This window comes from Xyrauchen texanus, chromosome 17, assembly GCF_025860055.1.
Source record: "Xyrauchen texanus isolate HMW12.3.18 chromosome 17, RBS_HiC_50CHRs, whole genome shotgun sequence".
In the NCBI taxonomy this organism is placed as follows: domain Eukaryota; kingdom Metazoa; phylum Chordata; class Actinopteri; order Cypriniformes; family Catostomidae; genus Xyrauchen; species Xyrauchen texanus.
The window spans coordinates 36,156,517-36,228,605 of NC_068292.1; the positions used below are offsets into that span (position 1 = coordinate 36,156,517).

At 42.4% G+C, this 72,089-nt stretch overlaps 1 long non-coding RNA gene across 1 annotated transcript; it reads right to left on the minus strand.

The window, feature by feature from the left end:
• Positions 1-4,507: 4,507 nt before the first annotated feature.
• LOC127657712 (uncharacterized) lies at positions 4,508-47,267 on the minus strand. The gene is made up of 3 exons (XR_007972315.1): positions 47,152-47,267; positions 14,522-14,796; positions 4,508-4,685 (listed from the first exon to the last, which is right to left on the minus strand). It is a non-coding gene; the product is annotated as an uncharacterized LOC127657712 (long non-coding RNA).
• Positions 47,268-72,089: the final 24,822 nt, after the last annotated feature.

Below are 72,089 nucleotides of genomic sequence, written 5' to 3' on the forward strand. Positions count from 1 at the left end.
GTTAGGCAGAATGTTACGGACTGACATGCAGTCACAGCCTCTTCCACTTTTGAAAAACTACAATCTCTCTCTATACTCATTTTGTCTTTTTAGAGTTTGTGTTGCAAATCATGTAAAAAAGTATACTTCTGCACAATCTTTCAGAGACAGGCTTCAAAGTTATCCATTTTAATGACAGTAATCCAGGAAACAACTCCTCAGCTGGGACATGCGATTATAAAGAAAAAAATGTCACATCCAAACCACACCCACGATTAGTTTTAACCAATCATCAACGCTCTTCTACCAGAAGTTCTACTAGATCAAGAATTTCAGAGATTTACATGAACAGGAGAAATCTCTCCAAACTAACACATTGGCAGAACATAAACTATTTTGTATTTAACACCATCTCTTCTCTTTAATGGTGTTAAGAAAATTCGTGGCTGTAAAGAGATTGAATTAAAAAAGAAACTTTCCGAGGTTTTACAGTGTAAACGGCTAGTTTTATTTCTAATTGAACCACTATTGCTTGAAAATATTTAAAAGGTAGACTAGTCAGCCTGACTAATGGAGTAGTCTGTTGTTGACCATTGTGGCCCATGTCTAGACCAGAAAGGTCTTTGTTGACATCTTGCCTGACATCTTGACCCCGTTTCCACCTGGTATTAAGATGCATCTCGGGTGATCCGATCACATGTGGTCATGTGAGACACATCGCTGTTTACTCCTGGTTGTTTAAATGTGTCTTTTGTGACCATTTGGATTTGGAGGGGAGGGACTCTGTTTCATGACAACATACATCAAACTCTATGTCAGTGTGTTCCTGCATGAAAATAAACTGCACAAAAGTCAGAAAAGACAAATAAAGTGCAAAGAAAATCCTGCACTATTTCTCCCTGATGCAGCTAAAATTTAATCTAAGCATAAAATCAACATTTCAAACAGAATTGTCCATTATTTTAGTGGATTAGTTGTATTAACCTGAGCTGCAGATGTTCATGCTTCTCATAAGTGTCCCTTTAAGTTTATATCAGACACACTGAAGAAGATTTGTGAAGTTCTCATGCTTGTGTATATGTTTTTTTTTTTTTTTTTCTGATCAGATGGTTATTTCCCTTTAAACTGCAAAGTTTCAACTATTGTTAATACCAGTTGGAAACAGGATGCTATTGAAAGGTGTGGTAATTCCTTATTTGGAGTAGAGCTCTTCTGAAATCTCTGTGGTTATCTGTGAAGTGTACAGTATATTCTGTTATACCACATTAACATGTTGTCTTTATCTCAACAAAGTTCCAAACTTGCTCCAGCATTTTTCTCTTTATCTTGGTACAAAGTCAAGGACATTTTGAAAGTGAAATGGTAACATTGCTGATGTTTTTAAAATTCAGTCCTCTCAGTAATAAAATGTGCAGGAGTGAAGCAATAAAGCAGATGATTGCAAGTAAGAAAAATTGACTTTCCAGATACAAGTCAATCATAACTGAAGGACACTATGAAAACATATATTGTGCTTTGAGCAGCACGAAAACAATCACATAAAAATTCCAGGTAATGCAAATTATTTTTGTTCTTTGTAAAAGCCAGCAGGTTTGTATTTGAGCAGATGGGGGAGAATTGGCGGTGTTTCCCAAGGGAAGAAAACTACTCTGCCTTGGAGCCCACCCCGTGTTTATTTTTTAGCTTTATTGGATGGTGATGTTGGCCCAGTGAGAGAACTTCTTGTTTAAAGGGTATTTTTAAGGGGTGAGTTGAGGGGTAGTTATTGGACTTGGGTAGCAGTAAGCTATTGTGCTGTCTCACAAAATTCTGTACAGAGGTAAATCTGGTAAATTCTCCATGAAAAATACCATGGAACATGTACATTGACCACATTTACTGGTCAGTACAAAGCAGAATGCTCTGTACTGCACCATGATAACCATAGATGATTGATTTTCTGGTCTTTATCAGTTATATATTCATTTATTTATTTATTTTAAAATATGCAGATGGATCTGTGTTTCTTCAGTGTCTTAAAGATCATCCAGAGCCGAAAACTCTATGCCCAAACAAGCAATCCTGAGCAAAACTGGCAGACGATAAAGAAAAGCTTGACCTTTGTCCTCTTTAGTGTTTTAGTGTTCCACAATTCCAACTCTTCATAATATTTAAGTAACCATAGAAACCAATCCAAGAAACACTTTTTGAGGCTAAATATTATTTTTGCTGTGCTGGCTCTCCAGTGACTAGATGACATCACATGATGTGTGTAAAACACTGGAAGAGGACAGTGCGCACCTGAGCGGAGTTTATAGATGACTCATGGGAAAACAAACCCCAGGCCCAATTGCCCCTGACTGAGGCTGGCAGGCCCCGCTCCAATGGCTGTTTGACGCAACATGGATCTGACCTGCTGATCTGATGTGCTCTGCAAAGCAGTATGACAATTTATTATGTGGAACTGAAAAGAAGACATTAGACAGAATGTTAGGGACTTATAGCCTCGCTTTCATTGTATATTCTTTCCCATACATTGAAATACATTTTTGAATGAGGCTGTCATTTCTACTAATATCTCTGTAAGGGGGTTAAAGGGAAAGGAGGAGGCGAGAACCGGCTTTACAATATAAATAATATGTAATTAAATAAAAAGACACATACAAACACATACAGGTGAGTTGCCCGTAATTCTCTCTCTCTTGAACTGTCGTCACCGTCCGGCTTTATCCCTCGCACTTGGGGGACCGGTCGTTCCAGCCCTGCCCCGCTCTCTGCTCTACACTCCTCCCGGCGTTGCCTCCGGAATGATGTACATCCCCCCTCCTCTCTGGGGGGGTGGGGTGTGCCTTGTTGGCTGGTCATCCCCTCCTTCCTCGACCTGGGAGGAGACAGGAGGGGAAAAAATAAAAAAAGAACGAAATAGGCGAGGGAAAGGCCAACACGGAGCGACAGAGGAGAGAGAGAAGCAGCTCACACCAGTTCTCTGATGCGTCGTCACGTGGTCCCCAATCACTCCTCCGCGCTCTCAGGCGGAAAACAGCCACTACTACCCAGGCGGACCGGAGTCAAACCTCTGACCCCCAGCAGACAGAATGCTCCTCCGCTTTCCAGGTGACCCGTGGGGACACTCCTCCACCCCTGGCAGAGGCCCTACCACTCAAGGCGGTCGGAGAATCCAGTCCCCACTCGCCCCACAGATGGTGCCCGTTCCCCGTGGTCGGGCTACTCCGTCACCCGGCGGATGTCAGCGCCACTCCCCTGGGTGGATGACAGTGTTGAGTACTCTGTGACGGGCATCCCTCCTCCTTCCCGGGTATTGGCACCAGTATAAGGGGGTTAAAAGGAATGGAGGTGCGAACCGGCTTAACAATATAAATAATATTTAATTAAATAAAATGACACACACAAACACATACAGGGCAGCTGCCCATAATTATCTCTCTCTCGAACTGTCGTCACCAGCCGCGTTTATCCCTCACACGCCCCATCAGGCTGATTGGGGACCTGGCACTCCTGTCTACAATCTCATTTTGGGATTCCATGGAAGAAAGTAAAATGGGTGATTTGAACCTTTCATTTTCTCTTCAAAATCTATCTGACCTAATTATAGCCCAGTTGGCAGATATAACTGAAGCTTTATTGCTCTGTTTTACAACAAATTAGTCATGCATTATTCAGAAATGCGACTGCACCTATGCTGTAGACCAAAGTGATCCCTTTGCCCAGTCGAATCATTGATGTCATGTTTCGAGTTCTGTGCTCGGTAACGGTTAGTGATCATACTAGATGCGTACCGTGCCTGAGCCATCTGAACCGTGCCCAAGACCACCTCTTCAAGTGGGCCAAGTCACGGTTCAGCTTGCCTAGTATGAGTACACCCTTATCTTGTGAAAACTCTTTGGATTCATTTATTTTCCCCTGATTCATTCCTTCATTTTCATTACTTTTTAAAATTATATCCTTTTAACTAAGTTTGGTTCTCAAATACATTTTCCCTAGAGGAGAGTTGAAGAGTGTTATGAAATTTAGGAAAAGCAAAGTATCAACCAGATACTCTACTTTAAATTCAAGTATGTTTTTTGAGCTAGTAAAATTGCCTTGGGGTCTCCAAACAGAACATGAGTGTTCAAAATGGCAAAAGCCATTCTTTTTAACGTAATGGCACAGTTTGGACTGTATATTGGATGAGCACCTATAGGAATAAAATGTAGACTTTTTTCCATAGTGTTTTTTTTTTTTTTTTTTTCAGAATACCTTTGCTTTACTGTTGTAAAAGTTAGAAAAACAACACATTTTAAGAACACTGTGGAAATCAATGAATAATTCGATTTAGTTGTTTCCAAACTATTAGATGCACAATTCCAATGCACAAGTCCTCCCCTTTGTGTAGGGAAGACTTACATTTTTGCACGCACTTCTTAGATTTGAGAAATATAGCACAGTGATATCTGTATCAAGGAAACATTCTTAAATCTTTAGCAGGGTGTAACAGATGTTCGTATTTGGATCAAAAGGAGGAAGTGGGACACAGCCATTCTTACTCATGAATGCCACTTTTTATTAACAGAAAACAAACACATTCACTTAAAGCGCAACAGTGAAGCTTCAATTTAAACACTCTAACGTTGAAACATGGCAGCGGCCAACTCACAAACAGCTTCTCAGCTGGGCTCTCTCTCTCCCTTTTGGTGGACTGGGCCGTCTTTTATCTCCCCCAACTCTCACTGTGAACATGGAAATGGTAATTAGTAACAATAACTCTCAGGTGGATGTCTTTACCGCTTTCTCTCTCCCCAGACGGGCACTTGACCATGCCCTCACCTCCATACAGTGGTATTAGTAGTACTAGTAATTGCTGTTTCCTGGTTTTCTTTGTAGTTCAGCTGTTTTTTTCTTTCTTTTTTTTCCACAATCTAACCTGTTTCAGTTTCTGCCTGGTTTCTTCGACAAACGTTGGATGATTTGTTATGAAAATTAAGTAATCCTTATGCATTTCGAATGCATAATTATAATAGAATTTTGATTAACATTGCCCTTTTTTGTGTGGAAAACTTTGTATACAGTGCATTGATTTAAGTGTTTCATTATTATAGTGATTGTTTCTAAATTTTAGCATAGTAATTGGTAGAGTTTAGGAGTAAAGTTTTTTCCATAGCACTTTACAATCCCTTGAGCACTAATGGTAGCACACTGGCCAGAACCTGTTCAGCTATGCCTCAGTATTAACATGACTGCCAAACAAATCATAGAGGTGTTTTTTTTATTTATTTATTTTTTTTATTATAAAGCACCAAGATGAGAAATGTGGCATTGGCTTTGTCATAGTTTAGCTTAGTCTGCAGTATTACATGCTCTGCTGAAGGGAGGTGGACTATACTCTATGCCCAGTTTCAAACATGTTCTCTAGACCTTGGAGAACCAAACTCTGACCAATGTGCTTTTGAATGGAATGCTTGGCTGCCTTGAGCACATTTGAAACGTATTCAGGGATGTGCACATCTGTCTGCAATAGAAAAAAAATCTATTGACTACAGGGGTGTAAAGTACCAATTGTTTTAAAAGGACACATGTTGCATTCCTGGTTTACTTCATACCCTAGGTGAGAAAATACATGACTAAAGAAAAAAAAAACACATTAGTTAACAACTTATTGGTTCTTCATTAAAATGTAAGGTTAAGTAAACTTTACATTTCCATAGGGTTGTAAGGCGACCCAAGTTTACAACTCGATATGATGTATGAAGTGTTCCCATGGAAAATAAACTTGGGATTGGGATTCCAAATAGGGAGTTCTAGGCTTAATTCATGGAAATTAGTGAATATACTATAAATTCTTCAGTTATGATCTGCTATAAATTATTTAGCTTAAAATATTTGCGTTCTCTATAACAATTATATACACTCACCTAAAGGATTATTAGGAACACCGGTTCAATTTCTCATTAATGCAATTATCTAATCAACCAATCACATAGCAGTTGCTTCAATGCATTTAGGGCTGTGGTCCTGGTCAAGACAATCTCCTGAACTCCAAACTGAATGTCAGAATGGGAAAGAAAGGTGATTTAAGCAATTTTGAGCGTGGCATGGTTGTTGGTGCCAGACGGGCCGGTCTGAGTATTTCACAATCTGCTCAGTTACTGGGATTTTCACGCACAACCATTTCTAGGGTTTACAAAGAATGGTGTGAAAAGGGAAAAACATCCAGTATGCGGCAGTCCTGTGGGCGAAAATGCCTTGTTGATGCTAGAGGTCAGAGGAGAATGGGCCGACTGATTCAAGCTGATAGAAGAGCAACTTTGCCTGAAATAACCACTCGTTACAACCGAGGTATGCAGCAAAGCATTTGTGAAGCAACAACACGCACAACCTTGAGGCGGATGGGCTACAACAACAAAAGACCCCACCAGGTACCACTCATCTCCACTACAAATAGGAAAAAGAGGCTACAATTTGCAAGAGCTCACCAAAATTGGACAGTTGAAGACTGGAAAAATGTTGCCTGGTCTGATGAGTCTCGATTTCTGTTGAGACATTCAGATGGTAGAGTCAGAATTTGGCGTAAACAGAATGAGAACATGGATCCATCATGCCTTGTAACCACTGTGCAGGCTGCTGGTGGTGGTGTAATGGTGTGGGGGATGTTTTCTTGGCACATTTTAGGCCCCTTAGTGCCAATTGGGCATCGTTTAAATGCCACGGCCTACCTCAGCATTGTTTCTGACCATGTCCATCCCTTTATGGCCACCATGTACCCATCCTCTGATGGCTACTTCCAGCAGGATAATGCACCATGTCACAAAGCTCGAATCATTTCAAATTGGTTTCTTGAACATGACAATGAGTTCACTGTACTAAAATGGCCCCCACAGTCACCAGATCTCAACCCAATAGAGCATCTTTGGGATGTGGTGGAATGGGAGCTTCGTGCCCTGGATGTGCATCCCACAAATCTCCATCAACTGCAAGATGCTATCCTATCAATATGGGCCAACATTTCTAAAGAATGCTTTCAGCACCTTGTTGAATCAATGCCACGTAGAATTAAGGCAGTTCTGAAGGCGAAAGGGGGTCAAACACAGTTTTAGTATGGTGTTCCTAATAATCCTTTAGGTGAGTGTATATATATATCACCTTATCCAGTAATCTGAATGTCTGTAAAGATCATGTAAATTAATTGGTCAAAACCCCTATATGTATATATATATATATGTATATATATATATATATATATATATATATATATATATATATATATATATTGGGCTGTCAATCGATTACAATTTTTAATCGAATTAATGACATGGTGTCCCGATTAATTAATCGCGATTCATCGCATATACAAATATTTGCTGAGAAAGCCCCTCATATAACAATAATTCAATATATAATGATTATACATATTTATATCAATATATAATTATACATGGTTATCTTTCAGTATTTAAAAATTATATATATATATATATATATATATATATATATATATATATATATATATATATATATAAATATTCAGATAATTAAAATGCATTACATTCTTGTGGCAGAAGAGTTAATCATTGATAAGACAATACAAAAAATGGCTTTAGAATACAGTGTATTGTTTACTACCATATTATTGAACATAAGTCAATCATTGGCATACAGTTCACAGCAATCCATTTCACAAGTGAATGAGATTTATTATGAGGTCTTGTTTAAGGACCATCAATGTACAACTGCATCAGACATTTTTGTATTTTTTTACAAAACTTTTACATCTAGAGCCAATAGGTATATTAAAACAAACAACAACAAAAAGGAAAATAAATAAATAAACAGTTTAATAAAAATATCAAATTGTTTACATATTTCAATACACTTTTCAGCTTTCTTGTTACTCAAATTGGAAATTGTTCTTAGGTATTGCTGAACCTCTGAATTAAAAATTAAAACTAATGGTTTCAACCACCATACTTACATTTATGAATACTAAACTTTGCCAACAAAAGCAGAACATTAATCAAGTAATATTCCTTATGAAGAGACATGTAATAGCTAAAAAAAAAACATTTTCAAAACAAAGTTGAAAGCTGGGAATAATAAGATCTCTAACAATCTTGCAGAAATCAGACCAAAAACAAGTAGAGTAGGGACAACTCCAAAATAAATGAAAAAATGTTTCCGCCTGCAGACCACAAAATGTACAGAATATATTGACATCACAATTAAATCTCTCTACAAGAAAATAATTAGTGAGGTAGTACTTATAAATAAGTTTGAAGGAAATTTCTTTGATTTTATTCGTGATAAAATTTTTATGGGTAACTTCCAAATTTTGGAGGTCCAGCCACACCCTGCGACAGACATGCTTGTGTAGTGTCTCGGGTGCGTTGCATCATAAACATCAAATTTTTAGGTCACTTTATTGAGATAAATATAGTTTAATACTCACATTTAATACACATCTTGAGATCCCTTAGTTCGCATTTGTGCTCCTTCAAGTGTTTTGAACGCAAGAACGTAACGCAGGTTTGTGTTGTTCTGCCAACTGAAGTGTTTTCTTCACTGTATAAACTGTGCGTTGCTCATACAGCTGAAATTTCACTTACTGCCCTCTGGAGTAAACAGGTGGTACTACAAGCTTGCATTTCTCAGAACTCTTCCTTATTATGGTCCGGGGGAAGTGTGATTAATTGCGTAAATTTTCGGGTGTACACCTGTCGTGTACAAAAAAATCGAAAGCCATATATATATATATATATGTGCTTTGTTTATCAAAAAATATTGTTTTTTTATAACCAAGCAAAATCACAACTAAACTTTACAGGCTGTGATCACCACCCACATTTGTGTAATAGACCAGTGAAGCTTGCTGGAAGTTTGACACATTTATATTTTACCAAATATATACATGTGAATGAGTGATTTCTGCCACACCATTTATTTACATTTTTTATTTTTTTTTAGAAGTTTGGAACAAGAGGACATATGCCACTTCTGATTGGCAATGAGGTCAGGCTACGATGGTATGTGCCTAATGGCATTGCTTTATGAAGATATAGCTGAGGTTTTATCAAACCTTGACAGACCTGAGAGCTTAATCCAGCAAAGAGTCTTCATATCACCAATCGCGATATTTATTAGCTGAATCGTGAGAAACCCTTTTGATGCTATATTACGAACACTAGAATTCTTTTTTCCTCAAACTCTGTAATATATGATACCGCCTGTTCTGGCCAAGGCCCTTCATCACCGCTTCCTGACATTTTAAATCCAGTAAAGAGCCCATTTTGGGAGGAATCATTTCTGGCAGGCGATTGTTTACATTTTCTCTACCCCTCATCACTTTGTCAACTTGTCATCATTTATGGCTTTTGTCCTCTCTTCCCAGAGGTTCATTTGCAAGACATTATGATGCAAGACTGTGACCTGTTGGTTGGCGGCCAGTTTGAAGTAAGTGTGGGCCCATCTCCTCTAGCTGTGCCATGCAGTATCAGAGAGCAATGTGATGATGAACAACTGTTATCAGTGGATGCCATCTCTACCTCTGTCAACGAGGCCTTGCTTGGTCAGGGAATGACTGAATGCTCTGTGACTCCTTTTCAAAGCATGTGCCAAAAGTGCCCCTTTCTTCTCCATGTCTTTACGCTACATTTATTACTCCACTTAGATGATATCCTCTATAATTGTCCTTTTTATAAGGTAATGAGGTCATATTGCAGTGACTCCAGAAACCACTATGCTCTGGAATAAGGAATGTGTTGAAAACCACACTTCACCTCTTATGAAAACAGTTTTGCTAATGTTCCTCCCTTTCATCCCACTCCCCAGCAAAGAGCTGGTGTGTGTGTAAACAGCCATCAGTAGATTTCTTGGCTCGTTGATTAAATAAATATTTAATGATGGGCAGCCTTTTTTTATCTGTAAAGGTCGAAAAATTACAAATTTCAGTTGGCAACTTCAGAGAAACATGGGTGGGATGCAACCAAGGAAGACAATTCTTTTAACCTGGTCTCATAAAATCACGTTACTATACCTATATTTGTTGCAAAATAATTTTAACGTGGCTTGTATTGCAGCATTTTCCTGGGGATATTAACACTAGAGGTGCTACAATAACGATGCCATTTATTTACTTTCACACAAATCACATGTGAAAAATGTGGCCAAACTATTCCTTAAAGGGCTTATTTTGTGATTGGTTCCTCCTTTTCAATACATACATGACAAATAATTTAAAAAAAAAAAATTATTTGTTTTTTTACTTCTGTCTGACAGTAAATAAAACAGATTTATCTGTAATTCTGTACATTTAAGGATATTTTACACTTGAGCCGCCTTGAACAAGCTGAAGATAGGAGACCAAACATCACTATGAGTGACAACAGCCTCTCTGGAAATCTGTCCTCACTGCACAGGTTCCAGACCATTAAAGACCAGACTCTTACGGTGGTATGTGAATGCATCATTTTGTGCCTGGTGGTGCAGGCCCTGCTAGAGAAGCAGAGGAGTTTTTCAGTTCTTTAGTCATGCTGAAAGAGAACAGGGACAGATCAGTTGTTCTTGGAAGGGCAGTGTGGTCACGTCATATTTTTGGAAGTGTTCTATGATTAAATCGTTCATTATGAATTAAACAATTCGATTCTGGGATCTCCTGAAGGTAAATGTGCAGACTTTGATGTGGAAAGCCTTTCGTTATCCCTAGATATCAGGCCATGATTGTCTGGACCAACATGCTTGCTTCAAATTAATATTATTAGACATTTGATTCTCAAAATGTTTCCAAACAATGACTGTATTCTAGGGCAATGAAATTTTGGTTGTTCTTTTACCTTAGATCTGTAAACACTTTGTAGAATTTATGTTTACATTTACATTTATGCATTTGGCAAACGCTTTTATCCAAAGTGACTTACAGTGCACTTATTACAGAGACAATCCCCCATGAGCAACCTGGAGTTAAGTGCCTTGCTCAAGGACACAGTAGTGGTGGCTGTGGGGATCGAACCAGCGACCGTCTGATTAACAGTTATGTGCTTTAGCCCACTCCACCACCATAACTACGCCAATTTCCACACCTATTCATTCATATTCGATCACAAAAAAGTAAAAAAAAAAAAAAAAAAAAGACCGCAATATAAATCTGTTCACTCAAACCACATCCGAAACCTGGTCAAGTTTAAATGCATCTGTAAGCATATGTCACATATGTAAAGTTTACTCCTCCCAAACAGTGCTTCGTCAGCAACAGGTGTAGTTCTAGAGGGGGGCTCCCCATCCAATTTTTTGTCCCATCATTAACACCATGTAGTTGTAAACACAATGGTGTAATCTTTCCACTTGGTTGGTTTACGTGGAACAGAATTACAGTGTTTGTGTATAACATGTTTACAGATTTGTGAAGGAATATTGTTTACCCAACTGGGCAAGATACATATGGTCGGTAGTGTCCATTTCAAGTTAAGACCCCTATTCATGAAGTGACTCAGCTATAGCACAAGAGGGTGTATGTGTACTGTAGTATGGATTGATAAATACTGGATTTTATTTTATTTTGGTAATATCCAAAAATGCACTTTGTGTTACTTGGTACACAAAGTACAGTTAATTTACAAAAAACACACCCCTCACACAAACTCTTTACCCTCCTGCCGTCTGGCAAGAGGTACCGAAGCATTCGGGCCCTCACGGCCAGACTGTGTAACAGCTTCTTCCCCCAAGCCATCAGATTCCTCAATACTCAGAGACTGGACTGACACACACAGACACACGTGTCCTGAGTTGCACTTTAATTACTGTCACTTTATAACTGTCTGCTACCTCAATAACTGCTATGTGCATAGAACACTATCTCATAGTATGTTATGTTTACGTTTTTAGAAACTGTCATCTTTTTGCACTACTGAGTACTGGTCGGCGCTGCACTGTGTCTATTGTCCTGTTCATTGTCAGACATTTGTTGTACTGTCCCGTACTTTGCACATGTTTGCATGTGCACTTTATATAGGTATATATAGGTATTTTATATAGGTATTTTATTTCGTTGTGTTGTCTCATGTGGTCCTGTGTTGGTCCTTTGTTGTTTTTATGTAGCACCATGGTCCTGGAGGAACATTGTCTCGTTTTGCTGTGTACTGTACTAACTGTATATGGTTGAAACGAAAAAAAAAAAAACACTTGACTTGACTTGGTGTTATTGCTCACTAAGACTTTGGTAATATCTGGAGGTAAAGACCAATCATCATTCCTCATAACTGCTCTTAATTTATATGGTGTTTAGGGGTTAAAAAAAACTAACCCAAGGGGGATGAGAGGGTCTGTTTCTGGAAAATGACCACTCTATGCACCTCTCTTCGACTAAGGACGTTCTGGAAATCAGGTCAAATTCCAAGAGTAATACATTAGAAACCCTACAATCCACTCCCAAGAGAGCTCAGCATAGTCTTGACAGTCAGCCTGTGCCCTCTTCACAACTATTAAACCCACTAGTCTACAACACACACTTACAAAGCTAGCAATTATTTAATCAGGATGGCGAAGTACCATTTTATTGGTTTGTTTATATTATTCAACTTCATTGATGGAGAAACACTTTTCAATCTTGTTTGTCCCACTCCAACATCAGGTCCACAAAGCTACTGTAAAGTTTGTTTTTAGAGGTGGATTACAATAGCTTTTTTATTATTAAAAAAAAATGTTGGTTAAAGGTTTATTAGTGGTTGATAACAGCATTGAGAATGTGTTTTTTTTTTCTTTCTTCAAGTTGCTAACTAGTACAGAAACATGTTCCTGTAGCCCAACTGGTAAATGTAAAGTATAGCTTGAATGCACTGTAATGACTTTGAATTACCAAAATGCATAAATGTAAATGTATGGTAAAATGCTTGTGTAATGATCTTCCCCTTATGATTTTTTGATAAAAATGTATAATATAATGTAATTACATAATTTTTTAGTAATTATGCAATTATCCCCAACAGTGTTTACCTCTGCTCATTGTCAGTGTTTTGAAATATTAAATTGCCCTAATTTCAGTCATCAAATTACTAGCAGCTTCCTTCATCGCCATCAATTGAAGTCTTTCTTTTTTTTTGAGCAGGACCTGAAGTTAGCAAAGTTGCTTGCAAAGTTTTAAAGTCAAGTGTGTTATGTTTACTATCAAAGAAGTGAGTTAAACAAGGCATCTTCTTCCCTTTGTATCTGAAGCTCTGCGGGATGTCCCAGCATCACCCTAAGCGGGTTAACCGCATGGGAACAACTGGTGAGAGTGTAAATAACTTTAGTTGGTGCCCTGCTTTGCTGAACCATGACCTAAGTTGGCCCACCCCCAGTGAGTGGCATGTTAGAGCAGCATTAGCAGTAATGAGCTTTTATTTGGCAGGTCTGTCTGTGGCAGGTTGCCTCCCAAGGCTCACACTCTGATACTGCAAGAAAATGGAAGTGCAAACGCAGAGGCTGGTGGGAGGATGGAATGCACATTAGAAACGATGGGGGCGAAGCACAGGAGACTCTGTGGTTATGTGTATGCGTGTGTTTTCATGTGCTCCTAGGGGCCACCATGGGCGTTTTTACCGGATGGAGGTATTAACATAACGTTAATACATCTTAGTGTGACTTAGCCTGCAGAGAAGAAAGAAAGGATCTGGGAACAATGCTGGGTAGTGGCATTTATTTTCTGCTGTTCTGGAACTTTCAGATTTGTACTTGTCCTGCCAACAACATTACTGGCCCCATCACACAAAATTTTCTGTTTTATCTTGAGCAATGTAATTTTATACAGTATGCGCAAGGATATTATTTTTGTTTTCATTAAATGTTAAGATTTATTTACAAATGTTTAAAAATGTGTGTGTGTATATATATATACTGTATATATAATGTGACTCTATGACAGATATATTCATAAACACACTTTTGCTGGAAAATTATGGTATATAATGCGAAACATGATTGGTTTGTAATTTTCAGCCCATTATTACTAATGCTTCTAAGACTATCACAAGTAATTCTTGCAACTTCAACTATTTCAATGCAATTTCAAGTCCTGTCTTTATTAGCCAGCAGGGTTAAATCAGCAGCATTTTAAACAATATGAATAGTTAATACATCACATGAAATGTTTAAGTGTGTAAGGCATAAAAACACATGTACATGATTTATTAATGCATAATGGAGTGGCAATGTAGCATTGGCACAATTGTGCAAGTGACAGTGCTGTCAACTGGTCAGAAACTCTCTCACACTGGACCCAGGCCAGCGGGTCATCCTTATAGAGATTTAATGTAGGTCTTTAAAGGTTTACAAGTTATTGTAAAAGTCTATTTAACTATGGAGAAAATAAATGTTTTTTTTTTTTTACTTCCGGAACCAGACTGAGTGAGAACATAAACATTCTGTAAAATCCCTTAGAAATGAGGGACAAAAGGAGCAAAATATGATCAAACCAGCCTGAGGGATTAAATTGCAACCCATAGTTTTTTGAGGCAGACTCTAGAACAAACCTAGATGGCATTGTGAGAAGTGTGATTAGCTTGGTTGTCAGAGGAATAAAGCAAGCAAGTGCAAGAATCCTGACCTGTGAGCTCTATCCTTGCTGCCTGCAGGGCAGGGAGAAAGAGTATCTCCACAGTGGAGGCCTGAAATCCCAGACCTGTCGCCCTCCCTTTCATTACTCCAGAGCTCCAGCTGTGGAGTAGGGGTTGGGCATTGCTTGCTCAGTCTCCCCCACTTCATCTACACGTATGGAGGAGGGCCCGTTATGTGCTGCCTGGTCCTGAGGCTGGAGACCTCCTGCTCTTACACTCCCCTCTGTCGTCTTATTATTGGGAAGGAAAAGGGGGGAGTGTCCACCTTTTTGCAACATGAAAACACAAAGAGGTTAATGAAAGTTGTTTCCCGCATGTCTGTGGTCTTAGATGGCTTTAGGAGCCTCCTCTCAGGGATCTGCTCACTGAGGAGATGAAGCACAGCATGCTTATGTTAAATCAAATTTTTTCTTTTTTTGTGTCTGAAAGCTATTCCCCTGCTTTTGCTCAATATTGTCATGTAAAGTCTGCTGAAGGTATCGTAGCCTGTTAAAGCATGTAAAAAATGTAACTATGATAAAACTTTTTATTGCACTCTGTTAAATCTTTGTTAGTGTACTGCAGTTTATGTTTGAAAACATTTAGAATGTGAAATAACATGAGTTGCCTATAAGATATGTTCCCTGTTCAAAAGCTACACTTTGATGCTGCGCTGATTTAGCTTTAAATTTAGGTGTGACCAGCTGTGAATATGTGTAACACGTCAATGAAATTGACCAGAATTTATAGCCATCATTGGATGCACCTGTAGCAGGACTATAAATTGATCCATCACAGGTGCATTGTCAGATCTTTTGTCTTCAGATAATTCTGTGTTTGTTGTGCTTCTTGACTGTCAGAACTTTCTACTTTACTCTGTTAGGAGTTATAGGTTATAGGCAGCGCGCAGAAACCTTTCTCTTTTCTTAAAAAAAAAGATGAAAAATAATGACTGATAAACAAAGCAAGCGGTGTGTGTTCCCATGTTTACACTCTATGGCTGAAACGGACACACACCAGTTTTGTTTTGTGTGTTTGGGGGAAGAGCATGCTACTCTTGCGTTGGGGCGGGGCTGGTGCGAGCATTGAGATCTGTTTCAGTCAAAATGCTTCGCACTCGTTTCGCTTACTTCCAAGAGCCAGCAACCACTCGTTCATCGTGGGGCTCTCGCGTAGATCTGGCCGAGGAGCAAGAGACGGGTCCGTCCCTATCGCTCACTCTCTCCCCAGATCCAGCTGATCCTTCTCGTAAGCCTGAAGCACGTTTCGGCGCCTCTTCGGGTCACGAGGGGGATGCTAAACCTCTGAACATTCCACGCACAATAATAAAGCGGATGAGGAATTACTTGAGGTGGTTACTCGGGCTCTGGCCAGGCTAAAGTTAGACTGGCCACATGAACAAGAGACCCCCCTTTAATGCTCCAAACTAGAAGAGCAAAAAAAAGTAAGGGAACGCTATTTTAGTCCCTTCCTTTCTTTGATGACCTTCATGATGAGCTCTCTCGTTCATGGAGGAAACCTTCTACTTCCTTTGTCTTCGCGCCCTCGACGGCGACATATTCGACTATCATGGGGGCTGAGGCACGGGGGTATTCAGTGATGCCACCGGTAGAAGAGACACTTGCGGGTTGTCTCTTGCCTGGGTCGGCATCATCACTAAAGAGACCCACTCTCCCCACAAAGCCATGCAGGACCACCTCCACGCTTGTGGGCAAGGCTTCTCAGGCAGCAGGTCAGGCTGGTGCTGCCCTGCACACTATGGCAGTGTTACAGGCGTACCAGGCTTATCTTTTGAAGGACATGAGTGCGGGCAACACGGTAAATGAAGAGGCTTTCCCTGAGCTTCGTTGAGCCATGGATCTGTCTCTCCGCACGACCAAGCAGGTGGCTCGTGCCATTGGCCGGTCTATGTCTGCTTTAGTCAGCACGGAGAGACACTTATGGCTCAACCTGTCGGGCATCAGAGACAAGGACAAAGTTTTCCAACTCGATGCCCCGGTTTCACCTTCTGGCTTATTTGGTGACGCTATGAAGGTAGTTATCACCAGGTTCCAGAAGGCAAAGAGTCACAAGGAAGCCTTCGGGCAATTCCTTCCTCGCCGCACTCAAGGGGAGGGGCCGTCGGCCACCCAGCCCCGCCACGGTCCTTCCAGAAGGGAGGCTCAAAAACAAACCGTGGCGAGTTGTGCTCCCCCTCGTAGAGACTGGGTGCTGGCTCATCGCCCTCTGCAGTCCCCAAAGCAAGACCTCAGGGCAGTAATTTCTAAGAAGAAAAAGCCCTGACAGTTTTGCGCCCAGCCTTGTGGAGGTAGCCCCCCTCGGGTAGGGGCACGTGAAGCATTCACCTGTACCTTCCCGATATCCCCATGAAACCTCTCCATTCCCGCCGCCTCTGGTGTGTCAAGAGTTATAGGTTTCCAGCAAAATGTTGGGTGTTCCGTTGCTTCCTGCCTTAGTCCAGGATGCGGAATACTCAACATCCCCTCAACAGGAAGTGTCAAAATTGATACCCATCTCAGAGAACCTGGCAGCGCGGAAGCTACCGCCAGGGGGTTGTGTCCAATTTTTGACCTTCGAGGCTTGAATCGCTCAATCAGGGCGTTCAAGTTCAAGATGCTAACTGTCAAGACGGTCGTGTCTTGACAGTTATAATTGGTTGGTCACGATCGACCTCATGGATGCATATTTTCATATAGAAATTCTGCCACAACACAGGAAGTTCCTGAGGTTCGTTTTCGGGGGTGAAGCTTTCCAATATCAGGTTCTTCCATTCGGCCTAGCCCTATAACCCATCCACAGTCTGAATTATATATATGACTGGCTAATACTAGCACAGTCACAAGAACTGGCAGTTCAGCACAGGGATATCATCTTAGCTCATCTGGTTTCTCTGGGTCTGAGACTCAACGTCAAAAAGAGCGTTCTCTCTTCCACTCAGGAAATTACTTATCTGGGCATTGTATGGAATTCGATCATGATGCGGGCACAATTGTCTCCCGCTTGAATCGTGTCCATTCAGAACACCCTGAACTAAGTCAGGCTAGGCCAAGGTTGCACTGTTCATCAGTATCAACGAATACTAGGTCTCATGGCATCTGCGTCCTCGGTGATCCCTTTGGGCCTTCTGCACATGAGACCGTTTCAGTTGTGGCTCAAAGCCAAGGGATTTCATCCACGGGCCAGTCCCCTAAGGCAGATAAGGGTTACGCTATGTGGTTCAGACCCAGGTTCCTCACTTTGGGTCCCATTCTAGGTGCGTCTTGCCATCGCAAATTGCTAATGACAGACGCCTCCCTGACGGGCCAGGGTGCAGTCTTAAGTGGTCGTCCAGCTCAAGGGGAATGGGAGGGTCATCAGCTCGATTGGCACATCAACTGCCTCGAGTTGATGGCGGAATTTATGGCTCTGAAATACTATCTCCAGTAACTGAGAGGCTGCCATGTCCTGGTGCGGGTGGACAACACAGCAGTAGTCTCTTACATAAACCATCAAATTGGTCTACGTTCACGCCAGCTCAACAGACTGGTACAGCAGATTCTCCTTTGGGCCCAGGGCAAGCTCCTGTCAATCAGAGCAGTTTATATCCCTGGATGCCTGAATAAGGGTGCATATTTACTGTCCAGATAGAAAATACCGACGTGGAAGTGGAAACTCCACCCCGAGGTAGTGGAACAAATCTGGGTGAGATTTTACAGAGCAGAAGCAGACCTCTTCACCTCCCAACAGACAGCGCAATGTCCCCTCTACTTCTCTCTAAGTCACCCAGCCCCCCTGGTTCTGGAAGCGATGGCACATATATGGCCCAGAATTTACGTGGCCATTCTATCAGCTTGCCATGCCTTGATTGATGAGGTGCCGTTGGGGAGACATCCTCTGCTCGTTCGCTTCATTCGTGGAGCCATGCAACTGAAATCTCCTTCTAGGACCAGGATCCATTCACAATGTTTACAATGCCGGAGCAGGAAAGACTTCACGGACTTTGTCCAGTCCATGCCCTTCAGACTTATGTCCACTGCACTAGCCAATGGCGTAAGTCAGGGCAACTATTCGTTTGCCAAGGGGGCCACAACAGGGGGGCGGACGCCACCAAGCAGACTATGTGGCACGTGGTCAAGCTTCACCAGTAGGTATCAGGGCTCACTCTACCAGAGGGGTCGCCTCCTCTACAGCCTGGGCTAGAGGTGTCCCTCTGCAGCATGTTTGTGATGCGGCAGGCTGGTCCTCTCCGCACACATTCATAAGATTTTATAGTTTGGATGTTCATGCTACTACGAGCTCTTATGTCCTTGAGTCAACATCACAAGCTCATGTCTGAGACCTCTCGCGCTCTTGTGAGCACAACTACACAACCGTAAGGGGTCCGGACATCCACACGCTCGTACCCAAAGCGCTAAATCAGCGCAGCATCAAAGTGTAGCTTTTTGACAGGGAACGTCACGGGTTACTTAACTGTAACCACTGTTCCCAGATAAAAGTGGAACGAGATGCTGCACTGGGATGCCCCAGGACTGGTCTTCAGACAAAATACCTGATGATGCACCTGTGAAGCATTTATTTATAGCCCTGCTACAGGTGCATCCAATGATGTCACCAGCAGAGGCTATAAATTCTGTCAATTTCACTGACGTGTTGCACACATATTGACAGCTGGTCACACCTAAAGTTGTTCCTAAATTGTCGTTCCGCTTTTATCAAGAAACAGGGGTTACAGTTAAGTAACCCGAGACGTTCCTGGATTAACATAGCTGTTAGTCTTGGAACAACATTTCTATCTACCAATCAGTAGGCAATCTGAATTTACTGACTTTTACATGGTACTTACTACATTTCGATGCAGTTTCCTGATAAAATTAACACTAGAGGTGGACATTTTAGACACCAGTCTTTTTATTTCCACAATGAATATTTGTGTGTGGAAGCTCATTATTAGGCTACTTCCCACCCTTGCGTTCATTTTCAACATCTGTAATTTTCTGTCTTTTTATGAGCCTATTTGACTAAATCCATCTTTCTTGTAAATGCAATGGAAATGCTGATGTCCAGACTTTCAGAGAGAAAGAAAAAAAATATGCTCCTCCATGGTGGGCAAATACCTCAGTTTTGCTTCTATTCCGCAACATGAGTCTCGTTCACTGATCGGGACAATTGGGACAAAAGTTTGACGTGGTTCCAGCCTTCTCGGTAAGCATTGTATTGCAGAATTTGCATTCATGGAGGAAACCTTCTAAGTAACATGCACGTAGGTACGCTGTATAATGAGGTCACAGATGCCAAGAGCGCTAATTGGATAATGAAAAACCAACAAATTTGTGTCTTTTCCAGTTTGTAGATTTGTTCTTGCAAATTAATTCTTGCAACAGCACAGCAAATACATTTTTTATTATTTATTTTTTATTTATTTACTGTATTTTCCAGAAATAAAGTCGCACCTGACAATAAGTCGCAAATAGGCAATAGGCAATAGGTCAAAATAGCATTGTTGATAGAGAGAAAAAAACACTTAAGTCACATAAGTTGCACTAACAGATGTTAGAGTTTGGGACCCCTATTTTAGATCCGGCAGGCACTAGTAACTGGGAGCAGCCGCCCGGCCTCCATTCACCGTGAAGATTACAGTACCTCAGAATCTACACATCGAATCACTGTGTTTTTGGACTTGTTTAAAACAGGACAATTTGGTTGGGAAACACTGGTTTAGGTTGCCAAATTGTACTACAGAAGATTTGTCTGATATCTCTCAGACAGCCACAGTTTCTTCTCCTGTCTACCACATTCACTTTCGTGAAGTGGGTGTGAAGGGGGCGGGGAGGGGTGACAGCCGTTAACAGTAACAAAAATTAAAAAAATAGAAATGAGTCAAGTTATTGCTTGCATTTGAAGCAGGAAGTTTTACATCCAATCACAGTAATAATGTTAACAAATAATTCAGACAATGCACTGGCAATTTAGTGATATCCCCGCAGTTGTGGTCTTGACCGGTCTTGAAATAAAATACAGTGTCCTCTTTGTCTGAGACCAAGACAAGACTGAGTAAAAATGCGGTCGATTCCGAGATGAGACCGATACCTTAAAAAAGTGGTCTTTTAATTCATACAAATTTTAAGTTCATTGCTCTTTGAAAGGGTGTACTTGCATTATTATGCTATTTTATTGTCATTATATCAGTGGCATAAAATAGCATTAAAATGACAATAATATCGTTTATCGCAATTATTTCTGGGACAATATATCATCCAACAAAAGTAGTTATCCTGACAGGCCTACTCACCAGATGCCTTAAAGAGTAATGAAAAGTCATATCCAATATGTTGTTCAGTATCATCGTTTGTCGGAATTAAATTAATCTCTCAGGTGACAAACACTTTTCAACTTGATGATTCATTTGCATCTCATTGAATCCATATGAAGGAATTCTGTGTGTACATGTGTTTCTATGTGCCCATAAAAAAGCACTTACTAACTTCTTGAGGATGATATCGTTCCCTCAGAGGTAAAAACAAACAGACCAGTGAGGGCAGTCTGGAGCCAGTGAGAACATGTATTAATCCCCTCTCTTTCTCCCTCCTCCCCTGTGGCTTTATGTGTACGCATGTTGTGTTGGTATGCCTGCTGTGGATGAGAACACCAACTGGTGCTGACTGTGAGAGAGACTGAGGAGATCATTGTTTGTGGCACTTCAGTACTCCAGATCTTCATCTCTAGAGAAGAAGCCATAAAAAAGCACTTCCCCCTATATTTGAGAATGATATCGTTCCCTCAGTGGTAAAAACAAACCGACCGTGGAGGAAGGTCTGGAGCCTGTATGACCATGCAATAATCCCTTATTTTCCTTTCCTCCCAAATTGCAATGTGTGCCATGTATAAATACGCCAAATATTTGTATCTATAGTGGTTCACAACAGTTGGGGTGTGACCCAAAGTTGGATCACAGATCTGTTTTGATGGCGGACAGCAGGAAAAAATAATGCTTATTTCAATTAAATACAAATAAAATAACTAACCATGTTATTGTGTTATAGTTTTTTTGTATGTATATATATATATATATATATATATATATATACACACACACCAATCAGGCACAGCATTAAAACCACCTGCCAAATATTGAGCAGGTCCCCCTCATGCCGCTAAAACAGAGCCAACCCACATCTCAGCATTCAGAGATGCTATTCTTCTCACCACAATTGTACAGAGCGGTTATCCGAGTTATCGTAGACTTTGTCAGTTCAAACCAGTTTTGCCATTCTCTGTTGACCTCTCTCATCATCAAGGCATTTCCATCCGCAGAACTGCCACTCACTAGACGTTTTTTTTTTTGTGTGTTTTTGGCACCATTCCGAGAAAATTATAGAGACTGTTGTGTGTGAAAATCCTAGATAAAGGATAATGTGTTGGAGTGATGGCTGCTATAAATGGGGCCTCTCTAGATTTGATCAAATATTACTTTTTTTAAATAGTGATGGTGCTATTTTTTACATCAGAAATGTCCTGACTATACTTTGTAATCAGTTGAATGCCACTTTGGTGAATTAAAGTACCAATTTCCTTCTGAAACAGTCAAACCTCTATTATTAGATTAATTAAAAGGGAGGAGAAAACACCTACCATATTTTTTGTTTTGTTTTTGTTAACATCAAAGACCAATATAGTATAAGCAGCACATGCTTTCTCTCTCTTTCTCAGCCACTTGGAAACCTTGCACATGTGTAGCTTGAGCTAACTGATTCTTAGTTTATCTGCCAGTTCAAAACAGGACTAGTCCTAAGAATAATAGTCTCCTTGTCCTAAGTGCATATAAAGACCAAATATGCTTTTAACATGGTAATTATTCAAATGTGTTTTGTCAATGTTAGTTCAGCCTCATTACTCATATGCTTGCTGATGTTTTGCAAGTCCACTCATAAAACATCTTAACACCTCATCAAAACTAGTCAAGCGACATTGGCTACACCATATTTCTTCAATGGACGATGCTAAATGGACTATTGGGAGTTTTTAGGTCAAATGCAGAATAAATGTCAAGCAGAGTTCAATAATTAAACCTATTTTTATTTTTGGAACATCTGGACAGGTTGTTACAAGGCCTGCATGCATGTGGAATCCTAATGTAATGTACACTTGACTTTCGGCTTTTTTCCAATCCATTATCTTTGATTTCAAAACAACAGCTTAAATCTGGCCATTTAAATTTTGTGCTGAAATCATGCTTGTATTCTTGCTCTTTTCTAAATGATGCCCATTCCAGGATGTCTTGATTTATGCCCTCGTCCAATCCACTGTTTTTGTCCTCATCACTATTTGACACTGGTCTTCAATAACTCTGAGCCAAAATTGTGGTTCCATTTTGGTTCTTTTCCAAATGATGCCACATTCCAGTATTTTTTTTTTATTTAAATAACACCAAACACCTGGACTGAATATGCTCTACCTGACAGAAGCCCATCAAAGTCTGTTTAATGCTTCATAAATGTTACTTATTGCTCAATGTTTGTATCAATATGAGGTAGGGGGCCTCAATAACTGAAACCCGAGGAGACAGTTACCACAGCCCGAGTGGCCCATTAGCTTAATGGCTGTCTAAAGTTTCACTCAGGATGTATTGCTGTTATGGCTGAGAGCTTTGCGTTTCCTTTTTATGGCTCCCTCGGATTCATGATGCTCAGCGCATGGTGAAGGGAGAAGAACAAAACAAATGGAAAGGGAATGTGACACTAGTGTGGAATAACGGACTTCTGTACTGGGAATATGGGCCGACCCAGCTCTTAAATGGACTCACACAGGCTCTCCTTCCTCATGGTCTGATTTTAAGTGTCCGCTGCACTGAGAACTGGGATGACCCTAGGTCAGACCTTTGACCTCAGTCTGCAGCTGGTGAATGGAGACTGGAGAAAGGTGTTCCCAATTTAATCCAGATTCCCACTTGCTATTGTGGCTTGGAATGTTACAATAATCATCATATTAATTATGACATTATAGAAACTAAAACAAAATGCAGGGAAACATTCAGCTCTTAATTGAACCCCAATTTTGTTTTACTATGCAGCTGATGTAGTTATAACAAAATGGAATTTTTTTTGTGGCATTTACTGTATATTATTTTGTAAAGCTTCAGGAATAGTTTACCCAAAAACGAATTTAGAATTTTGTCATTAGTTATTTTGTTCGAAACTCATATGACCTTCTTTCCTTTGCGGAACACAAAAGGTGATAATGTAATTGTTTTTTGGCTGAAATCAACAAATTGAGAGTGAATACCTCATTAAATTATGGTCTGTACTCTGTACATCATACAAGTGACTGTTTGCCTTCAGAAGATATTCCACACATATATGTATACACTGTATATATATACAGTATATGTGTATACTGGTGGTATATGTGTATACTATACACTATACAGATTTTGCTGTTTCGGAAGGAAATTGGTAGTTTAATTCACCAAAGTGGCATTCATCTGATCACATAGTCAGGACATTACTGATGGAAAAAACAGCACCATGCCTATTTGAAAAAAGTCATTTATGATCAAATCTAGACAGGCCCCATTTCAAACAGCCATCACTCCAACACCTTATCCTTGAGAATCATACTAAATTGCTAATTTGGTACTAGAAATTCACTTGCCATTATATCAAACACAGTTGAAAGCTATTTGGGTCTTTAAATGAAGCTTAACGTTGTCTTTGTGTTTGTTTTGAGTTGCCACATTATGCAATAGACTGGTATGTCTTAAGGTTAATATTAGGTCAAAAATGGCAAAAAGGAAACAGCTTTTTCTAGAAGCTCGTCAGCGAATCATTGTTTTGAGGAATTAATGCTTGAAATTGCCATACAACTGATTTCAAAAGATTTCATACAAAAGTGTACACTAGAGTCTTCAAAGTCAAAAGACAGGGACAGACAGAGATGTGGAAGGCCAGATGTACAATTAAACAAAAGGATAAGTACATCAGAGTGTCTAGTTTGATAAATAGATGCCTCAAATGTCCTCAGTTGAAAGCTTCATTGAATTCTACCTGCTCAACATCAGTTTCATGTACACCAGTAAAGAGAAGACTCAGAGGTGCAGGCCTTATGGGAGGAATTGCAAAGAAAAAGACACATTTGAAACAGAAAAACCAAAAGAAAAGGTTAGATTGGGCAAAGAAATACCGACATTGCACAACAGATCATTGGAAAAGAGTGTTATGGATCTTAATCCCATTCAGCTTTTGTGGGATCAGCTAGACTGTAAGGTGTGTGAGAAGTGCCCGACAAGACAGCCACATGTATGGCAAGTGGTACAGGAAGTGTGGGGTGAAATGTCACCTGAGTATCTGGACAAATTGACAGCTAGAATGCCAAGGATCTGAAAAGCTGTCAATGCTGCATTTGGAGGATTTTTGGTTGAGAACTCTTTGAAGTAGTTTAAGAAGTTGTGAAAAAAAAAATCTAATTGTAATAGTAATTTTTCATGTTAGTAATGTCCCAACTATAAATTGTGATCAGTTGAATGCCACTTTGGTGAATGAAAGTACCAATTTCTTTCTCCATAAGAGCAAATCTGTACATTATAGCCAAACATTTGGCTGCTAGTGTGTGTGTGTGTATATATATATATATATATATATATATATATACACATACAGTATTTATTTATTCAGACACAGTGATTGCCTAATTCCCTCTCAAAATAACCAAGATGTTATCCTCAACATCTGCTCAATTTGTTATCAACTATAAGGATGTTAGATACCCAATTAGCATTATATTGACGTCATCTGCACCCTGTAATTATTTTATTGACCATTGACTCAACAGAAGAGCTCGTATAGTCATGACGGGGTTACTCAATCTGTAATTTTCACTGATCTGATTTACAGCCACACTGTGTTGTATGAATATCGCCCGCTCCAAGTTCCTTGAAAATACAAATACAGCTGCAGCTGGGAAATGGTGTCACTGGAGTTGCTCGTTCCAGTAAGTAAAATAGTAAAATATTTATTAGAACTGACAGAAATTTTTCACAGTGTCACTTGAAAAATAAGGTACATGTTAATACTCTGACTTCTCTGACCCTACAAACGGTTTATCTTTTTAACTGAATATGAGCAGAATACCTGTCCCAGCTCAACCCACTGGGGTGTGACTGGACCTGAAATTGGGGAGCCCAAACTTTTGATACCCCTTTAAAATAGTCCATGGTAATTACTTGAATATTTACTGTTGTCCTCTTCCTTGTGATTGTCAGTTAAATTATCTGCAATATTTCAGATGCAATCAATTGATCCACACTTTTTGTTACTGAAAATTTCTTCCTATAAAGTTAACACTTTACAGTAAGGTTTAGTTCGTTAAAATTAGTTAATGCATTTGGTATCATGAACTAACAACGAGCAATATTTTTAAAATATATTTATTATAAATTTATACCAATATTAATATTGGTGAATGTTAATATATAAAAATGGTAGTGTTCATTGTTAGTTCATGTTTGTTCATAATGCATGTAGAAATTAACATCAACCAAGATTAATAAATGCTTTAAAAGTATTGTTTAATGTTATTTCATGGTTAACCGATGTTAACTAATATAACCTTTTTGTACAGTGTTACGACATATCCAACCTTATTGTAAAGTGTTACCAAAATGTAGAACACTGAACTTCCTGGGGGCATGAATTAAGGTTTAAACTTTGTTTTTCAGACCAACTTTACATGTTTATTAACATAAATGTGCACTATAGTGAAGATTGTGTTTTGTGAGAATGGAGAATTTGAGATTGAGAAAGACAACAGAGAATTGGGTTTGAAAATAAGAAAATATTTACTTTTTTAATTCATTAAATTATTATAAACACATTACCCACAAACAATCTTGGCATAATGGAGGCATAGTCTTTACAGCCCAGTAAGTCTTTTCAAGCTCAATAGCAAAGGGCTTGAGTATTATTTCGGCTCCTGCTGTGTAAACCAGCATGCTTCCCACTCTAAAATAGAGAAGGTGTCATCCCTCTTAGAAATGCCTGACCATTACATCCTATTGCTTTTATCATGGCTAGTTTGGGCCTGAAGCAAATAAATGGCCACAGGTCTGGCTCTTGATACACAGATGTGACACTGGCCATGAAGCTGTTATCTGTGCTTCTTACCGCTGTAAGGAAGTCATTCCCCATCACCCCGTTACTCTTGACCCTGCTTGACCCCGCCTGTCTGCTTTCCCCTAACTGCCTAAAGACCCGACCTCTTTAACAGATTGTTTGGGCTATTATTATGGCACAGAGGCTGGTCAAGTGTCAGTTTCACTTGCCTTGAGAAAGAAGCCTCAAGCTACATCTACTTGAAAATAGAGTGTGAATGCGGGGAAGGATACCCCTACGATCTCTCTCACTCTCTAGCTCACACTTCTGTCATACCAGAAGTGTGTAATTTATATGCCACAAGTGTCATCAAACACAATGGCAATAATAAGTCTTGTTTTCCAAGAGCTTTCCCAAATACTTCCTTTGTCTGCCATTGATCGAACAAATAGATGGTCCTGCCCCAAACAAACAACATTAGTTGAGTCAATATTGCTGTGTCAGAGGAATTCTGAATTTTAAGGAATTCAATCTATGAATGGCTTATTTAGTTTTCTCTGCTTACAGTATTAAACTGGGATTGGAAAAATAATTTTAACATTGGTAAAAATTACTCACATCTGCTTTGACCCACATCTGAATGTTTATGTGTTTCACAGACCATGGTGTGAGATTCAGTCAGTCACATCAGCCCCTTTAGGGTCATTGCACTATTGACCTCAAAAGAAGTTATTTCTCAGTGTGCACAATGATTTCATAGATTTAAAGGAGCGGTGGCCCCTCTCTTCCATGTCAGAGAATGCTCCTTTATATTTGCGCTAGACATTTTTTGGCAACTCTCATAAAGAATTAGTCTTTAGAGGAAAATACTGATCATACCATTTGTCGCTATACGTATATGCTATTTAAAGCTACAGTATTTGTTGTTGGAATGTCACAGTTTCAGTATTTGATCATTCACTTCCAAGATAATAAAGATCGTGCCTGTGGTGTTAACAGTTTTTCACCACGGCACTTGCAGACAGGCAAAGATGGATGTGACATGGTGAAATGCGGTTCCACATATTTTTCGCACCTCAGAGGTTCACGACTTTGCATATTTACAGTGAGCTTGTCAACGTACAGACTTTGTTTACAATGAGTTTTTGGTGATCGAGAGGGAGAAAGCAAAGGAGATGCCATATGTAGTGGGATGTAAATTACTTTAAAATGGGTCATTTATTACTGTATTTTTTTTTTTTAGGGAAATACCATTGAAAACTGAATTCATGTACTTTTATTTCTTGGAAAATACAATCCATACAATTACATTTCAAGCTTTAAATTACTAAGTATTTCTCTTCACTGATCAGTATGATGTAAATGTGTCTATGTCATGTTCTCTATTGTCTTTTGTTTTTGTGCTGTTATTTTGAAGTTTAGTTTAGTTCCTGTTTCCTGTTTGGTTTTTGTAGTCCTTTGTAGTTTCATTTTATGATTGGTTTTCCCCTGATTAGTTCTCCTTCCCTGATTATTTCCCCAGGTGTTCCTTATTCCCTTGTTTGTTCCTTTTTGTATATAAGCCCTTTTAGTTTCTTTGTTTCCTTGTTAGTTCTTGCATGTGTTATGCTCTGTACTAGGTTTCTTTGTTTTTTTTCCCCCCTTTGTCCTGAGTTTTCCCCTGTTTTGTTAATAAAGCTGCACATAGATCCACAACCTCTGCCTGCCTACGTCACAGAAGAACTAACCCTCAGATGGATCTAGCAGCAATCTTCCTCCAGTTGAGCCGGGCGAACCTCCCTTTGATCAAATACTCACGTATGTTTTGCACCATTGCCAGATGCACTGGTTATGCGGACCGACACCTAAAGTCCATTTACCAGATCGGCCTCCTTGCCCATGGATGGGAGGAGTTGCCAGAGAGTGGTGAGTACACTTGGATTGAGTACGTGGATAAGATTTAGGAAAGGCTTCTGTTCCCCAGCCCACGCCTGCCACGGTCAGCGAGCCAGAGCCCACGCCTGCCACGGTCAGCGAGCCAGAGCCCACGCCTGCCACGGTCAGCGAGCCAGCGCCTGTAGCCTCGGCCGTCCCAGAGCCAGTGCCTGTAGCCTCGACCGTCCCAGGGCTCTGCCCCCCGAGCCTTCCAGGGCTCCGCCTCTCAAGTCTCGAGTCTTCCAGGGCTCCTCCTCTCGAGCCTCCCAGGGCTCTGCCTCCCAAGTCTCCCGAGCCTCCCAGGGCTCTGCCTCCCGAGCCTCCCAGGGCTCTGCCTCCCGAGCCTCCCAGGGCTCTGCCTCCCGAGCCTCCCAGGGCTCTGCCTCCCGAGCCTCCCAGGGCTCTGCCTCCCGAGCCTCCCAGGGCTCTGCCTCCCGAGCCTCCCAGGGCTCTGCCTCCCGAGCCTCCCAGGGCTCTGCCTCCCGAGCCTCCCAGGGCTCTGCCTCCCGAGCCTCCCAGGGCTCTGCCTCCCGAGCCTCCCAGGGCTCCGCCTCTCGAGCCTCCCAGGGCTCCGCCTTCCAGGGCTCCGCCTCTCGAGCCTCCCAGGGCTCTGCCTCTCAAGCCTTCCAGGGCTCTACCTCCCAGGGCTCCGCCCCTCGAGCCTCCCAGGGCTCCGCCCCTCAAGCCTCCCATGGCTTCAATTCCTGAGCCTTCCACGGCTCCGCCTCTCGAGCCTCCCGAACCTCCCAGGACTCCGCCTTCCACGGCTCTACCTCCCAGGGCTCCACCCCTCGAGCCTCCCACGGCTCCGCCTCTCGAGACTCCCAGGGCTCCGCCTCTCGAGCCTCCCGAACCTCCCAGGGCTCCGCCTTCCAGGGCTTCGCCTCTAGAGCCTTCCACGGCTCTACCTCCCAGGGCTCCACCCCTCGAGCCTCCCAGGGCTCCGCCCCTTGAGCCTCCCATGGCTTCAATTCCTGAGCCTTCCACGGCTCCACCTCCTATGGCTCCGCCTCTAGAGCCTCCTATGGCGCCACCTCACTTGGCTCCACCTCCCTCAGCTCTGGCTCCAGAGCCTTCCAGGTCACTGCCTCTAGAGCCTCCTATGGCGCCACCTCCCTCAGCTCTGCCTCCCGAGCCTCCCGGGGCTCCGCCTCCTGAGCCTCCCTCAGCTCTGCCTCCTGAGCCTCCCAGGGCTCCACCTCTCAAGTCTCTCGAGCCTCCCAGGGCTCCGCCTTCCAGGGCTCCGCCTCTCGAGCCTCCCAGGGCTCCGCCTCTCAAGTCACTCGAGCCTTCCAGGGCTCCGCCTCTCAAGCCTTCCAGGGCTCTACCTCCCAGGGCTCCGCCCCTCGAGCCTCCCAGGGCTCCGCCCCTCAAGCCTCCCATGGCTTCAATTCCTGAGCCTTCCACGGCTCCGCCTCTCGAGCCTCCCGAACCTCCCAGGGCTCCGCCTTCCACGGCTCTACCTCCCAGGGCTCCACCCCTCGAGCCTCCCACGGCTCCGCCTCTCGAGACTCCCAGGGCTCCGCCTCTCGAGCCTCCCGAACCTCCCAGGGCTCCGCCTTCCAGGGCTTCGCCTCTAGAGCCTTCCACGGCTCTACCTCCCAGGGCTCCACCCCTCGAGCCTCCCAGGGCTCCGCCCCTCGAGCCTCCCATGGCTTCAATTCCTGAGCCTTCCACGGCTCCACCTCCTATGGCTCCGCCTCTAGAGCCTCCTATGGCGCCACCTCACTTGGCTCCACCTCCCTCAACTCTGGCTCCAGAGCCTTCCAGGTCACTGCCTCTAGAGCCTCCTATGGCGCCACCTCCCTCAGCTCTGCCTCCCGAGCCTCCCGGGGCTCCGCCTCCTGAGCCTCCCTCAGCTCTGCCTCCTGAGCCTTCCACGGCTCCGCCTCTCAAGCCTCCTATGGCACCACCTCCCTCAGCTCTGCCTCCTGAGCCTCCCACGGCTGAGCCTCCCACGGCTCTGCCTCCTGAGCCTCCCACGGCTCTGCCTCCTGAGCCTCCCACAGCGCCACCTCCCTCGGCTCCGCCTCCCGAGCCCCCCTCGGCTCCGCCTCCCAAGCCTTCCTCGGCTCCACCTCCCGAGCCCCCCACGGCTCCGCCTCCAGGGCCTTCCATGGTTACGCCTCCCAGGCCCCCTGACCCAGTCCCCGTCCTGTGTCCTCCTCCCAGGCCCCCTGACCCGGTCACTGTCTTGTGGCCTCCTCCCAGGCCCCCTGACCCGGTCCCTGACCTGTGGCCTCCTCCCAGGCCTCCTGACCTGGCCCCTGTCCTGTGGCCTCCTCCCAGGCCTCCTGACCTGGCCCCTGTCCTGTGGCCTCCTCCCAGGCCTCCTGACCTGGCCCCTGTCCTGTCGCCTCCTCCCAGGCCCCCTGACCTAGTCCCTGTCTTGTGGCCTCCTCCCAGGCCCCCTGACCCTGTTCCTGTCCTATGGCCTCCTCCCAGGCCTCCTGACCCGGCCCCTGTCCTGTGGCCTCCTCCCAGGCCTGCCCTCTGTGCCCCCTTGGACCTCCTGCCTGCTCATTGTGCCCCCCCCGGACTTCCTGCCTGCCCTCTGTGCCCCCTTGGACCTCCTGCCTGCCCTTTGTTCCCCCTTGGACTGCCTGTCTGCCCCTTGTGCCCCCTTGGACTGCCTGTTTGCCCCCTGTGCCCCCTTGGTCTGCCTGTTGGCCCCCTTGGACAATTTGTTTTTTGTTTTCCTTGTTTTGTTTTTACTTTTTGGAGCGTCTGGAATCCGCTCCTTAAAGCGGGGGCTCTGTCATGTTCTCTATTGTCTTTTGTTTTTGTGCTGTTATTTTGAAGTTTAGTTTAGTTCCTGTTTCCTGTTTGGTTTTTGTATTCCTTTGTAGTTTCATTTTATGATTGGTTTTCCCCTGATTAGTTCTCCTTCCCTGATTATTTCCCCAGGTGTTCCTTATTCCCTTGTTTGTTCCTTTTTGTATATAAGCCCTTTTAGTTTCTTTGTTTCCTTGTTAGTTCTTGCATGTGTTATGCTCTGTACTAGGTTTCCTTGTTTTTTCCCTTTGTCCTGAGTTTTCCCCTGTTTTGTTAATAAAGCTGCACATAGATCCACAACCTCTGCCTGCCTACGTCACAGTCTAATTAAAAATATTTTTGTCTTACTGTGCTAGCAAGTCAAATAAAATGTATTTTTAGTTTAATATTTTTTTCCTAGTATTTTAATTTGCTTTTCTTTAAAACGTCTCGAGTTACTTGACTGTAACCCTTGTTCCCTGATAAAAGCAGAACGAGATGCTGCGCTGAGTTAGCGCTTTGGGAACAACTTTAGGTATGACCAGCTGTGAATATGGTGTGTGCAACACGTCAATGAACACTGACCGGAATTTATAGCCTCTGCCGGTGACATCATTGGATGCACCTGTAGCAGGTCTATAAATAGATGCACATCAGGTGCATCGTCAGGTATTTTGTCTGAAGAGCAGTCCTGGGGCATCCCAGTGCGGCAATGATACACAGCATCTCATTCCGATTTTATCAGGGAACAAGGGTTACAGTGAAGTACCCGAGACTTTCCCTTTCAAAAAGCTACACTTATGATGCTTTGGGAACGAGAATACCCACACCTCCGCACTGTGGATGTCCGGACCACTTACAGTTGTGTAGTGTGCTCACAAGAGTGCGAGAGGTCTCAGACATGAGCTTGTGATGTTGACTCAAGGAGTGGCATGAATATCCAAACTCTAAAATCCAATGAATGTGTGCGGAGAGGACCAGCCTGCCGCATCACAAACATGCTGCAGAGGGACACCTCTAGCCAAGGCTTTAGCGGAGGCGACCCCTCTGGTAGAGTGAGCCCTGATACCTACTGGCGAAGCTTGACCACGCACCTCATAGGCCAGGGCAATAGTGTCCCTCACCCAATGCAACATAATCTGTTTGGTGGTGGCTGCCCCATGTTGCAGCCCCCATGGCAAACGAATAGTTGCCCTGACTTACGCCATTGGCTAGTGCAGTGGACATAAGTCTGAAGGGCATGGACTGGACAAAGTCTTTCCTGCTCCGGCGTTGTAAACGGCGGGGAGCAGAAGGCTTCGAGAGTGAATAGATATAAAGTTGAGAAAGGAACCTTAGGCAGGTAGTCAGGATGAGGGTGCAAAATTGCTTTAGCCATTCCTTGGGCAAAATCTAAGCAGGCTGGCAAGACAGACAGAGCCTGTAGATCCCCAATTATTTTTAAAGAAGTAATTGCCATAAGAAAAACCATCTTGAGAGTCAGAAGTTTATCAGACGCTGACTCTAGAGGTTCAAAGGGGGTCTCAACCAGACCCTCAAGGACTATTGCTAAGTCCCATGAAGGGGTCCTGGTCCTAGCAGGAGGCCTCAGTTGCATAGCTCCACGAATGAAGCGAGCAAGTAGTTGATGTCTCCCCAACAGCACCCCGTCAATCAAGGCATGGCAAGCTGAAATGGCGGCCACAAAAACCCTGAAAGTGGCGGGGCATGTGCCTGCTGACAATTTTTCCTGCAGAAAGTCCAGAACTGAAGCACTCTGGCAGTTAACTGGATCTGCATTATGTGAACAGCACCATCTTTCAAAGACACCCCATTTATTGGCGTAACTTCTTCTAGTAGAGGGAAACGCATACAGGCGCATTCTGGGCCATGTATGCGCCATCGTGTCCAGCTCCAGGGGTGACTCAGAGAGAAGTAGAGGGGACATTGCGCTATTTGTTGAGAGGCGAAGAGGTCCACTTCTACCCTGTAAAATCTCACCCAGATTTTTTCCAAGTAGAGGGAGCCCTAGCACTTAGAATGGTCCGATAACATCAGGTGTCACTTCCATTGTCCCTCAGTTGGTACCCTTCAGAGGCCAAACATGAAGGTTTTGTCCCCTGTGCCTGAGACAGAAGGTCCCTCCTGTCCGGAATCTCCCAAGGTGAGCCGTCGAGGAGAGACATTATCTCCGAGAACATCAGTAAGAGGCAGGACCCTTGCTGGTGAATTCTGGCCAAGACTCCCGGGAGCAGAGAAACCGGGGGGAAAGCATACAGGCGCATTCTGGGCCACATATGTGCCATCGTTTCCAGACCCAGGGGGGGGGGCTGGGTGACTCAGACAGAAGTAGAGGGGACATTGCGCTGTCTGTTAGGAGGTGAAGAGGTCCACTTCTGCTCTTTTAAAATCTCAAAAAGATTTGTTCCTCTACCTCGGGGTGGAGTTTCCACTTCCCCGTCTGTATTTTCTGGCTGAACAGTAAATCTGCTCCCATTCAGGTATCCAGGGATATAAGCTGCTCTGATTAGCAGGAGCTTGCCCTGGGCTCAAAGGAGAATCTGCCATGCCAGTCTGTTGAGCTGGCGTGAATGTAGACCTCCTTGATGGTTTATGTAAGAGACTACTGCTGTGTTATCCACCCGCACCAAGACATGGCAGTCTCTGGAGGAAGTATTTCAGGGCCAGAAATACAGCCATTAACTCGAGACTCGAGTTAATGTGCCAATCGAGTTGATGACCCTCACATTCCCCTTGAGCTGGACGACCACTTAAGACCACTACCCAGCCCGTCAGGGAGGCGTCTGTCGTTAGCAACCTGCGACGGCTAGACGCACCTAGAGTGGGACCCAAATTGAGGAACCGGGGTCTGAACCACATAGAAAGGATACGTAGCATGCGGCGCGTAACCCTTATCAGCCTAGGGGATTGGCCCTTGGATGAAATCCCCTGGCTTTGAGCCACAACCGAAACAGTCTCATGTGCGGATGCCCCAGAGTCGTAAAGGAGCCATTGCTGCAGCCATGCATTTCGTGAATATTCGGGGTGATAGGGCTAGGCCGAACGGAAGAACCCGATATTGGAAGGCTTCTCCCCCAAAAGCGAACCTCAGGAACTTTTTGTGCTGTGGCAAAATTTCGATATGATAGTATGCGTCCATAAGATCGATCGTGACCAGCCAATCGTGATGTTGGATTTGTGACACGACCGTCTTGATAGTTAGCATCTTGAACTTGAACGCCCTGACTGAGTGATTCGAGCCTCGAAGATCCAACCCCCCACCCTTCTTGGGAACAGGAAATATTTGCTGTAAAAACCTGACTCTTTCTCTGGAAGGGGAACATGTTCTATGGCCCCTTTGACCAAGAGATTTTGCAGTTCTTTCCACAGTAGACATGCCTGCTCCGGTTTCAAGGTAGTGGAAACCACGCCGTTGAAACACGGAGGGTGGCGAGCGAATTGGATTCTGTATTGGATTCTGTAGCCATTTTCTACTGTTCTTAGGACCCACATAGAAATACCTGGCAGAAGTTTCCACGCTGCCAGGTTCTCTGAGATGGGTTGAACTACCTGTTTTTAAAAAAAAAATTGCAGACAGGAGCAGAAGCAGTGTTTGGGAAACCTGTTTGGAAACAGACATTTTTGCAAATCCATATAGTGCCAGAAGTGGCTAGAATTTACAAACTTTACCTTTGTCACAAAGCAGGAAATATCGTGCAGTTTAAAAGTGGAAATTGTCCTGATTTGGACCCCGGCCCCTGACCTTACTCACCACTGACATAATACACATACACTTTTCAACATCTGCAGCACAGAAAAGAGAGGTGAAGAATGGGCGAAGGGCATCTGACACTTTTCTCACGCTCTCTGTGAGTTATTAGTGTGAAAATGTATTTACAGTATAGGAATTGTGTGGAGCATGTGGCACTCATTATCACCGATCTCCCCCGTGGTCACTGCCTTGGACGGAGCCCTTGTGTGGGCCCTGGACGGCCAAAGGAAACTCGCCTGCAGCACATACTCGAGATGGGAGAGTAACTTCAGTAATAATTCAATGCTGAGACATGGCTGATTGATTACAGTAGGTACAAAATTTACCTACATTGATTTTAGTCCAAAGTGGTCACGTTGACTTGATCAAGAATCATTTTCAAAGGAATTATTCACCCAAAAAATTTTAATTCACTGATTTATTCACCCACATGTCACTTCAGACACGTATGACTTTCTTCTGAAGAATGCAAAAGAGAAATTTTGAAGAATGTATAAGCCACGTTGAAAAGGCATAATAAAAGGTTTATAAAAGTGGTCAAGATGACTCTTGCACTTTATTCTTATGAGTCTTATGAAGTCATACAATAGCTTCGGGTGAGAAACAGTCCAAAATTTAAGTCAGTATTCTCTAAAATATTGACATTTGCTGTAGCTCTCCCTGCCATGTTCATGGGAGTTCATTAGAAAAGTAGAGATCTATGATTTCTGAAAGAAATATCTTGTGAACCGGACCAATCAATTAACTGACATCAGTTCATGGGACATTGATAGTTCCTCTCATGAACACACCAAGAAGAGCTACAGGGCGGATGTCAAACTTGTCAAGTTTTCACAGAATACATGTTTGGAACAACAAAAGGGTGAGTATATAATGACAGTATTATATTTTTGGGTAAACTATTTCTATCAAGCAAATGTGAATGCGATCAAAGTTTGAACGAGTGTGAAGCTCTCGTCTAAGTAAACTAAGTAGTGTGGGTTGTTGCTTGCATTTGTATTTTGTTTCCTTTTTTGATGACATCATCTGACATAGTTCCCCTGTTCTGCTTTGAAACTAAGAGTGGGTTGTAAACAGTCCTCCAGATTTGTTGTTTTCGCGCCAAATGGGACAATTTATTGCCCATTTAAGGGTCGGTAACAGTTTATGGAGGAGAATGAAGGTGAGCTTCCATTGTCTACAATCATCTTGACAGGAATGCTCCTGGGAGCAGATAAATTAAAAAATTTATTAGCAAGGCAGTCGAGAGTGAAAGTGTGACCGTGGGCTTTTCTCCATTACGCATCTTTTTATTTATTTATTTGTTCAGGGAATAAAGTGCTAAATTTATTGTTTGTGCTGGCTCCATAATCTTAAGAGGAATTTGCAAGGCGAAGCTTCATTGTTCCAGTTGCACACAAACCCAAAATGAAAACCGTTTTCTTTATTTTGTAATGGAGGATGGTGATTGTGGTCACAGTGACAAATTAATTTGTTTCTTCAGATGGAGAGGGGGAGGAAAACTCGGTGGTGAATTCACTAAACAGTTGCGCAACTTTTCCCAGCTGGATTCCAGTGAAAAACATGTATCATATTCACTAATTACCCATAATCCAGTTATTGTCAATATTTTCAGTGCAAGCACACCTCTTTTTATGTAAATTAGCTTTATTTACAAAAGTGAGACCTATTTGCCTGACGTAATAAATGTAGCACCATATTACCACCTATGGAAAGCAGGCCATAAAGCAAAATTATTAAACAGATGTCTTTGTACATTTCCTATTGATCATGGTTGCAGTAATTCATCAAATCTTGGAGAAGAGCATTATAAGTGGGCATTTATCCAGATGCATTGATATATTACAAAATATTTTTAAAGTGCCCCTTGTAACACTTTTACAAGTTAAATGCTGCAGTTGTGTACTAATGTCTCGCACTGTAAAATCACAATCAATTTATTTGAATTGTGGAATTGACACATTTATTTGCATTGAAAACAGTTATGAATAGTTTGATTGTCGCTATTAAAGATTATTTTTACATATAGTAAAATATGTAAACACCATGACAGCAATGCACACAGAGATTCATTCAAAAATAAGAGAGATCAAGCTCCAAAACGGCTACAGTGAGAAATCGTTAGTATCATTGATTGTTTACTTCTTTGGTGCTGTGTTGCAACACAAATCACTAATTACCAAGCTACTGCATGAAGATGCATTGCCATTATGTTGGAGTGAGTTAATCTGAGCGTTTGCTCTATCACACCACATACCGCCTGGCTGTTGCGAATCACGTTACGTTTGCATTTACAACTTTATTTGATGTTTAATTTGTTTTTACATACATTTGCTGTATGTTTGTCCTCTCTGTCTTGACATGATGGGGGAAGGTGCCTCAGGTTGTTCCCGGCAGAAAACTCATCCTTACAGGCACCATATGTTTAAGATTGAGGATGGAGGAGGGGTTAGGTTAGGGAATCTGCTGCCTGCCAAGAACAATCTGAGGCACCTTTTTACAATGAACCCATCTCTAACTGTAGAAATCACAGCGAGTTAGAATTTGTACCGTAATAACTCTTGAAAATGGGAACCTTGCAATTCATTAAAATGTAATATTATATTTTTAAAACAAACCCGGCAGATTCATCTGAATTACAGCATGTCTGAAAGTGTAAATTTGCAAATGGTAAATATGACGAATAATTCACCCTCTAGTAGAAGTACAGGCAACAATGTCATGCTTTCTGGGCTGAGCAAGTGATGTATGTTGCCTGATGCATTGTTTGATGCATCCTTTCTCAAAACCGACCTGCAAGATTTGGAATTGCACCATGTAAATTGTATTCTGCACAAAATGTATGGCATTACCTGATTTTCATAATTTATTTAGTGACAAAACCTCAAACAGAACAATGCAGACAGTGTGTGCAAAAAAAAGGTCTCTATTAATGGCCGCAATTCATTCTTAGTACATTCCCCCTCAAGCTGCAGAGCATATGTATTATGACGTTTGTAGTGGCATCACCACAATGGTACTACTGCACCAGAGAGTGGATTAACAACATTTTAGGGCATCTTTGACCATCCGATTGGCAGCTAATTCCAAATATAAAACACCAGTGTTTATGTAAAAGAACACCAGATGGAGGTGACCTTATTTGACTGTAACTTCTTAAAGAGGAGAGCACAATTACTCACTGTGTTCAGATCAAATCTGTGGAGCCCTAAGGCCGCAGCCACTCACACCCCGCTATCCTGCATTCCAAGTTTTTGATGTGCATCTGTCTATGTGTTCCTCGAATTGTATATTATGCTTTTGCTTTATTTATTTTCTAAGTAATTATTTCCAAGTCCTGAAGCAGACTGCTTTGGCACATGCATGTAACGTGTGATGTAGATGTTCGGACGCTTTTTTTGTTTCCTGTTAACTTGCGATGACAGCAGTGCAGCTGCCACAGCTCAAGATGGAGGGGGGAGTCTACATGCGACATCTTAAACCTGTTACTCATGAGTGTCTGTTTATTTGAATTCTTGAGAACCATGATCACATTCACTGGAATTTGCTTGTATTTCTACTATAGGGGAGCAAGTACTGTGAAAAAAAGAAACCACTGAGAAATTAAATGTAGTTTTATGTGGAACATTGGCTTAATTAAGCCAGACCTTAAACAAAGTACTTTTATTTATTTGTATGTATTGTGCATAGTCTTACTTGATGAATTTGCATTGATGTATGCTTTTCTAAGAAATGTTATATCCAGCCGTTTCTGAGAAAATACAGTATATAAAATTCTTTGACTAAAGTCATGTCCATTTAAAGTAGATAAACCTGGTATTTTTCTAAAATCATGACCATTTGAAGCAGGTGAACCCAGTAATTTCTCAAGAAGTATAACCAGAATTGGATGTGATGTAATTATCTGCAAATTAACATACTAGGCTTGGGATCCATGCCTTTTTCACACAGTAAACTTTATAGGGGTCAAACACTGGAAGCATATGGCGAATGACATGGTGCATTCTAAAATTAGAAACTAGGTGGCGCCCAGCCACGACGCCGAAGGCTGCACATACTCGACATACAGAGAAATAGCTTAATAAATGTTGCCTTATCATTCAGTTTGTGCAGATGTAATGATAGCCAACTGGTATGTGAAGCCTGGGCAGTGTGGAAACCTCACTCTCTTGGCCTTAATAGATGCACTAGCGACTGAGTCTAGAATTCATGGCTTTATAGCCTCCTTGACAGCACGTCCCATGCTGAGGATTGGCAGGTTAAATTCCGCTCAGGTTGGTCAAGTAGGACCAGTGACACAGTTACACAAATTTCAAACACTAACCTGCAAACTCATCAACGTCACTTTGTTCATTCTTGGAGTACATAAACCTTGGTAACTTGTGTGTGTGTGGTGACTAGATTCACAACTTTGGAGCACCACCTGACACTAGGGGTTCACTCTTGAGAGCCCCAATCAACTTTTCTTTATCCAGAAAAGGCCAATGAAAATTGGTGAGTGGAATTTACATGCCGAGCTCCGCCCCAGACATATATACTCCATCCCCGGGTATAAACGGAGATGGAGTGCACCATTAATTCAAATTTGAGCTGAGGAGCTGAAAGAATGTCCAGGCCATGTCAGTGGTCAGTTCAGCGCCACGGCAGGGGGGAGACAATGTCTCGGAAGAGCACTTCCCCAGCGCTATTCTAGCAGGTGCTTGGCAGGACATTGCTTAGTACAAAATCATGAAAGGCCACCGCCTGTAGCCTCCTCGGGTAAGTGCCTAATCCCACCCTCAACAGGACCAGGGAGGCACCTTACCTAACTCGCTAGAAGGTCATGACGTGGTCCAGCGCTCACTGCGAGGCACGCAGCAGTCTCTGCATATCTGTTCCTCTGTACATCGTGACACAGTTCAGCGCCTGCAGCATTTCATATAGGAACCGTATATCGACACAACATCGAGTGAGTGACAGACAGGAAACGTCTTGGTTATTGATGTAACCTCTGTTTCCTTATGGAGGGAACGAGATATTGTGTCCCTCCTGCCGCGGCGCTGAACTGACCGCTGACATGGCCGGGACTTTCTTTCAGCTCCTCAGCTCAAATTTGAATTAGTTGTGAACTCCATCTCCGTTTATACCCGTATGTCTGGGGCGGAGCTCGGCATGTAAATTCCACTCACCAATTTTCATTGGCCTTTTCTGGATAAAGAAAAGTTGATTGGGGCTCTCAAGAGTGAACCCCTAGTGTCACTACATCGACACAATGTCTCGTTCCCTCCATCTGAGAACAGAGGTTACATCAGTAACCAAGACGATTTCAACAGTGGCATGATTTCTGGGTTGAGTATTTCTAAAACTGTGGCTTTCATAGGATTTCTCTAGAGATTACTCAGAATCTTGTCAGAAACAAAAAACATCCAGTGAGTGGCAGTTGTTCAGATGGAAAAGCCTTGTTGATGAGAGAGGTCAACGGAGAATGGCTATGGAAACTCAGATAACCAGTCTGTACAAATGTAGTGAGCAGAGTTGCATTTCAGAAAGTACAACACATTGAACCATGATGCGGATAGGCTACAACAGCAGGAAACCACATCGGGCACGTTTAGAACCATAGTATTCTTAATAAAGTGCTCGGTGAGTGTAAGTGCATGAACAAAAATATGAGCTTCACATTTCTGTTTTTAAACCCTCTGGAATGCATTGCCCCTTAGACTTGTATTGGATATTTATAAATGTACAAAACTTTTGTCTGTGGTAATCAATATTATGCCCAGATTTTGTCAATAGGGCAGAATGTATTTTTAAACCTGGAAGATTCCTTAAATGACATGTATAATTTAATATGGCTATTTGTGGTTAAGTATGTAATTTAATATATAATTTATCATATAATATTTTACAAATCCTAAATTATTACATTAATTTTGTAATGCATTTAGGCATTCAGTTTAAGCGTGTGTGTGGTTATTGTTTGCAATTGCAAACACAGGAAATTACATGTCCGTGGATCATGTAGCCTTCTATTGTCTGAAAACAAAAATGACTGCTGTTGTTTAGAGTATTTCTGTATTAGCTTCTGCTTAAAGTGTCACAGTCAGTACTATACTAGTGAGAAAATAGGCTCAGCATTCAAGAAAGGCCAGATGGAAATATTGCACAGGTATTTCTTGAAGGCATCTCTTAAAATTATGATTTCAAGGTGTCCAAAACCCTGACTCTTTTCTGTGATTGTGAAAATTGTGATTGTGCAATGTATCTAAGCACATAAACAGAAATGACTGTAAATTCTGCCATGAAGTTGTTTTCAACAAGATTGATTTCATTATGTAGATTTTGACCCAGTTCTGTCATAGGAATGTGAACTAAAACACTGTGATTTCAACTTAAACAGTGGTTGCTTTACAGTTTCAGACACTGTTGACAATTTTTTCATGACAAACAACCAATGCATATTCATTTAAAATTAAAACAAGTTAATCGTAGGGTACATGTAGGTCATGTGGGGAGTAGGAGGATGCAGGGTGACTTGTCTGTTGTTGCCGTTATTATTCCGCCTGGTCCATAATTTAATAAGGCATAAACTAAATGGATGAGCTGCAATAAAGCAGGTATGTACTTTCCCCACTGTGAGGCTGTAATCCAATACTGCAGATCACTGGAATTTAAGAGCTGGTCTGTGCCAATGGCGGAATATACTACCCAGTGGTGTGACCTAATGACTTATAACACAGATATCCCTCGGGATGCAACAATCTGATAATTTCAGTGGACTGTAAATGCAAAGGGAAAAACATTCTAATGTCGGAAATCTCTCCTGTGAGTCTACCTGCAGACTACCATATTAATTTTACTACGTCTGCAGATTATAAAAAAAGGCAGAAAATGATTGTAGTATGCTATTCTGTATGTAGCCTTAATGTCTATTTGCAAAGATTGCTAACTTAAAGGGATGCGTGTACCAGCCGAGAAACTGCCTTTCAGATGAATGGGAATGATAACAGAATCTGTAGCTCAAATCAGATATTATAGCCTACTACTGACTAAATGTACTAGCAATTGAAATATTGACAAATGGCAACTAAATTTGGAGCATTCTTTAAAAAACCTGTACTAACTTTACAATGAGTTTATCAAAGGTTTTTGATAGTTTGTACTGTATTTGATGAATTGCTTAGTCTATGAGGTAGGTTAGGTCATCAAGGTGTTGGTCCTTCACTAAGTGACAATTTATAATTACTAGTCTCAGTTTTAGTGGCTGTCAAAGGCAAAACAAAAGAGCAGGAGAGCTAGTTTGTGTGCACAATTGTGGCAGAGAGTACTGATATATGGGACTGTCACTTCTGTCTGTGAACCCAGGTCTTCCACGGTCAATTCACAGACTAAGATCCCCTCCAGACAAGGTAATGGCTCATATAGACAGCTGCTTCCAGTTCTTGTTGCCACACAACTCCAAAGATTTAGTTACTGTAACTGTCGTCTTTACTAAGTATAGTAAAGTTGTTTTCTCTTTAAATTAAGTTTATTTTTCTTACTCCATTGGCAAACAGTTTTTTCTTGTGTTAAGCATCTCACTAAATATTTTTAGATTTCTCTCAAAACAAGACTTAAAATCTTATGCCAGTTTGCTTGTCAAGTAAATAAATCATATTTTAAGAATGTTTAGATATTTTTAATGGAAAGCAAGACAAAAATACTTGTCTTGAATTTTTTTTTTTTGCATTGAGACATTTGATTTACGGCATAAAGTTTAGTCATCATTGCAGCTTATTCTAGCCAAGAACTGCCCACTTAGACAGAAAGAGACCACCTGTCTGACATGTAAAGTGATGAAGAAACACTTTATTTTTAGGGGTGGGTTTATCTGAAATCTATTGAACTCGAAAAATAAACAGTCTCCTCAAATTGCAGAGGAAACATTGAAAAAAAATAATCTGTTTTTTTTATTTTATTTTATTTAATGCATTTAACCTTACAAACTTAGGCCAAAGTGATTGTTTTTTTTTTTGTTTTTTTCTATGAAAAACACTCATAGATTATTGTAATGCATTACTAGGTGGATGTCCTGCAGGTTTAATAAATAAACTTCAATGGGTTCAAAATACAGCAGTGGGAGTACTAACTAAAACCAAGAAATAGAATCATTTCAGCCCCATTTTATTGGCATTACATTGGCTACCTGTTAAATTTCATATTCATTTTAAAATTTTGTTAATTACTTACAAAGCTTTGAATGGTCTAGCTCCAGTGTACTTAAGTGACCTTCTGTCATTCAATCCATAATGCTCATTACGATCGCAAAACTCCAGCCTGTTAACAATACAGGGAGTATCAAAATCCACAAAAGAAGGGAGATCTTTTTCATATTTGGCTCCTACACTATGGAATAGTCTTCCTAGCAGTGATTGGGACTGTGATCGATGCTCCTCACTGAATGAAACCTATATCAACTTGGTCAAAGGAGGGACAATTAGATTCACTCTCTTAAACTACATAGACAATTAATTAACCACTAACAAAATAATTTTGCATTTCCATAAGTTTGTTTAATCATTGACCCACAACATTTACATAGTTTACACATTTTAACCACTAATAGTTCTAAACATAAATAACTAAAATTGGCATGATATTCATTAATTTTCTTTTATGACATAATTTCATCTGCTTTAAAACAAGCCTGTTGTGAAAAGCACTATTCAAATAAATTTGACTTCACTTTGTTAACCAACCTGGTTTCATAGAATCATGTTACTATACCTACATGTGGCAGGGCGGAGGGCGGGGCCGGGTCGTGATCATACACACCCGGTCCCGTATTAGACTAATCAAGCATCTGAGGTAGAAAGGTCGACTGCAGAGGGTCGTGCGGGAGAGAGAGATCGTTTACGGACATGTCCGTCATGTGTGTGTTTATGTTAAAATATGATTTACATCGTCTAGCCAGTTCTCGCCTCCTCCTTTCCATTGTTCCCTTTACACTACATTTTTGCAAATTAATTTTTACATGGCTCATTGTACATATTGTGTCAATTTTCTGGTGAAATTAACATTAGAGGCGCTACAAAAACTATGACTTTTATTCTCTTTCACACAAATCATGAGAAAACGGCTGATTATATGTTCATTAACACTTATTTCTCACTCTGTTCCTCACACAATGCTAACTTATGATGTCAAAACACTTGACAAAGCATGACGTGTAAGATGATTCATTTTAATGTTCGCATTACATAACCAAGTTCATTTACAAACTTGTTCAAGTCTGATCAACTTGCGCAGTAGCTTAACTGATTGAGCATTGCACTTTGTGATGAAAAGAACCTGGGTACTGTTCCTGAAGAGCACTCTTGTTTTTCATGTCACATTTGCTTTTTCTGACATTATTCACTAAGTTTAGGTTTAAGGTTAGCCTTTTAACATGTTTACCAGTAGCCTCACGTGTTTAAGAAAACATTTAACTCAGTTTTAGGGCCACAAAGAGGACACTTCACTTCGGAACTTCCGCATTACATGTAATGAACCTCATAATGTAAATCTGCAAAAAGTTTGATACTTTCATGTAATTTTCATCACATCACCAGCACTTTCGATTTTTGGGTGCAATATATGACCGTGAATGGACTTCAGTTGGTCCATGAACATGAGGCTGAGACTTCTGGTACACTTCACAGAGCAGTGCAGCATGGAAAAACAGAGTGTACCCACCCCTAAAACCCCCCTAGCATCTAGTGAAGAAAGACTTGAGTAAGCATGCCCAGGGTTCTATCACAATTTCCACACCCCTTGCCTTCCCCAAATGAGCAGATTTTATCTGCGTGCAATAAACAGAGCTTGACATTGCAACTGAAGTCTATGTAGTAGTAGACATTTGTATTCCAATATTCCATTTCTCCTTTTAAGTTTCCTGGATACTTGTATTGTCTTTGCAAACAGCCAGCAAGGGTGAAGAGGATATTTTCCACTCATGCCTTCCTTTGACGTCTGAACTCAGTCCTGGCTCTGACTATTTGGAAAAGGATTCTTACAGATTCAGAACAGGAGCCACAGAACACAAAGCATGTGCTAAACAGCCTGAGTTGCTCTGTAAAAATTCCTCTTGTAATGTCAACAAACCCCCACATAACAAGATCTCACCTCAGTAGCGTTATCACAATTGGCTGATTTGCTTATACTTGTGAGGAGAAAAGCAGGTATGCTTGTATAATTTTGCTGGCAGAACAGAATGAATTTGTTTAAAATTCCACTTTTTAATGCGTAAACAAAAATCCCCCTGAATAACGTCAGCGTATCGTGTTGCATATGTAAAAGCATATTTCAAATCCTATCTCTTGGGATTTGGGAGTGACACCACTGGGGTGTATTAAAGGTTAATATGTGAAAATAAGTTGGTTATAAATGGTGATTATTATCCCCAAGAGCCTGAATGGCTCTTAGGACCTTTCCACATGACCCTGTTCCGAGTTTCACAACTCACCACCGACCTCCTAAATAAACACTACACATATGGTTTCCCCCTCACAATTCTATAAATCTTTGAACCTGCTGTCTATTCCAATAGGTCTAAATTGGAGTGGGTGGTGTGACCAATATTTTTCTATCATCTTATATCAAGGTACGATTAATATTTATATCTCTGTAACAAAAGGCAAACGCAAGAACGCAAAGCTTTCAGAGTTAACAACACGCCTAAATAAGTTCTTCCATGACTTGACCAGTTTTGAACACGTCCCGCTCTGTATTTTTGCATTACTCAATGCTTTTTTCATTGCTTTCACATCTAAATAACATAAAACTTGACACCGACAACCACGCCTGGCATTGCAAGTTCGAATCCAGGTCGTTCTCAGTGACTCCAGCCAAACAAATTGGCCCAGTTGCTAGGCAGGGGGGTGTCACATGGCGTAACCTCCTCACGGTCGTGATTAGGGGTTCTCGCTCTCAATGGGGCGCTTGGTAAGTTGTGCATGGATTGTGGAGAGTAGCATGAGCCTCCACGTGCTGTGAGTCTCCACGGTATCATGCACAGTGAGCCATGTGATAAAATGCACGGACGGTCTTAGAAGCCTCCACCACCCGGATTGAGATTAGTAACCACTCCACCACAAGGACTAACTAAGTAGTGGGAAATGGGCATTATAAATTGTAAAGAATGTAAAATTTTAAGTATAAGGTATAACAAAATCTTTTCCAGTCGACACATTTCTACCGTTTCAGGTATATATGAGAGGTAGAAATCAGTAGGGACCTGACATTATGATTTTATATCGATATTTTGGTTATGATACTTTATTATGTTTAGTGTAAAGTAACTGTGATATATTGTGTTCTTTTATTGACTTGTTTCTCTTTTATTGAACAATTATGTAATAATTTTTAATTATATTCTGAGTTTGTTTTTTGGTCTAATAGAAAATATTTAGTATTCTTTGGCATATTGCCACAGGCTCAAAGACTTTCTCTGAATGGTGGTTAATTTCCTTTTTCAATAAAATATATTAATGTAAAAAAAATGATAAATCACCCCTATAGTATATACAGTGAGACTGCCCAGCCATTGTTCTAAATCTCCCATTATTTGCATAAATCTACTTAAAGGGATAGTTCAAAAAATTTAAATTCTCCCAAAATGTAAACTCACCCTATTGCCATCCCAGATGTGTATGATTTATTTCTTCTGCTGAACACAAATGAAGATTTTTATAAGAAAATCTCAGCTCTATAGGTCCATGTAATGCAAGTGAATGTTGATCAGACCTTTGTAGCTCCAAAAAGAAGAGTCCTTTTTTAACATCCACTTTCACTTGTACTGTTACATCTGAAATCACATGTGGTGCCTGTTTAGATTCACTTTCACATCTGAAATTGAAAATGAAGATTTAGAGTAACAAAGGACTTAAATATTGTTATGTTTTCTCACCCACACCTATTATACTGCTATTATATTTCTGAAGACATAGATTTAACTACTGGAGTCATATGGATCACCATTTATGTTGGAGCTAGGTCTGATCACCATTTACTTGCATTGTATGCCAAAATGAAAATTCTGTTCAAATGTACTCAACAAATGTTCAATTATTTCTACAACAAGAAAATCAAGAGGAGTAGTAAATGATAACAGAAATACAAATTTGGGGTGAACTATCCTTTTAAATTATAATTGTTTACTCACCTTTTTTAATTTGAGGTATCCACATCACTCCTATCTCTCTTGCCACTCTGTTTCTGTGAATTTGAATGTGTCTAATATCAAATGACAGTCCCAGCATCCCTTCACACTACCAGTTTGCTCATCGAACAACAGGCTTTGGCTCAAATCTTATAAATTACTTGTCACAATCGTTCATGCAGATGTGGCTTCTGTCTGTTATTCATTCCCATATCTGTTTCTCTTTTTCCTTTCTTTGTTTACAGTGACACATAAAGTGCCATCAGGATGATTACATCTGACAGAGATCCAATATACACACACACACACACACACACACACCAGCCAGAAAATGACATGGACACAAAAACATATCAGCTCATTCATCTCCTTGCCACGTAGCACACTTTTAGACTACACAAAATTAAAAGACACTGTCTCAGTTTCACACCGCTGACAAGTTTTATAAATAGAATCATATCCATCGTCAATTCAAGTAATTTTTATTTGTATAGCACTTTTCACAACATCGTTTCAAAGCAGCTTTACAGAAAATTGTGCATTAACAGAAAATGAAGCAGAAATAACAGAGTTATCATTGTGCAGTTTGATTAAATATGATAGTAAATGTTTTAAATAATTTTAAAATAATTAAATAATTATTGTATTTAGAACCCCTGTGAGCAAGTTGAAAGTGACTGTGGCAAGGAACATAAAACTCTATAAGATGTTGGTTAATGGAGAAACATAACCTTGGGAGAATCCAGACTCACTGTGGGGGCCAGTTCCCCTCTGGCTAAACAGTTAGTTTAGTTGGCTGATGAAGGCTTTGGTTGGCAATAATTTGATAGACTATGTATTCCATTGCAGGAGTGTAGTCCATCATTAGACCAAGGTGATGTAGGCAGAGTTTAGGTGCATTGCAGTTCAACCGGCCGGTCATTTCGGTGAGGTATATCCCAAGTCCAAGGTTCATAAAATTGACTTTCTCACCCACACATCTCATGTCAATTCTGAGCATATGAATTAACCACTGGAGTCTAATGGATTACTTTTATGCTGCCTTTAGGTGATTTGTTTTAAGCTTCTAAGGTCTGGTCACATTCACTTGCATTGTAAGGACCTACCATACAAGTTTTCAAAGTTCAGAAAATCTTTATTTGTGTTCTGCAGAATAAGAAAAAAAAGTCATACACATCCGGGATGGCATGAGTGTGAGTAAATTATGAGAGAATTTTCAGTTTTGGGCGAACTATTCCTTCAAAGCTGAATAGTAATTTCTGCACTACAAGCAGTACCAAACTGAATTGCAAGTGTAACGGTGGCCAGCTGATAGATAGCTGTGCAATGTGTATAAACCTCACTCTCCTGACCTCAAGAGGTGCACTAGCGACTGATGCTTGAGGCTGTAGCCTTTAGCCTCCTTGTTAGCGACCCGCCTCCCATGACGGAGACACCGGTTCGAGTCACGTACAGAGCGGGTAGAACAGGAGTGTAACACAAGCTTAGGCAGCTTACCAATTAGGCCATATCTGATTGTTGACTCCTCCCCCCATCCCCACCCAAAGTGTATTGTGGTTACAGCCCTGTGCAAAGGACAATAGGAGATATTTTAAAAGATATTCTGTTCACTGATTTCAATACAACAGCTGTTGATGGTAACACCTCATTGGTTCTTGTGTCATAAGACGCTCAAGAACCAATGAGGATTGATGTTACTGATGTCTCACTATATTTGTTCACTGTTTACAGGAGTTGACCAGCAATTTGATTTGAGTGTTAAAAACAACTTAAATTTTGGTCTGTAAATCATATAAGGTGAGGTATGCCTTTTGATGGCTTGCAATATGACACACGAGCCACATGGACTACTTTTATTAACCTTTTTTTGAGTTATAAAGTTAGTCTCTACCAAGTGCCATTGAAATCAGCTAACGAAACATCCTTTAAAATATCTCCTTTTGTTGTCCTCAGAGGAAAGAAAGTAATATTGGTTTGAAATTACATTAGCTTGAGTACATGTCAATATTTTTAAGTTCATTTTTGGGTGAACTATTCCTTTAACATTGAAGAATGTATTTTTACATCAAACACTTAAGCTTTAATACGATTTTTTTTCTCTTGAGGTTTGACCTGTAGCCATATGGTATATAATCAGTCTTACATAACCAGTAGTATTACAAGTGCGATCACTGGGCCGCACAGGCATGGGAAGACATAATATTTGGTCAATCACACATTCCTACCCCCGCCCACCTGTATTAGATGACCTCCTAAACAACTCCAATTACCCAGCCACTGACAGACAGACAGATGAGACTCTGCGCCGGGGGTCTGCAGACGTCTGCAGATCAAGACAGGAATGAAAGAAACGCGTGAGGGACGGGGAGGAATGAGAGAATGATGAAGAACTCATGGTAGGGAAAGAGTAGACAGCAAAGGAAAGCACTGATTGACGTAAGATAAATCTCTCAGCGGTCGAGGTTTAGATGGACCTCTGGTAGACCATTAGCAAAGTCATTATCACGTGTTGTTCTTTACCCAGTTCATCGGTGTCCTCAAATCTGTCTGACTGTGCCCTGGGCTGGTTGCTGGAGTTTTTCCAACTGCAATTAATTGTTAGCTTGTTCAGCAGAGTTACAAAATGCACAGCTGATCCTGTAGACAGGTGCCACAATGTTTGGCATGTAGAGATGTAGACCTGGTGGAAACTGCTTTGTGGAGCTATGTCATAAATAACTGTAAACTACACAGCAAAGAATAATTTTCTTGTTTTCCTTTAAAAAATATCTTAACGTCGATATGAAAGATACATTTACTTTAGCAGAAAAATTGCGCAAGCAATTAAAACTTGTTTTCAGACAATATATCTTAAATTCAGTTTATTTTTCTTACCCTGGCATTGCACCCCTGGCAAAACTTTAAATTTGTTTTCAATTTGAGATGTATGCTTAAAAGGATAGTTCACCCAATGAGAATGATAATTCTGTCATAATTGATTCACCATTATGTTGTCCAAACCCATATGATTTTTTTTTACCAATGAAACAGAAAAGGAGATGTTAGGCAAAATGCTAGATTCAGACACCATTCAATTTCATTGCATAATTTTTTTCATACAATAAAAGTGTGGTGACTAAAGCTGTCATTCTGCCTAATATTTGCTTTTGTGTTTCATGAAAGAAAGAAAAATCATACAAGTTTGGAATAACATGAGGGTCAGTAAATTTCGTTTTGGGTGAACTACCCCTTTAAGAGCCATTAAACTGAGCTTCAACTGCTTCTCATGGCGCAGGAAGTGAAGAGTTGTCTTAACATTTAGTATTTTCTGAATTTATGACTCCTTTTTTCATATTTTTCACTAAGATGTTTTTTGAGGAGTTTTTTTTTTTTTTGAGGGGGGCTTCTGTTGGAATGTATTTACTGCAGAGTTTAGTGGGTGTTAGAAGTGTGATAACAGAGGGGATGATGTGTTGAACCAGAAGTCAAGGGAAGCTTCATAAGTCTTTGAGAAGATTAAAACAGTAACTCCATTGTGCAGCATCTATACATGCTAGCATACCTGGACCTCTCTCAGATCCCATATAGAGTGCCAAAGCCATTCAGCTCAATGTCCTCATCCAAGCACCAAACCCACACTTGCATTCAGGAGAGGTGAACCAGCCCGTTTGTAACTTGAGAAATTTGCTGAGTGCAAAATCATATCCCTGTGATCAATGGCACATGGTTTTGGTATCAGTTTTCTGGGAAGGTCAGTTGTTGCTTTCAGTATTCTGACACATAAAAAACAGCCCTCTTGGATTATTTATCAACCACACCAGCAAGCTGATCAACTGGTTTCATCTGTAGAAATTAGTTCTGTATCGGTTTTTGACTGTGGATCCATTTGTGTCTGAAATACTGAAGTAAACGATCCATTCTGTATTATTGATGCACACGTTTAACCATCCCTGCTGAAACCATGGCAATGTTTTCTGCCCCACTGTTGAATCTATATCTTCATGGCAAAAAAAAAATATATTTAGAGTTAACATTGTGGATCTATTATGATGGATTTTAATTTTGTAATCCTTGATGGTTGCATGCAACAATAAACATAAAGTATGACTATTTCGGATTCACAAATGAATCTTTACACTGGTGAACCGCCAGCGGGTCCATGGGGAGGCACTATATGGCAGGCCATTTTATCACCTAAAATAATAAAGTTAGGCATATGTGGTATCGGTTGAAAGCTTAGAATCTGAACTTTTTAGAGAATCCCATCACTTTGGCATTTAGTTATGTAAAATAACAAAATCAGGTCTGAAAACATTTGTCACAAATTGGCCCCACCTAGAGGTTACATTGTAGAATTTTAAAACAAATATAAAGTCCTATACATAGCGCTTAAATAGACAAGTCATATGTCGAATGAAAGCTCTCATTCCCTATTCAGTTTTCATTATTTTCAGAAATCTCAAAAGGTGAAATTTTATTTTGGTAAGACATAAAATGCAAATGTCACTTTTCTGTGCTGACCACTGATATGTAAGCCCAAAGCCTCAAACTTTATATAAAAGCTTACCTTGGGTTGCTAGCTTTAAAATTAGTTGAATAAATTACTTGTTTACTTGTTTGTGAGCTTGCCTGGGTGAATAATCAAATTTTATGTAAAAAAAAAAAAAAAAAGATAAATTGAACAAAGCATGACATTTGATAGAAAAAGTATGAGAAACAAATCATCAGCGAAATAGGTTCTCTTACGAGAGGTTCTCTCGTATTGCGTAAGCTAGCTTACGCTACGGGAAAGATTCATCTTTTCTGAGATATTGAAGCCAAAAAATTATCCTTAATTTTGTATCCATTGTCAACGCAGTGCAGCAGCTGCATACCTTGAGCGGGCTAGCTAGCGAGCTCATAGGTTGCTCTGCGGCAACTGCTGCAGCCTATAGACGAACTTGAGTGAACTTGCGTCCAATGACAGGTGCCCGCGCCGTCACTGTATCAAAGCCCGCCAGAATGGGCGTGGCTAGAGTGCATATAAGCGTAAGTTCGTAGGCTGGAACCTGATTTTCATCTATTCAGCGAAGCTCTTCGCATCTCTGAACTGCAGAAGCCGCGTCGCCGTTCGAGGGGCATCTAGCAAGCGTGGACAGTGCTCGAAGAAGCCGGCCGTCTTCGCCACCTTCAGCCATCCTTGGAGCTACGCCATCCGGCGACGTATCCTTTTTAGAGCAAGCTAGTTCCTCAGCGAACTTCACAAAAAGATGCCTCGCACCACCTGCGCCTCATGCCGCGCCCCTCTCAGCGCCGGAGACCGCCACCTCATCTGCGCTCTCTGCCTGGGACTGGAACATGCAGTGCTCGCCCTCGCTGACGGCGGATGCGACCTCTGCGAGGAGCTTCCGATGTCGACCCTGCGGGCTCGACTCGAAGCACTCAAAACCGAAGCCGCCGCGCCGCCTTTCGTTTCGCCGCACAGAAAGAAGCGCCGCTCCCAAAGGCTGCCGGAAGCGGTGTTAGAAGCGACTACCTCGCCGGAGCCTCTCCCTCGAGCCTCACTTTCACCCTCCCCGCACCCCCGGGATGCGCAGTTGCCACCGAGCGGCCGCACTGTTGCCATCTCGGATGACGAGGTGGAGGATAAGGGCTGCTGTTCCATCATGGCTTCGGACAGCGAGGAGTGGTCAGGCTCCCAAGCCTCCTCCTCGGCCCAGGAATCCAGCAGGACCTGCGCCGGAGTCGAGGAAGAACTAACGCGCCTCCTCACACAGGCCGTCGACCGCCTCGGGCTCGAGTGGTCACCGCCCTCTGAGCAGGCTCCCAACAGACTCGACGGCTGCTTTCTTCAGAGCCGTCGCTGGGCGCCAGCGTCCGGCCGCTCCCTTCCTGCCGAACTCCACGCCAAGCTCTCTAAATCGTGGAACGCCTCTCTCGGCCAGGAACCGATCCCATGTCTCCACCTCTCTCGCTCGGTGGACGGCGCCACCGAGAGGGGCTACTCTTCCATCCCCGGTCGAGGATTCAGTAGCAGCACACCTTTGCCCGCCTCCGCGAGATGGCGGTCTAAGCCAGTGCTCCCGTCTAAGGTCTGCAGAACTACTTCCGCCTGTGTTGGCCGCGCCTATGCCGCCGCCGCCAAGCCGCATCTGCTCTGCATTCCATGGCCGTTTTACAGATCCTCCAAGCAGACCTTCTTCGAGAGTGGGATGAGAAAGGCAGGCACCCAGAGGCTGTTTCAGATCTAAGGAGCGCGACGGATCTCGCCCTTCGCGCCACCAAAGCTGCAGCTCAAGCCCTAGGGAAGTGCATGGCCGCGCTGACTGTGACCGAGAGACACCTATGGCTAACGCTAGCCGACATGGGAGAAGCTGAACGCTCCACGTTCCTCAACGCGCCGCTCCCTCCGTCCGGTCTCTTCGGTTCCGCGGTGAGCATTGTTGACCGTTTCTCGGAAGTCCAGAAAGCCACCCAAGCCATGAATCTCTTCCTGCCTCGTCGCGCTAGCTCCTCTGCAGGCCGCCCACGTGACCAGCCTCCTGCACGAGCCTCTTCACAGCGCCCAGCTCAGCAAAGCCAGACTTCTCAGCCCCCCCGCGGGCCTCGGCCTAAGATTGCGCTGAAACCTGAGCAACCGAAGTCCTCCTAGCTTTGTTAAGGAAACGACGGCTCAGTCTCGTCGCGGCCGGACCACCGTCAAAGCTTTGCCCCCGTCAGTCCCCTTCTCTCAGGCTACTGCAGTGGTGGATTCAGCAGCCAACAAGCCAGTGATACTGCCCGCTTGCCTGCACTCAAATGCCGTTTTCACGGCGACCCAAAAAAATCTTGTAAAAAGCAAACATGCCTTATGTGTAGAAAATGTGCCCACAATCCAGTGTTCACCCCTACACACAAGCATTACACTTCCCGTGTCCCTATCAGAGCCCACTCACATAAAGCAGGCACAGCCAGCTCGAGTGTTAGAGTCAATAAACGCGCCCACGAATCCGTCGCGCCCCCCTTCTCTGCCCGCTCTGTCACACGGCCAGCAAACACCTCTCTGTATGTAAGTCCCATGCCCGTGACTATGCTCACGCATCACTTCACAGATGTGACTCTTTCCCCATTCACCTCAATCGGAAGTCACTCACAGAACAGCCTGTCCCTGCTGTCTGCGAGCAGTCATGCATAAGCACAGTAAGCGGCTCACACATTCTGTTCAGCTCGCTGTGTGCGGCAATCAGGGCGACTTGGCCTTTCACCCTCTAGTGTTACGCTTCAAAGCGTGGAAAGCTATCCCGGGATATCCAAATGGGTGTTAAGCACAATAAAACAGGGCTATTTGCTACAGTTCGATCACCGCCTCCCCGCTTCAGAGCTGCTCGAAACTACTGTGAACACGGAAGCAGCCTGCATGCTTCGCTCAGAAATAGCAAACCTTCTGTGCAAAAGGGCCATAGAGAGAGTGCCACCTTCTCTGAGCGAAGTCGGGGTTTTACAGCCGTTATTTTCTTGTCCCCAAGAAAGACGGCGGCCTCAGACCAATATTAGATCTCAGGGTTTTGAACAAGGTGCTCGCAAAAAGACCATTCAAAATGCTTACAATCAGGAAACTCCTCGCGCATGTGCACCAGGGGACTGGTTTATTTCTCTCGATCTGAAAGATGCCTACTTTCAGATTCAGATAAATCCCCGTCACAGGCCATTCTTGAGATTCGCCTCGACGGCCAGGTTTATCAATACACCGTCCTTCCGTTCGGCCTGTCTTTAGCACCCCGTACTTTCACGAAGTGCATGGATGCGGCGCTCGCACCCCTGCGGAGTCAGGGCTTGCGAATTCTGAACTATTTGGACGATTGGCTGATTTTAGCACAGTCACATACGGAGCTTCTGTCTCACAGGACAGCTCTCCTCAGTCATCTGAACAGTTTGGGTCTTGCAGTCAATTGGACCAAGAGCTCACTACAGCCCAGTCAGGCAATTTCCTTCCTTGGAATAGAACTAGACTCTGTGGCGATGACGGCTCGCTTATGTTCAGCGACTAGCCGCGTCCTTTCAGATGAACAGCCTCACGCCTCTGAAAAAATTTCAGAGAATGCTAGGTTACATGGCCTCAGCCGCAGCAGTACTTCAGCTGGGTTTACTGTGCATGCGCCCGCTTCAGCATTGGCTAAACACCCGCGCGTCTCGCCGGGCTTGGGCCACGGGCCGCCAGCCGATCAGAGTGACTCAGACCTGTATCTCAGCTCTGCAGCCCTGGGCAGTGGCCGAATGGTATCAGCGGGGAGTGACGATGGGAGCTGTATCTCGCCGAAAGTCATCACGACAGACGCATCCAACACGGGTTGGGGCGCGGTCTGCGAGGGCTCTCCGGTTTTTGGCCTATGGTCAGTTCAGGAAAAGCTCCTTCACATAAATTGTCTGGAAATGATAGCGGTCGAGTACGCGCTCATGCGCTTCCTCCCGGTCATTCAGGGTCACCACGTCCTGGTCCGTTCGGACAACAGATCTGTGGTATCCTATCTAAACCGTCAGGGCGGTGTCAGATCCAGGAACCTCTTCCATCTGACAAAACGCATACTGAGTTGGTCCCAGTGCCACCTGCGCTCACTGAGGGCGATGCACGTGCCAGGCCACCTGAACGACGGCCCAGACAGACTGTCCAGAGACAATATTTCCCCAGAGGAATGGTCCTTGCACGCTCAAACAGTCCAGAAGTTATGGAGCATATTCGGCAGAGCAGAGATAGACCTCTTTGCGTCAGAAGAGAACTCTCACTGCCCAGTATTTTTCTCGAAGCGAGGATGCGCTGGCCCAGGACTGGCCCAACCGCCCGCTTTACGCCTTCCCTCCCGTCTCGCTATTGCCACAGGTAATGCAGAGGATCAGGTAAACGCGTCACTCGGTGCTCCTCATAGCCCCGCGCTGGGAGAATCAGACATGGTTCCCGGAGCTTACGCAGCTGTCACTGACAGCCCCGTGGCCCATTCCAGTGAGAGCAGATCTCCTCTCTCAAGCTCGCGGCACGATCTGGCATCCCCACCCAGAGCACTGGGCGCTGCACACGTGGGTGATCAACGACTACCCGTCGCTTTGCCAGAAGGAGTAATAAACACTATCATACACGCTAGAGCCCCTTCCACGAGAAGACTCTATGCGTCCAAATGGTCTGTGTTTTCAAAATGGTGCACCGACAGAGACCTGGACACACGGACATGTGGGGTGTCGTCGCTGCTCGTGTTTTTACAAGAGCTGCTGGATAAGGGCAGATCCCCATCCACGCTCAAAGTGTACGTGGCGGCTGTCGCGGCGTTCGCTGAACCCCTGCACGGCCAGTCACTGGGAAAAAACGAGCTGGTCATCCGCTTCCTCAGGGGAGCTAGAAGGATGAACCCTCCGCGCCCCCCATCGGTTCCTATCTGGGATCTTTCCATAGTTCTCGAAGCTATGAAAGCCCCTCCTTTCGAACCGTTTCAATCCGTGGATTTGAAATACCTTTCACTCAAAACCATTTTCTAACTGCTCTGTCATCAGTTAAACGTGTGGGAGACCTTCACGCACTGTCTGTCAGCGCTGCGTGTCTTGAGTTTGGACCAAGTGACTCCAAGGTCATTTTAAAGCCTAGACACGGCTATGTCCCCAAGGTGATCGGTACTCCTTTCAGAGCACAACTCATTTCCCTATCGCCGCTGCCAGCATCCGATAGCGAACGCGACGCCAATCTCCTTTGCCCAGTCAGAGCACTGAGATTGTCACTCCGCCTCTTTCAGACGCTCTGAGCAGCTTTTCGTTTCGTTCGGAGGGCGCACCAAAGGTTTCGCCGCCTCGAAACAGACACTGTCTAGATGGATAGTGGACGCTATTGCTGCCGCGTACACGTCAAAAGACCTGCCATGCCCGTTAGGCATTAGGGCTCACTCCACTAGAGGCATGGCCTCCTCGTGGGCATGGTCCAGCGGGATTTCCATTCACGACATATGTGTGGCAGCGGGCTGGGCTTCCCCCTCCACCTTTGTCAGATTTTACAATCTGGAAGTGCCCGCCCTGCAGGCAAAACTACTAGCGGTTTAATACGCTACAGCTCCCCTGGTGAGCTGCACTGACGGGACACATCCCACACAGACCGGCACCGCCACTCTGTCTTTCCCTTCCCACTATGTGCTTATGTATTACACACACACTGGCCCGCACTCTTGCCGGCCAAATATTATTCCCCCACTCACAAGGGCTCCCCCGGGTCCCCCCCACCCCCGGGGCTCATGCAGTGGATGCTTGCCGTGCACGGCGTTGACAATGGGTTCCTGTAGCGTAAGCTAGCTTACGCAATACGAGAGAACCTCTCGTAAGAGAACGAATCGGTTACCTAACGTAACCTCGGTTCTCTCTAGAAGAGGGAACGAGTATTGCGTAGCCGGCCGTGCTCGCGCCACGAGCGATTTTCGCTTCATTCAATGAAAACCAGGGTTCCAGCCTACGAACTTACGCTTATATGCACTCTAGCCACGCCCATTCTGGCGGGCTTTGATACAGTGATGGCGCGGGCGCCTGTCATTGGACGCAAGTTCACTCAAGTTCGTATATAGGCTGCAGCAGTTGCCGCAGAGCAACCTATGAGCTCGCTAGCTAGCCCGCTCAAGGTATGCAGCTGCTGCACTGCGTTGACAATGGATACAAAATTAAGGATAATTTTTTTGGCTTCAATATCTCAGAAAAGATGAATCTTTCCCGTAGCGTAAGCTAGCTTACGCAATACTCGTTCCTTCTTCTAGAGAGAACCGAGGTTACGTTAGGTATCCGATTCGTTCTCATCTATTGAAGATTAAATGTTACACATTATTGTAAAGCTGGGATTCTCTGTTTTCTAATGACATCTAGATTGGGATTTGGGCTAGACAACTCAGAAATCAAGATGTCAAGAGCACCACCTACATTTCAGATCAGTATAATGTGATGGAAGGTGACAAAGGAAAAATAATATTTTCTAGTATTTGCTGCTATCCAGTGGAATAAAATAAGAATTTTGCTCGAAAAGGTCATTTGCAAGACTTTAAGCAGAGCTTTGTTTGGGAGAAAAATTATAAAGTGGGTAATGTGTTGTAACTATAATCAATGCAACGTTTAACATTTTTGTTTCAAAATGGCAGAAATACTTAAAATAGAGTGATATTTATGTACCACAATTTGCATGAGGATATCAACTAGGGTCATGATATCAAATTGAAATGCAGACATTTCTACTAATTACAACAAAAAATCGAGTTTACATTTATGCATCTGGCAGACGCTTTTATCCAAAGAGACTTACAGTGCACTTATTACAGGGGCAATCCCCCCGGAGCAACCTGGAGTTAAGTGCCTTACTCAAGGACACAATGATGGTGTCTGTGGGGATTGAACCTGCGACCGTCTGATTACCAGTTATCACACACAGAGAAAGAATTCTCTCAACATTTACTCCCCTTCATGCCATCCTACATGTTTATGACTTTTGTTGTTCTGCTGAACACAAACAATGATTTTTAGAAGAATATTTCAGCTCTGTTGGTCAATTCAGTGCAAGTGAATAGTGGCCAGAACTTTGAAGCTCATAAAGTGGTTAATTCAGTGGTTAAATCCAATTCTTCAGAAGTGATATGAGAGGTGTGGGTAATAAACAGATCAATGTTTAAGTCCTTTTTTAACTATACATTTTCCTCCCTGCCCATTAGGTAGAGATTTGCACAAATAATGTGAATAGCCAAAAACAAAAGACGAAGAACACTTTAAAGGGCACTTAGGAGGGCTGGTAGAATTGGAAATATATAATAGAAAAGGACTTAAATATTGATCTGTTTCTCACCCACACCTCTCATATAGCTTCTGAAGACATTGATTTAACCACTGGAGTCATATGGATTTTTTTATGCTGCCTTTATGCGATTTTTGAAACTTCAAAGTTCTGGCCATCATTCACTTGCATTGAATGGACCAACGGAGCTGAAATATTTTTCTATCTTCATTTATGTTCTGCAGAATAAAGTAATGCCATACACATGTGGGATGACATGAGTGTGAGTAAATTATGAAATTTTTTGGGGGGTGTTTTGAATGTTGATGCAAATGAATCTGGAGGGTGCCATTACATAATAATTTCTTTAAACATACTTCCTTCCCAAAAATTACGGTTTTACTGTGAAGGAGTTTTGGAACAGCTACTGGAACAAACAAATGGCACCTCTCACCATCTGTGAGGAGCTGTCAGAAGTGTTTTAAAAGGAATCATTTGAACCTTGCCAATACCTCTGAAGCTCCTTAAACTATTTAGATATTTTATTGCCAAATTAATTTGGAGATTTAACTAGGTTAAATCCAGAAGTGTGTTCAAACTCGGCAAACAACTTTACTTGGCATCAAACTTTGATACTGCACCTAAACGGTCAATCATATCAACAAACATTTCAGTGTTTCAACAAATAAACCACAGCTGCATGAATATAAAAAGTTAGTTTAACGTCAACATCTTTCAGGTCTTCTGTTGTAAGTGGGTTTGCATGTGAGTCATGCTACCAGCAACATACGAAATATTTACAATGAATGTAATGCTAACAATAAGAGCATATTCGGCTAACAAAGGCAAAGGAACACACCTGAGCATATCTTTGGATTTATTTTACTCCATATAAGCTTTGATTATATTATTTGTAAAAAATTGGCTTCTGGTTACACAGCCTTTTTTCCTGTTTATTTTGTCCAAAAAATGAAAGAGCACTCTGTCAGACAGCCTTCCAATGAGTTCAACAAACAAAGGGCCTTCTCATTAAAAACAGATGACAGTTATTCTGCCCTGCACCACAGCTTCGAAAAAGAGACATCTTAGATGCCAGTTCAATTTCATTTAAACCAACTTCAGAACTTGTTTGCATTTTTGTCTGATTCTGTGTTGTGGTTTGAGTTGGAAGAATGTCAACCGATTTGACCAAAATGAAACATTTGAGTTTATGTGGTCATTAGAACTTAATATTTTGAAGTTTATCATTCCTATTTTCAGTTTGGTAAATCATTTGAGTTCCAAACTATATTGATGTATTCATATGGACAGTAAGGAGGCCAGAAAGATGTATTTTGCATCTGTGAATTGTTTGAGATTTAATTGGCAACTTTCGTGAGCCACGAAACTGCAGGAAATGTTCACTAAGGGCATTTTCAGACATGTAGCTTGATTTGTTCCAAAACAGGGGTTAAAATATTTACAATGTTGCATTTTCTTTATTGTTCGGTTCGCTGTAATAAGGCAACATTTAAAAACAGACCAAAACTTTGTTAGTAAAATTCACATGTGAGCAAAGTGTCCCTTCATTAATCAGAATGTTTGTGCGCTATTCCTTGAATTTGATCATACATCGATATACAGGTTAAAATGATATACGTGTAACTATGTGTCAAATAACTTATACAAATATTCGAGTATTGTTTATGTCACGGTTATGCTAAATGTGATCCAGTCAGAGGTTGCGCTCCAAATAAAAAACATTTGACACACAGACAGTTGTAAAATTTCTGTTGTGGTTATTTTTATCCATTATTATTTGCTTTTGTATTATGCATTGAAAAGTTCTCAAGGTGACAGAGCTCTCTCTCCTAGTCACGAGCCCACACACACACACACACACACACACACACACACACATAGAAAGAATGTCCAACTATGGCTCATGTCCAATTAAATTTTGTGACTCTTTTTACTTGGATATGAGTGGTGCCTTGTTGTATCAACACAAAGATGCACACAAAAACACTTTCCCCACCTAGAGGTTAACCATTCATAACCATTCACTCATAAAAAAATGATATATATTCTTGTTGCACTCTAATCTGTCGTGGATACTACTATTCTGATGTAAATGAAACATTGTAATGCAGCACTTTTCATACCACTGTCTCCTTTAGATGAATCGCTTATGATGTATTATTCCTCTTATGTAAGTTGCTTTGGATAAAATCGTCTGCCAAATGAATAAATGTAATCTGAAAATAGTACTAACAAAAGAACTTCTTGCTGGCCCAAAGATTTATCTTTTTCCAACAGTTATTTAAATGTCAACACAGGCATTATTTTCTTAAATAATGAAATATATTAAGAAATGTGTTTAGAAATGTATTAAGAAATTCTACTTGTTTAGATTTGCAAAGACTAAATTTAAAAACCGTAGCAGTGGCGACTGCTTTAAGACTATACAAGAAGCACAAAGGCTTTCTTAAAATGTAAGGAGGAAAGCGGAAATGGTGAGTTTAATCATCTATATTACATATCGCTCTTTGTACATTTCAATATTTTAATGAATAAAAGCATAAAATATCACACATTCAAAACGTGATGTTCACTCAAAGAGTGCTATTAAATCTGTGCATCAATGGGAGTCTGTAGCAAATGCCTGTAATATTAGATTTCAGTGGAGTAAAGAGCGATATTGATTGGACGAGATTGATTGATCATTTTGTGTCCCGTCTGGTCGCTGTGCTTCTCTGGTAGTGTATTGGAGCATTTGAACTGTTTGCATTAGAAACAGATCTGATTGTTTATTGGACATTGGGCTTTCAATAACTATACCACCTGGAAGCACGGCTTTTTCTACATGATGATTGGTTGACTCCTCAAATTTTTTGCAATACTTTGAAATAAACAGCTAATAATTTAAAATGGGGATGTATGAGACTAGCAGCTTATGAAATGTAAAAGCACCATTGTTGGGCTTGTTTAGCGGCTCGGAGGTACATTGCACTTATTTGCAATCTGAGGTTTCTGCTTTTATAATTGGATATTTTGTCTCATTTGTTGAAAAAAAAAATAGACCTTTGAGCTTATTTTATTATTTTCTTTAAGAAATGTAATTGTTTGAGCAGTTTGAGCACACAAAAAAAGAAAAATGTCTGTGCTGTCTCACTTTTCAAAAGTATCAGCTGCCACTGACCTGTAGCTACATGACCAGTGAATAACATTGTGTTCTGAAGTGATCATTACGACCAGGGCTGGACTGGTAATCTGGCATACCTGGCTCCAAAACTGCAGGATCAATGCACCAAAGTACCATGTTACAGTAAGCTGAAAGTTGTGTCTGTTTGCTGTGAATGCATTGCAGCAGTTACAGAATGCAAGCAATTGGAAATGCATCAAATTGTAATAAGCATTATAGTACGCATCATCAATACCAGTTCACTTGTGAAAATTAGGCCAAATTGCTTTCATTCCAGTTGTCCCCAAGCTTGACCATCCAAAAAGTACTAAAATGCACTCTAAAATTTGTCATCTGACCAGACTGCCCCCATCTGCTTTATGCTGGGGATTATTTAAGCAAGGTTATCACTGACTTATCACAGTCAGACTCATTTACAAACTTCCTAACAGTGACGCGTCCAGGAGGTTGTATGTCCATGGCTTTTTTGTTGCACTCAAATATGGATGTTTGTGACCAGCGAGAGAGATGAAGAGAGCTCAGAACGGATTACACCAATGCCCGTAGTTTACCCAGCTGCTTTGTATGTCTAAATCAAACTCACCATCTGCTTTTACTTCGTGTCATACTCTTAGAAATAAGTGTGAAGGGTTGAGAGAATGGAACAGAGTGGGCTGACTGAAAACAACACTGCTGTTTTCTTCTGGATCATTATAGCAGGATATTAGACTGGGATTTGGATAAAGATACTAGAGTTAGCTTAATTTGTGACTGGAAAAATCTGCCTGGGTGATGTCTGCCATTGCACAGCAGGAATTTATTTGGATTAAGACTCTGGACATGGTTGATAGAAATAAATTGTTGCTGACTTCCCTGTTTTTCCTTTCCAAGTCATTTCTAGTGACAGTCACCTGCTGTGGTGTGGTACTCCCTCCTTAGCTGTGACCTTAATCTTGACTGGCCTTGAGTAATCAACCCTGTGTTCACTAGCAGTCCAGGAAAAGATGAATGGCCTAATATTCCATAATCGATTTCAACTCCTCTCCAAACTAATTACTCAGTTACCCACTGAAAATAAACATACACAGCACTGAACTTAAAGACCCCAAGAAATCACTTGATGAGTTTCTGTGTTGAGGTATCTACTATTGAAACTGACTGATCTCACAGTGATTTCAGAGGTTGATTTCTCTTGAGCTAAACTCGGTCTGTGCTTACCGAAATTCCTGGTAAACATAGACGGGAGATGCTGCTTATCAGTAACGGCATAATGGGGCTGACATCGGGGTACTGGAACATTCGGAAGCAACATTCCGACTTTACGTGTGATCCCGTTGAATGAAAAAGGAAGTTTGGGCAGGGTTACCTGGCATTGATGCTGCCAAAAGAAACAACTGCAATTAATGGTGAATGTGGCAACTAGCAAAACATCTATGGTGACAGCACCTTGCAAATGTGAGTTGAATGCTTTACCATCCCCCCCACAGAGTGTGAATATGTCCATTATTTGAGACATAAGTGTTGAACTGGTTTGGCTAATGCTGATTCTAGCGGCAACACATTGTGTGTTTGAAATGTCACTTCCGTCAGCTGAACAACAGTGTCTACTTCCGTGTAGTAAAAAAATGTTAGTCTCACATTTGGACAGTACTATACTTTGAAAATTTGTACACTACATGGCCAACTGGATAGTGTATAGTTTAAGCACATAGTGGGTCATTTGGAACACAGCTGGCTTTAAGTTAAAAAAAGAGAAAAACAAGTGAATAAACCTGAAAGTTTAATAAGAATACACTTATTTTCATGATACTTTTCTGAAAATTAGACAAAATGTCTTCTGCAGTGTTGCTTTTCTTGCAAGTCATTTTGGTTTAAGCATTTGTATATATTTTTATTGGGAATGCAAGTCATATTTGACACATTTGTTAAGAATAAGATTATTTGCACTGCATGAACAATAAGCCTCAAAACTCATAATTTTGTAACTCCTTTTAACTTTTTTGTGTCCCACAATATATCCCAATAAACTTTCCATTTCGCCTGTTTGGTCAGGTTTGTCCGGCCTCAGGACCCAGCTGTTTGGTGCGGCTCCACACGTTAATTACGAGAATTGACATTCAGCACGGCGCTAAAAATAACCGTAATAACGCACTGGTGATGATGATGAGGAACTGTTGATGCCCTGCTTGACATGTGGCAAAGAAACGACCTACTGTTTGTGCTGGCTGTGTAGCGAAATTCACCATGGCACTGCAGTGACCCTGTCCCACAGGTGTGGATGGTGTGTTTATTTTGAAAGCACTTAGCGCTCAGTTGCCCCTCACCTCCATGTCTCACTACACCTCAGTGGAATGTTTGGCATTCTGCATGGTGTCGTGTTTTGTATTATTCCTTTTTTTTTGTCAAGAGGGTCATATTTGATTGCAGTCCCTGCCTCTAAAATCTCAAGTAAACACCTGAAATACAAAGAGTTGAGAGAGTGTCAAAACAAGATGCATTTTGTTGTGCAATTAGATCCCAAATCCAGGCACGTCTGGAATGGCCGCCGTTAAGCAGTGCACAGTGTACACAATGGAACGCAAATAGCATGCAATATGCGGATGGCTGCTCATGATGGAGATAATGTTCATAATCTGGCACTGGCACATTGATGGGATGCAACCTGTATTCTACATTCACTGGGTGGGTCCCATAGCCTTACAGGTGCAAACAGCACTAACTTGGCCATCTCTCAGCGTAGCAGCGAGCAGAGTGAAACAGTGGTGAACTGGGGTCACATTATCTATTATGGGACAGTGTTATGGCAAATTATGGACATTGCATGCTGTTTTTTTTTTCTTCATCTTTGGCTGTTTTTGGAAAAAATACTGTGAGGTTCAGAGGCCACTGGTGATAATCTCTCTATTTTGCATTCTATTCTAATTAAATTCAAAACTTTGTGCAAAACCTGATGATCCATGTCATGGTCAGCATGATAGGAGCATGTTCATAAAAGCATCTTGTTATGTTACTGGATGCTTGGCATTGTTGATTTTTAGTGCAAATCGTAAAATTATATACTGTGTATATATATATATATATATATATATATACACAGTATAGATCCTATATATATATTTATTTATTTGTATTTATTTTTTTCGATTTAAAAACAAATAAAACATTAAATGTGGTCTCAGACTTTTGAACCCTGCTGTATATTGGGATATAGGAACAGTGAAAAAAGTATTTTTACCCCAGAAAAAATTTAAAATTAAAAATGATATGGCTTGAAATAAAAAGGATTTGGGATGGGTAAAAAGGCAGATTTTCCAATTAATCTTGAATTCAATTGAACAATCACTAAATCGATTCTCTAAGAAAATTTCCGCCTTGAGATCCTTTTGTTGCATGATGAAGTTTGGTTTGACTAATTTGTGTAATGTCCAGGGATGGAAAGATTACTGGAAAATAATACTCAAGTAAAAGTACTGTTACTTCTTAAAAATTTTAGTTTGAGTAGATTAAAAGTACCTGTCCTAAAATCTACTCAATTAAGAGTAAAAGAGTAGCTCATTTAAAAGTACTCATGAGTAGTGAGTATTGAGTACTGCAAAAGCATTATTGAGTTGCGAAAGCTATGCTCCTTTATAATAATAATTATATGCTGCAATTTAAAAATGTAGCACTCTTACCACAATTTACATTCCCTTTTATGGCTGTTTGCCATAAAGAATAAACAATATAGGTGTTTGTGACTGACAACTTTTAAAATACATCACTTATCTATGACACTGTAAACACTACATGAATCTGATGGAAATATACAAATAAAAGTGTGACATGATAACAGAAATTAAAAGATGATAAAGTTATTTTCAATACAATGATCCCCATTTTATATCGTAATGTATGAAACAATTATATTAAAATCAGTTTATGTGTAATGTCTAAATTTCCCTTAATGTAAACTTTCTTAAAACATGATTTATTTACTTGCCAAGCAAAATGGGATAAGATATTAAGTCTTGTTTTAAGATAAATCTGACTACATTTAGTGAACTTTAGACTCAAAACAAGAAAACAAATTCTGCCAATGGGATAAGCAAAGTTTATTTTACTTACCCCATTGGCAGAATATTTTTTTCTTTTTTCTGATTTTGCGCTTTGGGAATGTCTTTTAAGAGTGACCAGTTGTGAATATGTGTGCAACACGTCAATGAAATTGACAAGAAAGTATAGCCTCTGCTGGTGAATTCATCAGGATGCGCCAGTACCAGGGGCTATAAATAGATGCGCCACAGGTGCATCGTCAGGTATTTTTGTCTGAAGAGCAGTCCTGGGGCATCCTCAGTGCGGCAATGAAGCACAGCATCTCTTTCTGCTTTTTCAGGGAAAAGGGGTTACGGTTAAGTAACCCGAGATGTTCCCTATCAAAAGCTACACTTTGATGCTGCGCTGATTTAGAGGTTTGGGAACGAGAATACTGAACAAAAATTCCGCACTGCGGAAGTCTGGACCCCTTACGGTTGTGTAGATGTGCACACAAGAGCATGAAAGGTCTCAGACATGAGCTTGTGATGTTGACTCAGGACATAAGATCCCAGAGTGGCATAAGCATCCAAACTATAGAATCTTATGAATGACCAGCCTGCTGCATTACAAAAATGCTGCAGAGGGACACCTCTAGCCAAGGCTTTGGAGGAGGCAACCCTTCTGGTAGAGTGAGCCCTGATCCCTACTGGTGAAGCTTGACCTCATGCCTCGTAGGCCAGGGCAATAGCATCCCTCACCCAATGCGACATTGTCTGCTTGCTGGCCGCCGCCCCCATGTTACAGCTCACATGACAAATTAATATTTGCCCTGACTTATGCCACTGGCTAGTGCACTGGACACAGTCCGTGAAGTCTTTCCTGATCCGGTGTTGTAAACGGCAGGGAACCTAAGGCATCCAGAGTGACCGGCTGTTTGGCCGAGAAAGGAACTTTAGGCAGGTAGTCAGGATGAGGGTGCAACAGTGGGGATTTCTTTAAGACTGCAAGGGAAGCTCAGCTTCCCCTATAATGTCAAAACAATAATGGTCAAATATGTACTATTGTGTAAACAATTTATTGACTAAAAATGCGTTAGAACACGTTCATCTCGAAGACGAGTTCGTTCAGAATCAGCTACATTGCATATAGCAGGTCGGCTGACTCGATTTACTTCTCATACATTCCCGTAGCGTCAGTGCATTTCCCTGTTGAAGCCGAGAGTCCATTGACTTCAATGGGGCTGCTCTGAACAGTTTTTTCAGTGCTCGAAAATAGACGGTCATTGGATAAATGCTGCGATTATGTCCCGCCCATGGACGCTCAGCGTCTCTGGGGGTGAATGAGGAGTGGGCTGGCCCGGACTCTGGGCTTCCGCGTGATGATTGGAGGATCTGTCGAAAGACTGCATCTCCTTTTGATTGACAGCGAATCTGTACTATAAGAAGTCACTGAAGCTATATCGCGCTCAGTCCCATCGCGGATTTCTCAAGTGTAGTCGAAAGACAAACTGCTGCAACCTATTTCTTTATATTTGTTTGGCAAAATTGCTAGTCAATTTGCATAATACATTTCACACAATTATACACCACATTCCTTGTTTCAGTTTTACCAAGTTTAATATATTTTGTTTTAGAGCTGCTCGTTCGTTCGTTCATTCATTCATACAGTAGGCTAGGCTAGCGTCGTACGGGTGAAACTGCGCACGATGGCAGACGGTGCTAATATTGTCGACCTGATTTTGGCGAAGCCATTTGAAAGTCTTCCTTACGAGGAAAAAATTAAAATTAAACAGCAGGGCAGATCAACACCTAAGATTGATTTAGTGCAAAAAATAGGGTAAATAAGTTTATAATGTAGGCCGAAAATGAGCTTCCCCTCTTTGAAAGACCAGCAGCCGCCACTGGGGTGCAATATTGCTTTAGCCATTCCTGGGGCAAAATCTAAGCAGGATGGCAAGACAGACAGAGCCTGCAAATCCCCAATTCTTTTTAGAGAAGTAATCGCCATAAGAAAAAACATCTTGAGAGTCAGAGGTTTATCAGACGCTAACTCTAGAGGTTCAAAGGGGGTCTCAACCAGACCCTCAAGGACTATTGCTAAGTCCCATGAAGGGATCCTTGTCTTAGCAGGAGGTCTTAATCGCGTGGCCGTCAGAGCTTTCTCTTCCTGGAGATAACGGTCCTGAGGTCTTGCTTTGGGAGCCACTAAGGGTGACAAGCCGGTCCCCAATCTCTACGAGGGGGAGCGTGATTCGCCACGCTCTGTTTTTGAGCCTCCCTTCTAGAAGGACCGGGGTGGGGCTGGGTGGCCGGCAGCCCCTCCCCCTGAGTGCGAGGAAGGAATTGCCCGAAGGCTTCCTCATGACTCTTTTCCTCCTGGAACCTGGCGATGACCGTGTTCATAGAGTCACCGAACAAGCCAGAAGGTGAAATCGGGGCATCAGATTACTCTTGGCTGTGCAGTGCATCTATGCAAATATTATTTTTATGCAAAATAAAATAAAGAAATAAATAAGATATTATGATAATATTTGGTGAGTCAAGACTCGACTCTGACCCTTGATAAAAGACTCGAGACTTGACTCAGACTCGTCCATCAGAGACTACAGACTTGACTTGGACTCCAGCCTAAAGACTTCAGACTTGACTCAGAATTCAGATGAAAGACTTCTCTCTGCTAGTTTGTAAGTTCATATGAAATAAGAGGACACAGCATTTGTTTAGTTCATGGATTTGACTCTCCTAAATGTTCTGTAAGACTATGATGCTTTGCTTTCATCACGCAGTCTAATGAGAATGCAAGAGCAGTCTAAACCTATCGGCCTCTGAAGTCAGAGAGCACATATCGATACAGGCGACTAGGACGCAATCTTTTATGTGTCCTAATGGTGCACATAAATCCAAAAGATAGGATGAGTTAAGAAATATATATTAAAAAGAAATGATACCATACAAATCAAATACATTTAAATATTTAAACAAAGCAGGGGAAAAAGAGAGACTTGTGTGCACATCTGCAATCTGTTTATATTTTCAGTGATAATAAGTGAAATAAAAGTTTCAGTACCTGAGTTTTTAGTGTTGAATAAAAGAGCAATCCATCATGAGGTTTGTGTCGATTGCATGTAAGTTTGCTTGGAGCTTGGGTTTCCCGAAACACTAAGTAGAACGTTAGTAGCACTTAATCTCTAAGGCGCATTTCCCAAAAGCATCGTTATCTAAGTACTTCTAAAAAGTACTATGTAAAACTGTTCGTAAATTAACAAGACCTTTGAACTATTCTTAAGTCCATTAAGTGCAACTTAAACTTATCTTTCTGGCATCTTTCACAGAATATCAAATACAATGGGACATTTCATAAATTGTAGTAATTTATTTTGATAATTGGAAAGCCATTGTAAACTATTTCAGAGGAAGAAAAAGTTTTGAAAAAAACACTATGAAATCAATAGGCAGTCTCTGCAGTCTGCACATACGACGTCCCGGGTTGGTCAAGTGTCTCTGTCATCCGCTGCCTTTTCTCTCTATTTTTTCTCTCCATAGAGCAAATTTTCAGCTGGGGCCTTTTAACCCTCATTATATGCATCAGGGAATACGTTCTTTCCTTTCCTATTCTTTCAGGGGGAAAAGAACCCACGGAGGCCACATCCTGCCCGAAGGGGAGGTTAACAGGTTACTGGCAGTGGTGGCTCAGTGGTTGAGGTTCAGGGTTACTGACCAGAAGGTCGGGGGTTCAAGCCCCAGCACCACCAAGATGCCACTGTTGGGCCCTTGAGCAAGGCCCTTAACTCCAGGTTGCTCCGGGGGGATTGTCCCTGTTATAACTGCACTGTAAGTCGCTTTGGATAAAAGCCTCTGCCAAATGCATAAATGTAAATGTAAATACGTCACGTGGGCACACAGTGGCATATGGAAGAGGCAAGGCGGTAGGTCCTACCTCGAGGCGGAGGAGCTCTACAAACACAGCGATTGAGGCAGAGAGGGCTCTGCCCAAGGGAGACGCGGGTCTACCAATAGGGAGACCGTACCAGAGAAGATACATCACAGGGGGTTACTGGGGTAACCAGCAACTGTGGAGCACCTACCCCAGTACAGGGCATGCTAGCACACGTACTGGGTCCGACTATGATTTCCTCCACCAAATTTGCAAGCCAGAGGGCTAGGGAGGAAGGACATCCAGAGTTCAAGGGTTCATGAACTCGCATGGGGGGAAGGAGTGCACATCTTCGCCTCATGGAGGGGAAAGGCACTATACACAAGCGATACACACAGCCAGTTGCCTGTATTCCCAAACTTACCTGTTCGTACCGGACAAAACACAGGACGAATAAAATCTTATAAAATTATAAAATCTTGTGAAGGTATTGGTGTTGCCCAGCCCGCTACCCTGCCGATATCTGCTAGAGAGGTGCCACTGTCCAGTGACCACAAGGATGCCACACCAAAGGGGCAGGCATGGCCTGGGTAAGGTAAGGAAAGCACTGTCCCGACTGCGCATCACTGGGGGTCTTCACCTCAGGAAGAACTCCAACTCATGAACACATGCCACTTCAGGGCATAGAGCTGCCTCGTGGAGGGCGCTCTGGCCTGAGTGATGTTTACCACTGCGAGCAGTAGAGCACTTAGGTCTTCCGCATCCTATCCAGGGTGTGATGGCAACGCGATGTGTGCAACAGTGCCATGCACACCTTGGGACTCGAGTCTAAAGCCAGTGCTGAAGAGGTCTCATATGCATCAACTCGAGTGGCGTGACCACCGACAAGGATGCCATATGCCCCAGGAGCCTCTGAAAGTATTTCAGTGGAACCGCTGTCCTACGCCTGAATGAGGCAGTTCAGCACCGACTGCGAGCTCTCGCTTGTGAGGCATGCTATCATTGAGACCGAGTCTAACTCCAAGCCGAGAAAAGAGATGCTCTGAACTGGGAAGAGCTTGCTCTTTTCCCAGTTGACCCAAAGCCCTAGACGGCTGAGATGCATGAGCACCAGGTCCCTGTGTGAACACAGCAACTCTCGCGAGTGAGAAGTGTCTTTTCCACCAACCCACCATCCAATCCAAAGTGGAGGACCTTTTACTGATACGCCTAGCCATTAAAAGCAAACTGTAGGAAGGGTCTGTGTCGAGGTAGAACTAAGACTTGAAAATTTGCATCCATCAGGTCTACCGCCACGAACCAATCTTGATGCCGGATACACGCCAAAATGCGCTGCTGCATCAGCATCTTGAACGGGAGTCAGTGCAAGGCCTGGTACAGAACTCGCAAGTCCAAGATTGGCCGCAACCCACCACCTTTCTTTGGCATGATGAAGGGCTGCAGAACCCTTTCTTCATCTTGGCTGGAGGGACAGGCTCTATCTCACCCTTCTGCAGAAGAACCACATTTTCCGAACACAGGACGGCAGTGTTCTCGCCCTTCACCGACATGAAGTGGATGCCTAGGAACTGGGGCAGACACCTGGTGAACTGAATCATATAGCCGAGTTGGATGGTCATGGCCAACCAACACGAAAGGTTGGAAAGCGCTAGCCACGTGTCCAAGCTCCTGAGGAGGGGCACTGAAGGGACAATTGCATCTGACGTACCTGGGGGTGTGGCCTCGCAGCGTTGAGAGCAAGAAATGCCACGCCCGAGGTGGCTGCGCTGAGGGGAACCTCGAAGCACTTACCTTGCTCCGCGTACCCGGCGTATGATGGGTCAGCGACTGAGGAGGAGGACCTTTTGGGCCATCCTCAAGACTCGTCACAACCGGCTGGCCGGTGGTGTGGTTTATGTGTTGCAGCCAGACGGCGTAAAGGCAGGGGGACAGCGTTCGCAGGCCCTGGTTGTGTGTGCACAGTGTCCGGTCGCCGTGGTAACGGCGGAGGTGGACACTGGCTGTTTGACCCAAGAAGAGAGGAAACTGCTCTTTTTTTGACAATGTGGGTACCGCAGCCCGTCCGGGTTTGGCGAACACAAAATAAAAGGGAACAAAAGATTCTCCTCCCAGCCCTCCACTGGGGGGATGGAGTGGTCTAGTCACCAGCTCCAGGGTTCCAGCAGACATCTTCATCCTTTGGTC